Source organism: Humulus lupulus, chromosome 6, assembly GCF_963169125.1.
Source record: "Humulus lupulus chromosome 6, drHumLupu1.1, whole genome shotgun sequence".
In the NCBI taxonomy this organism is placed as follows: domain Eukaryota; kingdom Viridiplantae; phylum Streptophyta; class Magnoliopsida; order Rosales; family Cannabaceae; genus Humulus; species Humulus lupulus.
The window spans coordinates 36,949,523-37,021,611 of NC_084798.1; the positions used below are offsets into that span (position 1 = coordinate 36,949,523).

Genomic DNA, 72,089 nt, shown 5'->3' on the forward strand with positions numbered 1-72,089 from the left:
ATGCTTGAAAAGATGGTATTATGCCATGCAAGCTAATTAGTGAACCAATGGCCTAAGGGTGCCAAGGGTTACACTAGCGCACAGGGCGCGGCTTGGCCACTAGTAGCTGAGGACAGCTTAATATGCAGTGAGCTCGGTTTAAGCGGGCCGGAGTCAGTGGGGTAAACAGAGGGTACGGCCTAAGTTGTCGGCCCTAATTATTGTATGATATGAATGTTGTAAGTGATTGGCTGCACCCTTGATTCTGTATATATGTGCTGAATGGTTAATGTGAAATATTTGATGAGAGTTCATACTTAGTGAATTTGCTACCTGTTATTAGGGGTGAGCATCGGTCGGTTTGGGCGGTTTATTATAACATAAAATCCAGAATTTAGTTTTCGGTCCAGATTGGTGCAATCCAAAAACTGACCTACCAAACCAGTTAAAAGAAAAAACCGACCGTTTTGGACCGCGGTTTGGTCGATTAAACCGACCAAACCGAATTTCTTATTTTTAAATTTTGTTTTTTTTTAAAGTTTTAGTTAAAAAACTAAAATTTTTGGATTGTTGGAATCCATTTTTGTGCATTTTTAAAACATAAATATATAGAACATAATTTCATATTTTTTATTTTTATTTAATAATTTTAATAATTAATAATTATATAATATTATATTATTATATATTATATTGTTCGGTCAGTTTCGGTTCCGCCGATCGGTCCAGACAAAATTTTCAAACCGACCGAACAGTGGCGGTTTGCGCCATTTGCGGTTTTTTCGGTGTTCGGTTTAATCGGTTTCAGTTTTTTCGGTATTCGGAAGGTCGGTGTATACAATTTTTTCGATTTTTTGGATTTTATGCTCAGCCCTACCTGTTATTATTTTCTGTGTTGCACATCATGTTTTCTTACTGGGCCTTGGCTCACGGGTGCTACGTGGTGCAAGTAAAGGCAAGGGCAAGCTCGATCAGCCTTGATTTGGAGAGCTCTGCGGGCGGAATGTACATGGCCAGCTGCTCAGCCGCCACTGTTGAGGTTGAGGCAGGGATGTGAGACCCAGAAATTGTTCATTTTGCCTTAGTATGGCTGACAGTTGTCTATATTTTTGGGAGTCTGTAATCCAACTTTTAAACTTTATTTCTTTTGGGATCCCATGTATGTAACTTCTCAATTATATAAAATGAAACTTTTGAGAATAAAACCTTTTTAACCCTAGCTCATACATGTTTAGTGATACGTTTTTGAATTATTGACTTGATTAGCAAGTCTTGCACCTTTATAAGTACACAGTGTAGCGGTCTTGGCTATCCAGGGCGTTACAGCCGTACTTGACTAATAAGTCAATGCTGGGGCCCAACCCTAGGATATGGGACTAATAAATCACCTTGGGGCCCATTGCCCTTCCTCTGGATAACCAGCCTTGGAGCTAGCCCAATGTACCAATAGGTCATTCAAGCGTATGATGCGCTCCTGGTTAAGCATAACCATAACGACTAGCACTCAACGCGCTATTGTCGCCCTTGATTGATAAGTCAATGCTTTTTGACCAGCGCTCGATGCTATTGTTGTCCTTGACTAATAAGTCAAGCCTTTCTCATTTAGATAATGCAGACCATCATATATCATATATCAAATATCCAAGTACAAAGCATTCAACATGCTTATTCAACAATCACAAGCATAATCATAATCATGCACATTCTCAGGTGTTCATGCCCTATTCATGTTCCTGTTCAACAATTCGGGCCAAGCCATAATCACATGTATCACATACTGGGTGCAATTTTATTACCTTTGGTCCAAGTACATGTTACCAATGAATGACCCTCAAGCACGATCCCAGTTCCGAGCCCCTAGTAATAACCTAGTCATAACCCTAATATAGACTCTCGTCAATAACAAGTAAACACAGGCTTCCGGACCGAGTCCTAGCCTCCGGGACATCGAATCCTACTAAATTGGGCAGTAGGATCAATACCGAGCCCTTATGTTTGAGTTCCTACACTCAAAAGCTCCCCAAGGCCCAAAATCCCTTAAGCGTCACGACACCCAAACATTTGAGTTGCGACCCGCTCAAGTCAGAGGCTAGCAGGCGCCGCGGCGCCAATATCCCATTGGCACCTGCTTCTCCTTCGACTGATTTGAGCTGCGACGCTCCAAGAACAGGGTCGTGGATCGACATGAAAATTCAGATTTTCCCTCATTTTTCCCATGCCAAATCCCTCCATAAACCTATCCAAACATAGCCAAATCCCATAAACAAAATTCCCAAACAACTCAGCAGCTCAAAACCATCAAAAACCAAGTAAAAATTCAATAAAAAACTCATCAAAACACAAAACTTCAATCAAACTTAAGAAACTCAAAACATAAAACTTAAAGCTTAGATTACCTCCAATTAAGTCGTTTCCCAGCTAAATCCTTCGGCTACCAAGCTTCTAATCTTCCCTAGAATCGTTATGACTCTAACCTTGCTTGAATCCGAGTCCTAAAACTCGAGTGTCCTTCAAAAATTCTCATGAACGCCAAATGAGAGAATGGGAGAGAGAACGAGACTGAATGCTCTTTTTATTTCTGTCAGGTTACTTCAAGCTTAAGTAACCTCAAGTAAAACCCAAGGCTTGGGGTCCCAAAAACACCCCCGAGGGTAAAATACTCAAAATCCTCATAATTCCCTCCTAATCTCACTAACTCAAAATATATCATCAAATATTTATTCCCATTACCCAATAACTCGGTAATGTACTAAATACCCAATATACCCCTTGACTCACTCCGAGTCAAGTATTAATCGCGTTGTGACTTTCCCACTAGCTTGCTCCCTAGGATCATCTCGTATCGAGTAACCCAAATATATCCACATAATGATGTAGTCTTACACATATATCACATATATGCCAAATATACTGCCAAATTATGAAAATTGCCATTTTAATCAGAAATGGGCCCACATGCATATTTAATACACCTAAACATGCATATCAAGTCATATTATAATATAACTCACATAATCATATAATGATACACATATATATATCACATAATTACATAATTTTCACAACTTTCCATTTGGCCCCCCTAATCAAGGCCCTAAGCCTTATTAGGTAATTAAGGACGTTACAAGGGACCTCAGGACCCTCCGCGAATTCTTGAAGCATAGCTCCTCAGGGGAGTTCCGAGATTAGTCACTTCTATGGTGACTCCTTGGAGAGCCCGAGAAGTTCCCATAACGGCCTCATGAGATTCTTGGAGATTTGGGGGACCACACTTCCAAGGAGTGGTCCTAGGTGCCCTTTCCGTTAGGATTTTGGGACTACCTACTTTTTAGGCTAAGAAACCGCCTTGATAGGCCTATGGCCAGGCGACACGTGTAATATGCATATTATGTAATAAATGATCCCCAAAGAATGTGGAAATGAAATGTGATGTAATAAAGGCTAACATCCCCTCTAGCTCCCATCACGCCACCTATAAATAGATCATGAGGGGGTCATTTGTAAGGATACGAAACCCTAGTTTTTGGACTCCTATTTATCTTGGAGCAATATTATCCTCTGCCTAAGCTATAAACCTTAAGGATCTTGTGATTCCAGCAAGCTTTCTATAATACAAGTGACTCGTGGAATAGACATCGTTAATGGTCGAACCACGTAAAAACTCATTGTGTGATTCGTTTCCTTTTACTAGATTTTTTTCTTAATTTTATTTAGTTGAAGAAAATTTGGGTCAATCCAAACGACCAATAGAAGACATCCTTCATGACTAACCTGGGGATATTTTGCTACAAAGTCATGCCCTTCGGCTTGAAAAATGCAGGGGCAACTTACCAGCATCTAGTGAATAAGATGTTTGCTGACTAGATGGGGAAGACCATTGTAATGACCCAAATATTTCTAAGACCTTGGACCATTAAAACTACTAGACATAGCTACTACTTTTGGAGAAAACATACATAAGAAATAATTATAACTTTATTAAAACTCCAAAATAAATATTGTGCAAATTACAAAATAAGATGTAAAATATGGTATGGGTACCCATTGTTTAATAAAACATAAAACATAACTTTAAATTAATTGTTCAAAAACTAAATGCAGAATTACAAAAGACACACAATTCAAAAGACTAAAATAAACGTCATCCTCGATCGACACACAGTCCACTCAGTCCATTCATCCTTAACAAACAAGCTAAGCTGCCAAGAATCATTCCGCCCTCCATATTATTTTCCTGCATTACACTAAAAAATAAAAGAGTGAGCCTAATGCCCAGCAAGGAAAATCTATTAAAAACATACATCATAATTCATAAGCATAAGACTATATCATATACTACTATAAAATAACATATGACTATCAAAACATATATCATATAGGACTACAATAGCCATCATTCTTCTTGGGGCTTGTTAACTGAGCAAGTCATATGCCCATAAATTTGTGGGGCTTGCTATCTAAGCAAGTCATATGCCCATAAATTATTGGGGCTTGCTAGCTAAACAAGTCATATGCCCAAGGACTATAAAACATATTATTGGGGCTTGTTATCTAAACAAGTCATATGCCTAAGGACTATAAAACATATAACATAACATATATCATATCATAGCATAAAACATATCATAACATAAACATATATCTAGCCTGTTTTCCTTACCAAAAGCTGGGATATTTGGGAACAAGAAGGGGATTTAGAAACTCCTATAAACCAACAGTAGAAAAGGTGAGAATCTCTAAGAATAAAGATGAATATGGGAATTAAATCATCAAGAAGAAACTTACCAAGAAGGACCTTAAGTTTCAAGAACTTAAATACCTAATCAAGAATCAATAATAAGAGTTAGGATCTGAATAAAAGAAACTAAAGAAAACTAAAGAATTATAAAGAACTAGACTTAAGGAATAAGAATACCTTGAATGACCTTATGAATTGGTCTAAACCTCAATACCAAAATCACATTATTTCTCACTTCTCAAGTGTTTATAAAAGCTTAGAATGATAAAGCTTTAACCCAAAACCCAAGTGTATCTCTCTATAGTAACACTAGCACCTTGGAGGCTTTGATCAAATGCTTGAATAATGAAGAAAACGGCTGAGCACTTGGTCCTATTTATAGAGTTCAAGGAGTGAAACTAACCCCTTTTAATTTGAATAAATAAATGATTATAAAATGAAAAAGATTTGAATTTTCGTTCAACTGACGCCCAGAACTCGGTCAAAGTCGTTCAAAGGCAGGTCTAAGAGGTTAAGGGTATTTTTTTAAAATTGAAAAACCAAACTTTCAAAAATACATGCATGGAGCCAATATATCACCCCTATAAGCGATATATCGCCTCCCTCTGTATTCCCGAGGCTCGTTCGATCGTTCGTGCAAAGTCGACGTGATTTCCATATCTTCCGTAGGCGATATATCGGCCCCTATGCTGTGATATATCGGCACACGTTGATATATTAAACACGTAAATGTACTTTTTCAGCATAATTTGAATTGGATAAACAACTTTGATTGAGTCATAATACGTTCCTAACAGCTTCTGGAAGGTTCTAGAGCTTCTAGATCTTTATTTTATTAAAACTATTCATAAAAAATACTTAATTCCTTAATAATCATGATTATGACAAGTGTCATGCTCTTAATGGTTCTATCTAAATTTTAGGTTATAATAAATAATACATCTATACCAGCAATATTAATCAAACCTTATGTTATAATTAATATTCTTAAAGTATAGGTTAAACTTATAAAATCCATAACTGTTGCTATGAGTTTCCAACTAAGTCCCAACTTGAACCAAAATCCACAGCAACTAACATACTACTAACTAATACTAACTACTACTACTACTACCATCTAACTAGCTAAGTAAACATTCTGGGACTCTACAACCATGGAAGTCTACATTGACGACATACACGTGAAATCTCTAATTGTAGAAGAATTCATAACCCACTTGAAACAATCCTTTGGCATTCTAAATAAATACAATATGAAGTTGAATCCTTCTAAGTGTTCTTTTATTATGACAACAGGGAAGTTCTTTGGATACCTGGTGACTCGGAGTGGAATCGAGGCTAACCCTGCACAAATGGACTCAATCCAACGGATCCCTTCTCCAACATGCATAAATGAGGTACATACGCTAACTGGATGAATCGCTGCACTCAGCCGATTCATCTCAAAGTCCTCAGAACGATGTCACATTTTCTTTAATACGTTGAGGAAGTCCAAAACTTTTGAGTGGACGCAAAGTGTGAAGAAGCACTGACCAAACTAAAGCAGTACTTAACTAGTCCGCCTCTATCATCCTAACCAAAAGATCACGAGATGTTGTTCGTCTGCCTAGCCGTATCTGAAACAACAGTCAACGTTGTTTTAATCAGAGAGATAAAGGTAAATAACTTCTAATTTATTATGTAAGTAAATCTTTACTTGATGCAGAAACACGATACATTCAATTGGAGAAGCTGGCATTGTCACTCGTCCATGCAGCAAGGAAGCTACGCCCATACTTTCTGTAATGTCCCAAGTTTGTTAATTAGACTTAGAGCCTTGATTAGTGTGCCAAGAAGGCATAAATGGATATTATGTGTATTTTTGTGGTATCACATTCATGATTAGTTGAATTATATGAGTCATATTATAATATGTCTGTTTATGCATGTTTAAGTGTATTAAATATGCTTGTTGGCCTGTTTCTGATTAAAAGGGCATTTTTCGTAATTTTGACTCGCTGAGGGTATCTCTGTAATTGTATGTGCTTTATGATTGAGACTACATTATTATGTGGATATATTTGAGTTACTCGGCATGAGACGGTCCTAGTGAGCAATGTAGTAGAAAAATCACAACGGGAATAAATACCCGGCTCGGGTAAGCTGAAAAAGTAATCGGACTAAGGGAACTTTTTCACTCTTATTACCCTAAATATCATGATAGAGAGAAAGATATATAAAAGTTTTCTTGAGACCCAACAAGAATCGACTGACTGAAGGATTGTATACAAATGACCGAGAGTGGAAAATTCATGTGTTTGTGTTCGAAAAGGATACTTTCCTTAAGGAGCACAAAGTCTCAACAACTTGGTGCTTGCATATGTATTTGACCTTTATTTTGTTTTATGTATATGGTAGACTGAATCTCATGGCTTTTCTTTGATGTAGGCATCATGAACAATTTAGATCTTGTTGTTGTGCTCTTGCAAAGTGAATATTCAATGGATCTTATCTTTGCCTATTGGGGAAAGGCACTGACACAATATTATGTTCAAGGATGGATGCACATTATGGGTAAGGGGAGCCTTGTGTCATAGGCTGGCTATTTGGCTCCCTAAGTAGACAGAATACACGACAATTGCTGGCCCTCCAAACAAGCAAGTTAGCCTAAAACTCACACTTGTAGGCAAACAAACTCTATGGTTAGCCACGATCCATGTCTCTCACATGTGAAAGACAATAGCGAAGTGTGAGCAAGCACAAAGTAAGTCATCTTAGTGACACATCCTACACATCAAACAAGCATACAACAAAGGTAAATGGCATGCGATGGCCCAACGAAGGCAATATACAAGCAACATATAGACCATAATGAAGCATGCACACAAAATTATGGACAAATATTATTTTATTATTATATGACCTTGGTAGGACAATGGAGTACACAACTTAAGCCTCTATCAGCTGGTGGTCATGCTGCTTCACTAAATCACTAGGCCATCTCCCTCTAAGAAGCACTACAACGTACAAAGGGTTTACTAGGAACATATATGATTTTTTCCTGGGAGATATATGAACAAAATAATAATTACATAAATTGTCGATCCCCTTCCGGCGAGGTTGCTTGTGTAAGACTTTGTTAGGAAAATATGTATTTGCCTCAATGGATAAGGTAAGAATATTACAACTCTATATAACATAATATTACAAATAAATAATTATTGATTAAATAAAGTTACAACTCTATAACTGAAAATACAAATACACAAAGAAAAGGAAAGAAGAAGGAGAAGAAGAGAATAGTGAAGATACAACTCTAAGCAAAAGATTACAAGTAAAGTAAAAGTGTTTGAAACAAAAGAAAGAAAGATTACAACTCTAAACAAAAGTTACAAGTAAATAGAATAAGAGAATAAGAAGAAAAGCAATAGTATAAAATGTAAGAACAGAAACAAAATTAAATTGTAACGACCCAAAATCACTAAGATGGCTTAAGGGCCTTAATTAGTGTGCCGGGAGGGCATAAGTGGCTTATGTGTGTGTGTGTTTATTAATTTAATGCATGATTATATGATAAGCATGCTTGTATGGTTAAATGAATGTAAATATGATTATATGCTATAACTGTGATAACCACATATTCATGTGGGTAAATCTGCAGCATGCGACTTGAGGCGATCCTAAGGAACTAGTTAGCGGGAAAGTCACAACGGGGCTTAATACTTGACTTTGGGCAAGTCAAGGGGTATTTCAGGTCTTGGATGGTTATTTAGGTTGTCGGGTTATGGAAATAAATAATTAGAGATATATTTGAGGTTAGGAAGTCTAGGTGGGAATACTGGGGAATTTTACCATTCTGTCCTCGGGGACGTTACCGGTACCCCGAGCCTCGGGATTGACTTAATTAACTAAGGTTAGACTAAGTAAAATAGAAAACAGTAGAACAAAAACCCAAACCGACCCTTTTTGCTCATTTCTTCCTTTTCTTCTCTCTTTCAAGAAAACTACTGAAACCTAAGGAGATTAAGCTAGAACTCTGTGATTTGAGTTGAAGTTTTGAGGGATTAGCTCAGTCTTAACTAAGGGATTCAACCAGGACTAAGGTAAGAACTGAATCATACTTTTGATCATTAGAATTCTGTGTTTTGGTTGGGTTTTAAAGTGTTTATGGTTTTGAAATTTAAGGATTGAATTGAAGCTGGAAAGCTTGGGTTTTAGCTCAGGAATTGTTAAGGGAGTTGGTTCTGCAGTGGAGGTAAGCTTGAATCTAAGATTTAATGGTTGAATTCTGGTGTCTCATTGTTGGTTTTTGTGTTCTTGAGTTTCTGGGTTTCAGAAATTAAAATGGGATTTTAATGAGTTTTTAAGCTAGGTTTTTGCTGGATTGTATTGCTAGAATCATGTTAGAAGTTTTGTGATCAATGAGTTTTGGAATTAGGGTGCTTTGGGGTGGTTTTGAACAAGATTGGGATGTTAGGAATGGTGGATTTTCTAGGCACGAAGGGCTGGGCCGCAGCTCTGTTCTAAAGTGTCGCGGCCCTGCGAAGCAAAGAAGAGCAAAGGAGGCTCTGTAGTAGGGGAGCGCCGCGGCGCCACAGGGAAGGGCCGCGGCGCGTGTCTGTGGTCAGAGAGGTCTAGCCTCTATTTTAGGGGGCGGAATCGATCCTGAGCACCCTAGGTTAGGTTCCACCCCAAACTGACACCCGAGTGAAAAATTACGTATCTTGCAAGAATTGCATCGAACACCATCGAACCTCCATCGAATTTTTCATGAAAATCTTGATTTTGAAGGCCCCATATAGCTGGCATTGAGCACCATCGAACCACGTCGATTTTCTGTAGATTTCAAAGTTTTAGATTTGAAAAAAATCGCAAAAAAAAAAAAAACTAAAAAATCATGCCCAGATCAGTTCGAAATGCAATATTTTAGTGTTCTAAGAAAGAAATACTTGCTATTACATTGAGTTCTCTTATATTTTACCTTACCTGTGTATTTTTTTTAAGAGAGAGAGTTGAGAGGAATGTGTCGAGGGAGAGAGAGGGAAGGGAGAAGAGGAAGTTGATAAGAAAAATTATGAGAGTAGTATTTTGGGTATTGTCAAAAAATTTGGCATTTTTTTTGAAATAATTAGAAGGGCTAACATTTTTTTATTTATTTAGGAAACCTTATTAAGCATAAAAACTTAAATTTCCCTAAGAAAAATGTACTGTTTAAAAAAGGGTAGTAGCACACCTTCTCCTAGCTACTTCAATCGACATCTATTAGGAAAGTACGCATACATCTTTTGAATTACTTTTTGCTCACACATATCCTAAGAATGTGCACAACACATATCACACCAGCAACCAATTGTTCTTTATGTCAACATTATTGTAAATCTACAAGACATGTCTTATTTTTGTCTCAGAGAGCCAAATTATAGGACGCCCTTTTCCAAATTAATAGGTTCTCCCTTTTCCAAATTAATAGGTTCTCCCTTTTCCAAATTAATTTTAATGTCGCTACATTTTTAATTATAGGACGCCCTATGATACTCAACATTACTTGAGACAATATATTATTATTAGAAATGGTTGAATTTAATTATTTTAATATTTAAAGTTATAATAAGTGATCAATACTCTTAATTTTTTTTTTGATTTTTTTTGTCAATTAGTCTCACTTTATCTAGTTTTGGTGATAAAAACTTTTATCTAAATGAATGTAAACATTTCTTTTATATTTTTAGACATATTTTAATGCAAAAGTGAATAGAAGAAACACAAAAATAAAAGTGAATGGAAGTCACCTACTTATTTATATATCTGTTTATGAAAATTAGCCTCCAAAGAGTATTGTCATTATTTGCATGTGAAAATGAAAATAATACAACTTTGCTTAATTCGAAAATAAAAATAAAAGAGAATAAAATAAATTAAGACCGAAAATGAAAGATTGGAAGGTTTTTTTCTTCTTCACTGCAAATTTCGACATTGGAGAATGGAGAAGCTGTAGAAGTAGTACAAACTCACGCAGTAGTACCATCACCACCTCGATTCTTCAAACATGGCAGCCACTAACAATGGCGGAGGAGGAGAAGACCAGGAATTGAATAGATTGACTGAGCTCAGTAAAACCCTAAAGCAAGGAGAGAGACTTCTCGCGCCAACTCGGAGACCCGATGGTACTCTTCGCAAACCCATTCGGATTAGGGCTGGCTATGTCCCTCAAGATGAAGTTGCCATTTACCAATCCAAAGGCTCTTTGGTACGAGATTCATGCCTTCTCTTATTTCTTGTTTGGTTACTTGGGAAATCAATAAAAGAAATCTATTTTTATGTAACGATTCATCATGGATTTCTTATCTTAGTAGTTTTACTGGTTTGTGGTTCGCATAAAAGCTTAGGAAATTTGATGAAGTTAGTTTTGTCTTTCTACAATGGTGCAGTTGAAAAAGGAGATGTCATCACATGACGGGCCTCCTGGTTATGATCCGCCAGCGGCTGCAGTCACGGCCACGGCCACAGCCACAGCCACGGATACGAAGCCGAAGACTAAGTCTGTAAAGAGGAACGAGAGAAAGAAGGAGAAGCGGATACAGGTATGCTGCTCTTTTTTCCTCTTGCTTTGCCTTATCATTTTTTTGCTTGGGATAAGTCGTTGATTGGGGAATGTCATTGTCTGCTGAGCATGCTTTCAATACTGAGCATCAGTTTGTATGGTTGTGTGCGTTCATAGAAATTATCCTTTGGAAGTTTTAGATCGATTTATGTTTGAGGCTGAAATCTTAGTGCTAATCTGTCTCATCATTATAGAAAGATGATTGACCGTTAATATGAAGAATTTGTAAGGCTTTTAGAAAGAAAAATTATTAAAAACTCATAGCATGAATATCTTATAGGTCAATTTATTTAAGGGTTCAAGTTGCAACAACATGTCGTAATATATGGCATACTTGCTATTTTCTGGACGCTTTGGTTAGAAAGGAACAGAAGAATTTTTTAGGATAAGGAAGTTGCAGAGAAGGTTAAATTCTGGGTTGCAATATGGGTTTATAAAGTTAATGGCTTCAAGGGTTTATCTTTCCTTGATCTCAGCAGAGATTGAGGAAGTTTTTTGTACTAAAGTTTAAGACTTTATTTAAATTTCTGCTGTTTATTTTGTACATTGCTGCATTTGGCTATTCTGAGATTTTTTGATCTTACATATAAGTTTCTTTTTCAAAAAAATAAAATAAATAATAATAATAACATGGACATACTTCCTTAACGGTAATTTAGGTCTCCCTCTAAGGAATGGTCAATTAGCAAGAAGAGTCATTCAACCATTGAATCTTACATTAATCCTCTTGCTAATATTTCTGTTTTGTTCTTATTTTCTCTGATCACTTTATTTCTTGATGATTTCACATTATTTATATAACTGCAGTGGGAATTAGATTCAATTTTGTACTTGAACTTCCTTATGTTCTTTGCCAACAATGTCAACCATTATTTATTAGTATATGAAAGGTAGACCCTTTGGTGGTTCTTTGATGAATTGACAATTGAGTTCAATAGTAAAGGTTTTTTTGACGAATTTAGTTGTATTGTAAAATTGTCACGGAAGTTTCACATGGCAAGGGATTCTTGGGGTATGAAGTCACCTAGAGAAAGTTTGGTTTAAGGGATGATAATTAGGATATGGATTAGGCAGCAAGAACAAGATTCAGATGTCTAGAAATACATCGCTAAACTCTTCCCTATGCAGCAGCCAGCAGCTTTATTAATTATGTAGAGTTGAAGATTGGACTTGCTGATAATTCTGTCTACTGTTTTAGGTTTAACCTTTCGAGGAATGGGATATTGGATCATTTATAAATTATATCTATCGATTCCTTCTCCTAGATTAGATTATTGAGGGTAGTCCAGATTGAATATTACCTAGATGGGATTCAGGAGCTGTATTGTGGTATTATGCAGAAAAAAAGACTTGAACCTCAACATCCTCTCTCTGAAGCGTGGCACACCATAGAATTGCCCTATCAACGTACAGTTTTGTTACCTTGACAGGCCTCCCGCTTTATACTCAACTATTTTAAGATGAACACCTTATGTTCAACTCCAAAATTCTTATCTAAATGTTTTTAGGTAAAGGACGCCATAACCATGAAAGAACAATTGTAGAGAGATAGAGAGCTCATGATGAGCAGTGAGAAGCTCTCTAACCATTTTGCCTTTTTTTTTTCTTTTTGAAAGAGGCTTTTGCTGCAGTACCCTCGATGCTAACAATAACTCTGCCTGGATGATATGGGTGTAGTAAAAGCCATTCTCTTCACACTAGGTCAAATCATTATATGAGAAGATGGTTGCAATGGTGAGATGAGAAACCTGGAAACCCTAAAGCTTGTAACCAGATCTCATTTTCAGAAGTTACAGTAGATGGGCCAAAAGAAGATGGCATTGAAGCCTTTTGCTGCTTTAAATTATGATTGTAGACATAGAAGTTATGTTCACTGACATCAAGCATTATTAGCTTTCTCATTTTTCAATTTAGTTGATAAATACTTTATATATATAAATATATATATATATATATAAATAAATATAGAGATGTAAAGAAACATGGAAAGAGGAATTGTTAGATTCCTCATTTTTATGTTGGGTTTGAGATGTTTTATGATGTTTGAATGTTCCATAGTGGTTTGTTTGAGACTGCTTATTAATTCTAGTGTTATGTTTAAGATTTATAATTTTTTATTGTTATTCCTTTGCTACTTCTTTCTGATTTTTAATAGAAAGTTTGAGGTTTACGCCTTGCCTTACGAAAAAAATGTGTCTTGCTGCTAGCCTTTTTAAACATTACTTTTGTTATCTTATTGTTGATTTCCCCTTTGTAAACCTTCATTACACTTTGGTATGTGTTGATGGAGGTTTATCAATAGGTAATTAAGTTGGATTAATGAGTAAATAATAAAATCCAGGAACTAACACAAACCCTTTTAGCTTGGTTCAGTCCAAGTTTGGCCTAGTCCACAATTATCTTATTGAGAGGGAATTCTCTATAGTAATAGTTCATCAAGAAGAATCTCCCTTTACAAATAGTGCTCAAGTCCCTACTCATATGGGAGAGCAAGTTAGATATTTACCTAACTTTAGAAAGTAGAAGTGATATCTGGTCTGGTATATAGCTTAAGCCCCTATTGTGTTGGTCGTTGTATGTAGCTAAGTGGTATGCTTGTATGATTATTGTATTATACAACAACCCCTCGATTTTAACACATTGTTAACATGTTGAAACCTTTCTTTGTCAAAGATGTCGATCATGAAAATCAATGCATACAAGCATTTTATTTGCATCTTATCATTAAATTTTTTAGTATATGTGTTCTAGCATTGGAAGATTGTGATTGCTATGTATAGAGCTTATGCTTTTTGGAACACTTTGAGACTAAGTTCACGCATTGGGAACTCGTTGAGATGAAGTTCACACTTTGAGAGTTCACGCTCTCTCATGAGAACTTTGAGAATAAATTTATACTTTTTGGGAGCTCGTGCTCTCGCATGAGGGGCATGTTAAGATGAAGTTTGTGCATTGGGAACTCATTGAGTTGAATCTCACACTTTGGAGCTTGTGCTCGCCCATGAGGAGCTTGCTTGAGAAAGAGTTTGCTTTTTTGGGAACTCATGCTCAGACATGAAGAGGACATTAAGATGAAATTCGCGTAGTGGGAACAGTTTGAGCTCTAGCTCGCACTTTGGGAGCTCATTGAGATAAAACTCGCACTTTAGGAGCTCGTGCTCTCCCATGAGGAGCATGTTTGTGAAAAAAATTTCTTTTTTGGGAACTCGTGCTCTCACATGAGCACGTTAAGATGGAGTTTGTGCATTGGTAGCTCATTGAGATGAATCTGTGCTTTGGGAGCTCTTTAAGATGATGTTTGCACTTTAGGAGCTTGTGCTCACGCATGAAGAGCTCGTGCTTGCGCAAGGGGAGCTCATGCTCGTGCAAGAAGAGCTTGTGCTTGCACATGAGGAGCTCTTGCTTTCATTTAAGGCTAGACTAGTGCTTCTTTTATTATTCATTTGGAGGATTCCCTTCATTACTTGGAGTTGCTTGTTAAGACAAGGGAGTTCTCCTCACGTCACGTGATATGGGACTTGAGAGCTTTGGCTGCTCCCACAGGGTGTGCAATAGGTGATTTCTCATCTTCCAAGCCATCTTTTATGCGAGTTGCTTGTGTGGGGTAGCAGCAATAGTTGACACTAATTCTTATCTTTTTAATGTGGTTCAATGTAAGTTTGGCTATCTTACTGAGAGAGAATTTTCAAAAACAATAGTACATCAAGATAAACATCCCCTTTTTACAAATAGTGCACGAGCCCCTCTTTATAAGGGAGAGCAAGTGAGATGTTTATCTGAATTTAGAAACTAGAAGTGACGTTTGGTTAGGTTGCACTCTTGTGACATCTGATCTAGTCGCAATCTTTTGACATCTGGTTTGATCACACTCCTATGAGAGTGACATTTGATGTGGTTGCACCGGAGCTTATGGTCATGTAGGAGAGCTCGTGGTCATGTAGGAAGAGCTTGCTAGTCCTCATGCTCAGATGATTATTTTATCATACAACAGTATGGAAACCACATCCCAGGTCACAAAATGCATATTTGAACCATCATTTCTTCCACCACTTCTATTATATGTCAGTTATCACAGAATGGGCGTTGGTTCTTGCTATTATATATGACATTGTCAGCTTTCTTGAAGACTACTGTGATGGTGTTTGACTATCTCAGTGTATGAGAATTTATGGGCTGCAATATACCTTGAATATGGTCTTATTAATGGAGCTTTTTTAATTTCTCATCATATTGTGTGTATTTGTGTGGTTTTGTTCTATTATTAGTTTTATGACTTATCTAGCGAGTGATTTGGTTTGCCAAATGTAGAGTCATAGCCAACACTGCATGTGTGTACTAGATTCCAGCTTTCTTGCCACTGAATTTGTAGTTATATTTCTAATAAGCCATATTAGAAGTTTTTGCAGGGTACAACTACCTGAGTTGGTCTTATTTATGATTTGCCTGACCAGGTTGATTTTTAAAGTGTACCACCCTTGCAATATTCTTGCTTTTCATTGTTATTTCCATAAAAGGAAATGATGTAATCAAAATTTAAGGGCCCAGGAAAATTTTGAGCTTCTACGAAATCAAGGAAGTGGATCAGGGGACCACATTCTTCCATTTTTCTTTACATTTTGTCTATGATTATTTGCTTTTGGTGTCATGAAATATTGAAATGAAGAAAACTCTAGAATGCTATTAAAGGAAGTATATTTTGAATTATAACAAGAATGTAACTATCTGAATATTTCCCCACATCTAAATATCATAATGTCACTTTTCTCTTTGTTTTCTTCCTCGGAGGTTGCTGAAATTTCTCAATTTCTTGGAAATATTCTTCATTTTCATAGTCTGAAATCCTGTAGCTTAATTCAGAGTTCTTCGCTAGTGACTACAGTAAAATGGCTTGCTTGGCTGATAACAAGATTTAAGTCGACCATGAGCTAGATAAGTACTTGTCTTTATTATGCTTTACCCCTCTTGATCAATTGTTTGCAAAGGTGATGGGAAAAACTGACAATTTACTTACACTGCCATTATTTTTATCTTTGTAGCTCATACTGTCGAAATAAGGTCATCTAGTTTGGACTACTCATTTGAATTCCTTCACTTAATTGAAAGTTCTTAGGGGTGGATGAAGGACAAGTGCTAAAATTTGATAGGACTGTTTTATCTTTCCATGCATGTTAGTCATTTAACTCATAGTTTGGAATAGAACTCCATTATTTTCTTATAATAAATTTCATGATGAACCCTGTTTGAAGGAAGGTTTATGTGGCATAATTATATGATTTAAAAAAATTGGCAGAATGCTGTGTACTTCTAATCAGTTTCAATTTCATGTGCTATTTGGTTTCCTTTTGTGGCTTATGTAGACATCTTAGCCACCTTAGTACTTATTCAAGAATGAAGTGTGCTATTCTCTTTTGCACCTTAAATATATTCAGTCATTTTGGTCAATTACTTTTAGTTGGAGTGTAATGCAAATTGCAGGATGCTCCTTACAAATTATTTGGATGGTTGATCGTGAACATATATGTTTATTAAAAAAGGAAAATACGAGGCTTCATTAATTAAAAACAAAGTTCCAAAACTAACAGCCTTCTTCAGTAATTAGTTTCAACTTCAACTACTTTTAACTTGCTATCTCTAGCTTCAACAACTTGTGTATTTTTCCAAAAAGAAAAAAAGTTAACTATGTGCAAACACCATTGTGGTTATTAGTGGTACTATATTTCTTCAAGCTTTTTCTGTTTTCACCTTGTTTTGTCTGTCTGCAGGCTGCTCTTGAAAAAGAGAAGAGCTCGGAGCAAAATGAAGTTGAGGAAACTAATAAGGAAGAATCAGTACCTCTTAAAAATATTGGTCGTGGTTTGGAATCTGCCAAGTCATTGACATCTCAAATGAATGAGCTAGCTGTTTCCACAAATACCTCCGAAGTTACTCCTCACTTGGACTCAATAGACTCAAATTCAGGAGATCCCATCCAAGATATTGATAAAAGAATTCGAGCTCTCAAAAAGAAGGTATAAATAATTTATATAACCTAAGAAAGTTCATGGTATGCGATAAATATATAGCGTATACTTTATTTTCCCAAATGTTTTAATTGTAAAAAGTATCTCTAATAATTTTGGAGAAGTCTTTTGAAAGCTCTGGGACAATTGAGAGTTGAGACCTCTAAAGGATACATTATAATAAACTATCATTTTGTGAGTTACTGAGTTGTCTGAATTTATTGATTTTCTCGTAAACTTCCATTTCAAATTTGTGAGAACCTGCTTTAATGGCACCACTATAGACACCCTAATGGTTTTATGTAGTTTTGTTTCATTTTAAATGATTTAGTTGGGAGAGAACTCTAGAAATAGGTTTTACCTTTTGCTTTCTGGAAAGGTTTGCCCTTTTCAAACTATAGCTTCCTTTCGATTTAAGAATTATATCTTGGACAAGAATATATGTAAGCTCTTTTTTATTTTTTATTTACTTTAATTTCCGTTTTATTGATTTATTTTGCTTCTTGCATTCTCCATGAATTATATTGTAAAATCTTAAGTTTGTGTATCGACATTAGAATTGTCAACAGTAGTAACTTGATTTGAGTAGTAAGTTTGTTTTTGTTGTATCTAAATGCAGATTCGACTTACTGAAGCTCAAAAACAGAAAATTGCAGAGCAGGACATGAAGCCAGAACAGTTAGACAAGTTTTCAAAGCTTGAAGGTTGGTGTCAGGAACTAAAGCTTTTAGAGGATAGAAAAGCTGAACTTACTTCATCTTGAATTAGGTTGTGTTAGATAAAGCTTGAAATAACCATGTAGTTTTCTTTTCATCTCCTTTTTAGATTATGGCTTTGTTTTTGGGAAAAGGGCAAAAAAAAAAAAGTTTCGTTTTTCTTTTGTGAAAAGAAAGTTCATGTATTCATGCTTCATTTTAATTTATGCGTTATACATTTTCATGACTACGTGGGTTCAATTCAAATTTAAGACCTGTTTCCCTACTTATAGAGCTATAAGATTATATATCTGCTCACACACATATTTATAGATATACATATACAGTTTTGCATGGATTCTTTTTCTTTTTAGGAGTTATTGGCATTCTTCTGAATTTTTCTCGAATAGGCAAAATGGTCCTTGAATTATTATTCTTTGCAATTAGGTTCTTGGATTTCATTATATTTGCAAAATTTTGGGGAAATCGTATTGTTTTTTGAGGGGGTATGTTCGCTAAATTGATGGTACATTCAATGACAATACTATAATTTTGCAACAAATTCAATGGGAAAGGATTTAAAGTTGTTACAAATATAACAATGCATGGTGAATTGTTAATTTTATAAAGGATTTTTGACACTATTGCCCCCTAAGTTAATTGTAATTTGTCGATTTGGTCTTTTGAGAATTATTTTTTTGGCAATTTGCTGAGTTTGTGAAACCATAGCAATTGACCCCAGATTCTTAAATGTCGTTAGAATTTGGATGGAAATGGTCACATGACAAATTAAAGGGCAAAATTATCTTTTTTTACACATGTTCATCAATTTGAACTATTCATCTTCCTTCTCAACAAGTCTGAGGAAAAAAAATAAAGAGATCCATCTAAAAAAGTTATTTATTTTCTATCATTATTTTGACTTGTTCACGTACAATTCCATTAAAAATCATCATTTTTATGATAAAATTTGGTACAATTCATTGAACATACATAATTTTTTATTTAAGTGTCTGATTGAGGGGAATTTTTTTGAATTTGGGTATTGTTTTAATATAATATTTACACTTTTGGATGTGTAATATACACATTTGGGAAGTTAAAATATCCCAATTTTTTCGAATTTAGGTATGTTTTTAAGTTTTAAACTTTCAAAATATGTGTATACATATCTCAAATGTGTAGATCTCGAAAAAAAAAATACTCAAACTAAAAAAAATAATCTCAAAATGACATTTGAGTGAAAAGTTAATTGCATCGAGTTTATCATTAGAATCATGATTTTCATGCCCCATTAAGTTGAGCATCGAGTTTTATGCAAATTATAACGATTTAAATATGAAAAAATCGCAAAAAAACTAAAAATTATGTCCAGATTTGTTCAAAATGTATAAATTAGTGTTTTAATTGAATTTTTTGTATGTTTAAGTTTTAAATCATCACAAACTTCCATGGTATTATTATTATTATTATTTTTAGTCTATAGATAACTTAAGAGTGAGGTGAAGAGAAACTAAGGGGAAGAGAGAGAGGAGAATACTTAGAAAAAAATGGATGAAAGTAGGTGGTGATGGTGGTTGCCCATAGACATGGAGAAAATGGAGGAGAGAGACGAGAAAGATTAGCATCAAATGATAAGTGTACAACATAGGCTACTTTTTTTAATAAGGCCCCTCCACTATGCATATAAATTCAATTTTTCCTATAACAAATGCTGACAGTAAGAGTAACATAGAAATTAACTTTGAAAATTTTGCGTTGGGATTCCTAAATTTTAAGAGAGATTTTTTCATGATGTGATTTATTACGAATTTAATTCAAAAGTAATCTCCTTTTAAAATTAAAAATAATTATATAATGCCCCTCAAATTTTGGAACATGTCTTTGTCATTGATTATGATTTGTTCTTTTTCATTTATTGGTATGGAAACAGAAATGTATTGTGGTAATACTTTAGCCTCGTGTAACTAGTTAAAAAAAAAAAGCATTATAAGTTCAAACTTTTAGTTGAAATAATTGACACCTTAACTGACTTTTGCTAACCCACCCATCTTCTAAACTTGAAAGGACTTTAGAGGCAAAAGTTCTAATCCAAACCTAATAAAATATACAAAAAAAAAAAAACTATTTACAATGAATAATAAAATCCATAATTTTTTATGGATGCAAAATTGGTCATTATACTATTAGATAGACAGAGAATTGGACAGGGTAATCTTTCTAGATATTTATATATTTTGTCAAAGAAGCAAGTGTTGAAATTTATACCAGGGATGTTGAAAATGCTAAAGTTTAGATGTTCACATGTACTATGGCTAATTTAAAGTTTAGATCGATGTTCATATATACACAACCTCTATTAACTAAAGCTAATTTATTAGACAAAGCTGCTTCCAATAAACCTTATTCTCATCCCAAAATGAAAGTTATATCCATATTTATCTATTGTTCTTATATTTCTCTCATCTATTGTTTCGTTCTTGGCCAAAATGAGTCGGACAAGCTTGCTTTACTAGCCATCAAGAATCAGCTAGTCAGTGATCCTTTTGGAGTCACAAGCTCTTGGAATGAGTCTCTGCATTTTTGCATGTGGCAAGGAGTTTCATGCAAACATCAACGGGTGACACAATTGAACTTGCCTTCATCGAGTCTGGTAGGGCACATACCTTCCTCCATTGGCAACCTTAGTTTTCTTCAAGTTCTTGATATTTCAAACAACAGTTTCCATGGAGAAATACCAGAACAAATTGGCCACTTGCTTCAGTTGAGAGTAATAGCATTGGAAAACAACTCGTTAAGTGGTCAAATACCAACTAGTTTATCAAACTGTTCCAACTTGAGAACTCTAGACTTGAGTTACAACAATTTCATGAGTGGGATTCCCTTCCAATTTGGATTTCTCACTAAGTTGGAGCAACTTCGCATCAAGAACAGTAATTTAAAAGGAATCATTCACCCACATATTGGAAATATTTCAACTCTTCTTGAAGTTTCCTTGAGGTCCAATAAGTTAGAGGGAGATATTCCTGAATCACTAGGCCAATTGAAGAAGTTAACTATCCTTAGTATTGGGGATAATATGCTTTCAGGTACCATTCCAAAGTCTATCTTTAATCTTTCACATCTTAATTTGTTATCTCTTTGTAAAAATAAATCTCAAGGAAGCTTTCCTCATAACATAGTTCTCACTCTCCCAAATATCCAGTACTTTAATGTGTGGGAAAACCAATTTAGTGGATCAATTCCGGTTTCATTCTCTAACACTTCAAAACTCTTGGTATTTGATATTAGCAACAACAAATTCTTTGGAGGGGTTCCAAATATTTTTAGAAATCAGGAAAAACTTTGGTTTCTATGGATAGCTGGTAATGATCTTGGATCTAGTGGAATCAATGACCTGAACTTTCTCACCGATTTAGCCAATTGTAGTAACCTTAAAAGGCTTAACCTTTCAAATTGTAACTTTGGTGGAGTGTTGCCCAGTTCCTTAGGAAACCTCTCAGCTAAACTTGAATCTCTATCAATGGCAGGAAATCAGATATCAGGAAATCAGATATCAGGAACTATTCCACCTGATATTGGAAATTTAGTAAGCTTAAATGAGTTGCTTATGTATGACAATAAGCTCAAAGGAGCTCTTCCTGAAACCATTGGTAAGCTTCACAAGTTAGAAAGAGTGCATTTGCATGCTAATGAATTCTATGGAGAAATTCCTTTTTCCATAGGCAATCTCAGTCGGTTGAGCGAGCTTCGGTTATATGAGAACAATGTTCATGGAAGCATCCCTTCTAGTCTTGAAAACTGCAACAGCTTGCTGTGGTTGGACCTTTCCAGTAATTCCTTCAATGGTGCCATTCCCCCAAATGTTATTGGATTATCCTCTTTGTCAAAGTTCCTAAATCTGTCTAGAAACTATTTGTGTGGTTCTTTACCTTGGGAAGTTGGTAACTTGAAAAATCTTGTTGAGTTAGATGTTTCCAATAATAATTTGTCTGGTGATATTCCTAGCAGCCTTGGGGATTGCACAATCTTACAAAGACTTTATATGGATCATAACAAGTTTGAAGGAGCTCTTCCAGAAACTTTGTACTCATTGAAAGGTATTGAAGAAATAGATTTAGCATACAATAAGCTTTCTGGACATCTCTCAAAAGACTTGGCTAAGTTATCTTCCTTGTCAAAACTGAACCTTTCTTTCAATGATCTAGAGGGTGAGATTCCAACAGGAGGTGTTTTTAGTAATTTCAGTGAAATTTCAATTGTTGGTAATGACAAGCTTTGTGGGGGTGTACCTGAGTTACAATCAAGAGTATGCTTTAGAAAGCACAACTTGTCCTTTGAAGCCAAGTTGACAATTTGTATAGTTTGTGTCCTAGTAGTATGTCTACTAGTATACGCTGTAATCTACTATTTTCTTAGGAAGTCAAAAAGGAAAGCTTTAAAATCTTGTGAGAGAGATCCAGTCATAAATATTTCATATGGGGAGCTCCTTAAAGCAACTAGTGGTTTCTCTCCAAACAATATGATTGAACAAGGTGGTTTTGGTTCTGTCTACAAAGGAATCCTTGGACCACATAAAAAACTTGTTGCTGTGAAAGTATTCAACCTTGCAAACAGACAAGCTACCAAGAGTTTCATGACCGAGTGCGAAATTCTAAGAAGTGTCAGGCACCGAAATCTTGTGAAGATTATTGATGGTTGCTCGGGTGTTGATTACCAAGGTAATGATTTCAAGGCTCTCATATATGAATTCATGCCAAATGGGAGTTTGGAAGATTGGCTGCATTCTGTTCCAGCAAGAAATTTAGAAGAGCAAGAGAAGAGTTTGAACTTGTCTCAAAGCTTAAATGTAGTGATCGATGTGGCATCCGCCTTGGATTATCTTCATAACCATAACCAATCACAGATTGTACATTGTGATCTGAAACCAAGTAACATTCTTCTTGACCAAAATATGACTGCCCATGTAAGTGATTTTGGTTTGTCAAGGATTATTATTGAAGGCAGTTCTCAGAATCAGACTTCCATTGGAATAAAGGGTACTATTGGATATGCAGCTCCAGGTAAATGTTTCAATTTTTTTCTTTGCTCACTTATTCAATCACATTACGATGATACTCGATTACTTTTGAACCACAATTCTTACTATTGAAAAATCTGATTTCCAATTTGTAGAATATGGCATGGGAAGCAAGGTGACAACTCAAGGAGATGTATACAGTTTTGGTATCCTCTTGTTGGAGATCTTCACAGGGAAAAGACCCACATATGCAGGCTTTGAAGACCAATTGAATTTGAATCAATACGTCAAATCAGCTTTACCTGAAAGAGTGATGGAAGTAGTTGATCATGGTCTCGTTTGTCGCGAAGAAGAGGAAAGAGCTACTAGTAGCAGCAGCACACTGGTCCAAACAAGTAAAGGAAAAGTAGATGAATTATTAGTTTCTATACTCAAAGTTGGAGTCATTTGCTCGGAGGTATCTCCAAGGAAAAGGATACAAATCAGTGATGCTCTTAACAAACTGCATGAACTTAGAAACTTGCTCCTTAAAGATGAGCGGTAGAGGATTAATGCATTACAACAGAGGTAGTTCCATATCCTCCATAAGAATTCAAGATCAATAAAGTTTTTTCAGCCTAAAATAAACATCTAACTGGCTTACGTTATCTGATTGATGATCTAGTTTCATGATTTTGCAGCCTTAGAGGAGCAGCCACAGTGGGAGCAGAGCAGACTTGCAGACTGGAAAAACAAGACACATGGGCCATGGCTGTTGTAACATGGACATTGGTACTTGTGAACAAGATTATCTTCCACAAACATGGGATGAAATGAAGATTGAAAAGCAATGTGGGAGAATATCTTGCACAGGAGAAAAGGTGACCATGGTAAATGACAGCCATCACAAAAAACTTGACTGCTCTCTGTATGACATTTTATCGAATACGTTGTGTGCGACTTCACAATGTGAATGAAACCTCGTATCTTACAAAACAAAGACACCTGTTTACAAAAATAAATTAAAGGGAAGCACTCCTCCTTACATAGGGAATATTTCACAACTTTCTCTACTTAATATGAGATCAAACAACTTGGGAAAGATGTTCTATAACCAATGCGCCGGATGAAAAACTTCATTACGAAGACGAATTATATAAAATCAGCACAATATATTTTTATTTATTTTTTTAAGTTGAGAAAAAGAACAATATATAATAGGAAAATGCCTATCAGACAGAGTAGGATTGTTTTCTAACTTAAAAACCAACTTATGCCAACTGGGTAAACCTTTTCCTGGATAAGGGTATTGTGCTTCTTATATTTATCCAATGGGACTTTATTTCCAATGTAGGAATAACATTTTCCTGCTATATAGATTGTGAGTTTGGTTTAGTGTTGCCTGAATGTGCAAGTAAACTAATTTTTATTCATTCAAGTGTGTTCAGTGATAATTACTTGTTGTGGTTCAATGAATCATTGCTTTTGTTTGGCAGAGTTAATGAACTAATCTCAATTCTGAAAATGTTATGATTAGTAGGCAAAAATAGAATGATGCAAGACTATTTTCATTGTAAGATTGTGATTAGTGAATGGCATAAGAATATATTATGTATCTTGTAGTACTCATAAGACATAGCCTTTGGATTAGTGTTCTTAAAACTAGATTGCATAAGAATATATTTAATTAGGGAGATATGTACACAGAACAGAACACTTAATTTAGCCAAAAAAAAAGTTACATTTACACGATAACACGAAAAAAGTTTCATTTATACAGTTTGAGATTTATACAGTTTTAAAACTAAATCCTTTTTTCTAATTTTTTTTAAAAAAATATTCAATGTAATAAAGTATTAAATTTTTTTAAATTGAAACTAAGAATTTAAAAAGTTTATTTGATTAAATTTTAATTATTTAATTCAAATTTTTTTAAAGTGAATAAAATTTTATATATAAATATATATTATTCAATTAATTGCTAGAAAAATTAAAATAAATAATTTCTTATTAAAAAAAACTAAATGATAAAATAATAAAAATGTATAGTAATATCTTATGTCACTATTACATATATGTTTGGATAACAAAATAAATAATTAATAAAAGAAATAAAAGAATAAAAAAAATGTATATTTATGTCTTATATAACTATTAATATATGTTTGGATATCAAAATACATTAAGTGACAAAATAAATAATTAATAAAAGAAAGAAAAGAATAAATTTAGACAAATAAATATTTTTTTGTTATAGTTTTGAAAACATAATTGATATAGTAATTCAAATACTTTAATATGAAATTTTAAAATATGTGATGAGAAATTATTATTGCTCATTTATTTATTTTATTTTTATTTTCAATTTATTTACCTTATTTAGATGACTTTATTAATTTTTTTGGGATATTAGCGGCATAAATACCTAAGTTCATGTTTTTGTTGCACTTAAATACCTAACTTATTTTTTTGACGGCATAAATACCTAACGTTTATTTTTTGTTGCAACCGTTACATTTTCCCGTTAAGTGAAAAATACCAAACTTTTTAAAAATGGATATTGACGGCATAAATACCTAAGTTTATATAACTGTCGCACTTAAATACTTAACTTTAATTTTTGTAGCATAAATAATAAAAAAAAGTTTAGTTTTAAAAAAGAAAATATTCTATTATTTATGCTACAAATATTAAAAGTTAGGTATTTAAGTGCAACAATTACATAAACTTATGTATTTATGCCATCAATATCCCTAATTATAAAGTTTGGTATTTGCCTATTAACGGAAAAAAGTAACAGTTGTAACAAAAAAATAAATAGATATTTGCGGAGAAAGTACCTAAATTATTGTGTTTGTAGCACTTAAGTACCTAAATTATTTTTTTGGCAACGAAAGTACATTCCGTCCATGTTTTGTTGCATTTTAGTGTAGCTACTTGTTTCGACGTTAAGTTTTCCACCATGACGTGAAATTTACTTATAACTTGAGTACTTTCGCTGCAAATATCTCTTAAATTTGGTACTTTTGCCACAAATATCCCTTTAATTTGGTACTTTTGCTGCAAATATTCATTTAATTTGGTACTTTCGCCTACATGTCACAATTGAATTTAACAGTGAGAATTGAAAGTTGTACTAAATTGTACCAAAACATGAACGAAATGTACTTTCGCCGTTAAAAAAAAAACTTAGGTACTTAAGTGCTACAAACATAATAAATTGGGTACCTTCACTGCAAAGATCTCAAAAATAAACGTTAGGTGTTTATACAGTCAAAAAAATAAGTTAGACATTTAAGTGCAACAGAAGCATTAACTTAGGTATTTATGCTGTCAATATCTCTTTTTCTTAATCTATTTACTTTACTTAGAATACTTTAAAATTACGGTGTTAGAAAATAATAAAAAAAAAGTGTTAAAACTAACGAAAACTAACAATTTCCGTTACACTCACATTTATAATATATAAATTTGTGGTTTTGTGGTGCATTTGGTGAGTGATGCAATCGGTGAGTGCAACTCATGAGTTGTTTTAGGAATGGAGAGGCCTTGTTTGGAGTTGACTGTGTTATATTATTTCATATAATATAATATTAGATTAAATAATGTGACAAAATGTGATCTGTCACACAAATGTGATTTGTCACTCCTTGTAACATATTATTGAGAGTCACAAAATTGGACATATGTGTGTGCCAAAATGTGACATATTTTGGAGTTACAAAATTAGTTACAAATTTGTAACTCCTAAATATTACCCAATAATGTGTATATTATATGTTACACATTTGAGATTGGATTTCACAAAGTCATGATGATATATGATTGTTGGAGACATGTTTTTAACTCTCAATAGGTGTTTGGAGGTTACAAAATCATGTGGGAAAAGATTTGGAACGTTTTGGAAAAATCACATTTTTGGCTGAAAAAATGCTGTGGCAGCGGCCACTATCTTTCCCTGGCCGCGGCCTGGGGGACAGAGGCCAGTGGCCGCGACCACTGATGATCCTGGCCGCGGCCAGTGAGGCTGACAGCCTATGTGAATTTTCAGTTTTTTCCAAATTGAACGGTTCTAACATCCCAAATAGCTCTCAAATCTCCATTTTAATTCCATAAATATCCAATTAAACATTGGTAACAGCCATGGAGGTTGGTGGAATTTGAAATTCAAAGGGGTATCTCAAACTCTATAAATAGGAGCCTAATGCTCACTTGTAAGACACACCATTTTTTCATCCACAAAGCACTTGGCTGAAAAATACACCTTGAGGCTTGATTATTCCAGAGAGCTATTTCCTTTAGAGATCCCTTAGTGCTTAGAGAATAGGGGAAATAAGCTTTTGGACAAAGGTTTTGAACCTTGTTCAAGTTGGTGATCCCCACTACTCTACACTTTGGTTGAGTGTGAGTTTGTGTTTTCCATTGATCTTTTCATTCTGTTGTTCTTCTTGTATTATTAGTGTATTGAGTTTGTAATCCTCTTCTCTTATTTCTATTTACTTGTATTTTGAGCAATTGAGTTGTAATATTTATTTAATCAATTACCTTGTCTATTGTATTTTTTGCATAGAGTTGTATTTGGTTTTCCATATTTCCATTGAGCAATAATATATATTCTCTAACAGACTGTATCCTCACTACTACAAAATACCCTTTACGGGTCACCTTTTTAGGACACGCATCTAAATGTAAGCCTTAAAAAATGTCTCTAAAGTTTTTAGGACTCGCAATGACTATCCTAATAAAATATGCAGGTCCTAAAAAAACCTGAAGAGGAAATTTGAATTGGGATTCTAATGGTGAAATTTAGGAGCACACTTTGGGTGTGCCCTTAAAAATGTTAATAATTAAAGTTATTAAAATAGCTACACTAAAAAAAGTTATTAAAATAATTTTGAAAAAGCCTTTCTTACCTAGGGCACCTATTACTCACTTTCTCTCTCTATCTTCTCTTCACTATTCTCTTTTCTGAGTTCTCTCTTCAGGTCGGCTGCTCTTCCTCTTCCCTCTCACACCCACAAGTCACAGCTCACATCCTCTGCCTCACCACCAGCTCACCTCACAGGTCACGACAACCTGCAATCCTCTCTCTCTCAATCACTCTCTCAGAGTTAGGTGTCGGCACTCTAAGGCTCTCTCTGTGTCATCCCCTCCCAGGCAACACTCTCTCCCTATGTTGTCCAGTCTGAGTCTGAAAGCTTCACACATGCTCACTGCTCATAGAGGTATAAGTCCAAATATCTTGGTTTATCTTGTTTGTTTTTTATCTATTGATTGCTTTTGTGTTATGTTTTTTTTTGTAAATCTATCATCTGTGTATGTTTATAACTCTATTGTTTTATTTTGATTAAGTTTTCAGTTTTGCATCTTTTGGATGGATTGAGTTTTGTCAAATCTCAAATGTTGGTTACTTGGATTTATATATAGATATAGATTTGTATTCCAATTCTTTTGTTTCTGTTAGATATTTTGAATTGGTGATGTTATTTACTTATTCTTGTGGTTGAGCTTTATGACTTGTGAACATTAATTTGGATTAGATTTGGTGGGTGAGAAAATTATCATATCAATTTTCATTAATTTCAGTTGCTTGGAAGTTATCTCTGCTTAGTGCTCACGGTGGGTTTGTTTTTGTTTCAATAATTTCTTAAAAATAATTATTTCCATTGCTGCAGAGACATTTTTCTTTGATTGTTTTGATTTGTCACACTAATAGGATTCTTGTTATATATATGTCGTGGTCTTAGCCTAGGAATCTTGGAACTTTTAAATCATCATGTTTCATTCTTCATATGTGCCTTTTTCACTAGCTTAGTACTTGATTGCAGTATGTATATAAATATATTTAAAATTTAATTCCTTGTAGGCCAAGTGTTTTGGTTTGTGATCTTCTGAATATTTTTGTTGCAGTCTTACATGGATTAAGAAACTAGAGGGATAATGGCAGTATATGCCACTGGACAGCTAAGAAGAACTTCTGAGATTATATTTATTGCAATCTGATGCTTTTTGTTGTGGGGACAAGCTTCACACACACTTCTCATACACTATTTGGTTTGTCCTTTTATAAATAATGTAAAATTAAAACAATTTTAGAGTGACATTATTTGTAAGATCCATCAATAGAGTATCAGATTGAAATATTTAGATTGTTATTAGGACTTATAGTTGGTTTGAGTTTTTTTATGTATTTGTTTTTATTTTTATTTTTATTGATAAATGTTGAAAGATGTTATAAGCTAGCTTATAATACATGTTAATGAAATATTTAAATTTCTTTTAATTTTTTTTGGCGTTTTTTAGTATTTTCTTTTAATATATTTTGGACACTCAAAGGGATATATTTTTTAAATTAAAATGAAAATTATAGCTGTATTTTTTTTAATAAAAATTACTTTTAAGGGCATGCAAAGAGAGTCCTAAAAACTTAATTTAAAGATACTTAACTAGATTTTTTAGGACATGTATTGCGAGTCCTAAAAACTTACTTAAAGGCACTCAACGAGATTTTTTAGGACTTGCATTGCGAGGCCTAAAAAGCCTCCTCTCAAATAGAGGACTCGCGCGCCGCAAATCCTAAATTTTTTTTTAGGGAAAGCCTTTTTTGTAGTAGTGTCTTTGGGCGAACTGTCATACACGAGTTGCCGATTATGGCTTTAATGGAGAGAAGAATAATTGAGCTATTTATATTAGATTTGATATACAATACGAGGAAGGTTAGGAGTAAAGTCAAAATATGACATAAATGAAAAATATTTGTAAGGCACCAAAATAATTGTGGTACATATATTACCAATATAAAATGTATAATAATTACTTCTTCAAGTTTGCAAATGATATTAAGTGAATTCGTTTTGTTTAGGTGTATAAATATTTAGTAAAACATCTCTATAGTAATAATGTTGGCACCAATATATTTTATTACTATGAGAAGGTTATAACTTAATATAGTTATGTCTATAAAATATTGTAGATATACACATTTAAATCTAAATTGAATAATATTTGATAAAACATGCCAAATTCAATGTATAATCATTGATAAACAAAAATGACATAAATGTATAATTACAATGTACATATCTATATAATGTTGAAAATACACAAAGTTATTTTAGAAGTCTAAATTGATAATTAATTTTATCATATTTTTTTAGTATGTATAAGATAGCATATATATAAATATATTTAACATTAAGATAATTATTAATATATAGAGGCATATTTTCTAAAGGCGAGATCAATAAATATTATAACTTATTACAATGTGGAGTTTATTCCTATTTATAACTGGTCCTAAGTTAGGATTAATGCTTTTTAAGACTATAAGAGTGTTATTCCAATATAGAGTAACACTTTATGGAGGTTTTACTGTATATTGGGTTTGTATATAATTTTTTGTTGCTCTGATACTATTAAGGTGTTCCTGCTATAAATTAGTTAGACAAACTATCAAATTAATAAACCCAACAATTTCTCACAAGGATTTGTACGACTTACACTCCAAACTGCATGACTTATGATCATAAATGATAGATTGCCAGATTAATTAACTCGAATGTTAGTTTAGTAATTTATAACAGTAGTTGCCTTCAGATATGATCCATAATGCATACTATCTCTACTTCAGAAATCTATGAAGGAAGGATTTAGAAAAACATTTTTGTTAATAAACACCTTGATATTTTATTGCTTCGTAATTCTCCGCCTTACACAAAGAGAGATGATGGCCTTATATAGCCATGTACTCAAGTACACAAACTTAACCCACCATAGTCAAAACCAACCATAGTTGGGACCAGATAAGGGATAAAAATTCCCTGAACAAAGTGAAAGGCTAAACAACAAAAGCATAAAGTAAAGCATACAAGATAAGGGATAAGATTCCCCGACCAAAGCAAAAGGCTGAACGACATAATATTTATTTAAACAATTATTTCATGGCTGGCCTCGTAGTTATAATTATATGTTGGATCCTCGTGGAGTGGGTTCCATCCTGTCGGTTATTCTTCATCTTGATCACTGCCAGCTGGAGGGCAGGCCTCATAGTCTGTATATGGCATATCCCATTCTTTTCCTGTGTACTGGAAAAGATAAGGATCTTGCATATCTGTAGTGTCGACATGTGGGTCTTGAGAATCTTCAAAGTAATTACTTTTTTGCAAAATTACCCTTTCAGTGTCGGTCACTTTGTATAGTGACATATATTTTTGCTCTAAAGTTTCTTTGAGCTTGGTGGCCTGATTTATTTCATTTTCTGCAATGTAGAAGGCTTCAAGGGTCCTTGTTATCTTGCAAGTATAGTCAGAATGGAACGTTTTACAAGGAGCATCTTCTTCTGGCTTGGGCCATAACTCAGAAGGTATAGTCTGATTTTTCTCAAACAAACTTTTTTGGATGTCTATGTATTCTTGGCCCCCAAGACCACATAGTGGCTCTTCTTTTGACCCACAGACTTTGAATGTTTGATTGATAACTATATTCTATTATGCATCAAGTTTGGCATTAAGACTAAGAAAGATAACAATATAACAATTCATTAGGCTGGCAACATGTGGGTCTAGTGGGTAGATAAAAGTAGGCCTGTCATTTTGGACCTTTTCCATTTTCCCAATGGAGCAACCAAGACCGAATGTCCATTTGGCATTGGTAAGACGGTTTGAACCTTTCTTAGTCCAGGAATGATTTTATTGATGTGTCCAAGACCATAGTTTGTACCTTGACATCTATTGTAAAAACACTGGCCAAATACCAGAAAAAGCAAGCTACTGGTTTTGGTGTACAGATAGTGTCTCGAAGAGGTAGGATTTGAACAAATGGATACTTTGGATGGATTCCAAAGTCATTTTGTATAGAAGGTCCGAGTTTGGAAATCATAATATTATGAAGAAAGATTGCTCTGTGAGTTGCTCTTTCTTTGGCTGATTTGTGGGACTTCTTGTTGGGAATAATGCCCTTAAAGCAATTGTAGTTGACAAATGTTTTAAATGAAATAAATAATTGAATTGAATTATTATATATATATACTATGTCCGATATTATACGATAATATTAAGTGAATATCAGAAAATTTCAAAGTTTATCTATGTGGTCTTAATCTCATATTGGTATGGGAGGATCTTGTTTAAGATAATAAACTTAAATAGTCCGTAGTAAAATAAAGTTATGGAATCTTTAGATTAATTACTGCTAGTAAAATCCACTAGTATTATGAATACATGTGACCTAGATCCATGTTACTATTGTAGTAGGACACTTTAGTGGAGGTACTTTGCATGCTGAGAGTATGTAGAACTGGACCAGATGTGATTTGTTAATACTTGTTTAAACACTATTTCATAGTATTAATCAAACACACCAAACGATGATCATACACACGATAATCTCAATCCTGAGGTTGCTATGAACTCCAATATATGTCATCTGATCATTTGATTCATTCGTTAAGGTTTGTCAGAATGCTCAGGCTAAGAACAATTATTTTGGGGACTCAATTATGTATATGGCTGGGGACGTAGTTCAACAGATATGGAATTTATACCTTCTTATAGATTGAATAATGGTTCCCTATTGGGTTGGCTTTTGGAACTGAAAAGGTTATGAGCGCTCACGTCGCAAACTTGTTGTGACACAACCTTCACTAGTAAAGTCAATGGTACTCCAGGAACAAGATATAGCTAAAAGGGTAAAACAATAATTTTATTCCCTTTTAATTATGGACCATTAATAAAGAATTAACGATGTATGTAATGATTATATCAATGAACACTTTATTCTTTAATAAAGTACTCAGTAATATATGTCTATAATTATCAAGAGTTCAATCTCATATTTTTAATAGAGTAATCATGAGATTAATAAATATGATTGTTTAATCAAAGAGCTTTGATTGATAATGTAATATTTATTGGAGCTTGATATTATAGGTCCCTAGGGTGGCTTTATCAACACCATATCAATGTAAGAGTTGATATAAGGGTATAACTGTAATTTGGGAATATTATAAGAATTTTATTGTTCGGGTCAAGTTTGCAATTATATGATAATTGAGGATGAATAATTAATTTAGAATTAATTATTAATTTTCGAAAATGTATTTATTAATTTAAATATGTAAATTTCGAATTTCATATATATATATATAAATAAATAAAATTTTGAAATTAATTATTTTATTTGAGTGGGAGAAAATAAAATTGGTAAGTCAAAAATAGTTTTGATTTATTTAATTTTAAAAGATGATGATAATGATGATCATCAATTTGAAGTTTGAATTTAAAATTTAAAATTTGAAATATGGTTGTCATATTTTCCTTAAAAAGATTAGCACATTATTTTATGGGAGATTGATTTTAATTAAATAATAAAATAAAAGAAAAATGCAAAATCCCTGAAAAAGGGAATAGCTACATGCCTGACATAGTCCAAGGATTGTGCCATGCGTGTACCACATATACAGATATTGTATCTGTTAGTTTTTATTTTATTTATTTAATTATTTAATAATTTGAAAATGATTTTCCAAATTTGGTAAGTTAGATATTTACCTAAATCAAATCCTATCATCATTATGTTATTTTAATATATTACTATTATTATTAGGAATAATAAGGTGATATAAAAATCTCTCTGTGTATATATGATATAGAAGAAGAAAAGGAAAAAAAACATACAAAAAAGGATACATACACAATAGAAATAACATAGAAAGAAAAGACACAACAATACAGAGACAATTCAGAATAGTTCTCAGAGTTTTTGTCAGACAAAACTCTTTTTCTTCTTCTTTATTCTAGCCACTCTCAGACCATAATCCAAGTTCTCATGTGTTGGGAAATACTTGTGATTCCTAAAATATAAACTCATGTTCTCTATGTGCCCACACACATCTTGAGGTGTAGAAAACATTGTTTGAGTGCTCAAAGCTTTGGATAGGAAGATCGATAATAATATAAAAAGACTCAAGAACACTTGATAGGCTTCAAGAGGTAAAAGTTTATGTTCTTGAGTTTTTTTGTGTTTATATGTTGTATATAAATATATTGTATAATTATATATATATATGTATTTGTTGCATTATTAATAGTATTTTATGATAATGTTTCTGGACTGTTTGCTTGGTCATATAAATTGTTTATATGATTAATGAATTTTTTTTTTATTGTTGTTGTTCTTAATAAATCAACATAATCGACCCACCACACAAAGTTTTTGCTGCGTGCTCTGAATGTTTTCCAACACTTCTTTAAAATGATATTTTTTTGCACCCCGGGGAAAAGATTGATTGTGTTTTTTAGAAGAGGAAGAAGTTGTCATAAGTATGAGTGGGATGATATGTGATGATTTTTTGGAGACGATTGGCATAGTTTTTGGTGAGTATCTTGAGGCTAGATATATATAAAGGGGATATCTGGATAAGAAATCATCCACAATATTGTCTTTACCTTTGATGTGTTTAATGTCAAAAGAGTAGTTGTCGAACCAGACTGTCAATCTCAAAAGTTGGGCATTTGTCGTCTTGCTTTTCTTTATACCGATCATTCCTTTTGACGCAAAAAAGTCCGTTTCTACCAAGAAATGATGACCAATAAGATGGAATTAAAATTTTGTAATGCCCATCTTTATTGCCATTAATTCTTTTAGGGTAGAATGATAGTGGAGCTGAGAGTCTTTGAAGTGGCCACTCTTGTATCCACATATTTTCCTTTTCCCTGTCTTTTCTTGTTCAAGTAGGACAACTCCCTAACACCGGTCACAAATGTTTGTCTACAAGATTCTTTTTCCATCACAAAGAATATATAAAGGTGGTAGTGTCTGCATCATCTCTTTTAAGTTTTTGACTGCTACAGTTTGCTCTTATGACCATGGTGGAGTTTTCTTTTTAAGCATGTCACTGAGTGGTCTTGTCATTTTCGAAAGGTAAGGGACAAAATCCCGTAAATAATTTACAATTCCTAAGAACTGTTGGATTTGGACATTTGTGAAGTCTTTTTCGGGAAACTTTAGTAATTCTTGGGCTATGTGAGGTTGGGCCTCATATTGGCCTTTAAAAAGCTTCATTCCCAGAAACTCAATTTGGGCTTGTCCAATGAGCATCTTTTTTTCGGATAACATGACTCCATGGGCTTCTATGAGAGATGTGAACTGGGCTAGTAGCTTGTGATGGGCTCGCTCATCTTGTGAGAAGAATAGTATATCATCGATGTAGATCAGGGCTTTATCTAGAATGGGGTTGTAGATTTTGGTCATGGCCTTTTGGAACAGTGATGGGGCTGTTTTGAGACCAAAATGAAGGATAGTCGTTTTGGGCCTATCTTCTTGTTTGATACCTAGTTGCCAAAATCCTTCCTTTAGATCGAATTTTGAAAATAATTGAGTCTTTGACAGGCTTGCAAATAAGGATTTCCTGTTAGGCAGGGGGAATTTATCATCTGCCAAGAATTCGTTTAAGGGCTTGTAATTGATAACCAGTCTTTGTTTTCCCCGAGCCTGTTCCGATCTCTTATTGATGTAGAAAGCATGGCATGCCCATGATGAGATGGTTGGTTCAATCAAACCTTGTTGTTGTAGTTCTTTGCATTCTTTGGATATCATTTGCTGATGTTTTGGATTCAAGCCTGGGTGACTTTCCTGGGTAGGGTTAATGTCTTAATTGAGCTTGAATGGTAAACTAATGAAGAACTGTTGATTTTTCCATAGAGGGCGCTCACATTTTTGGAGGAAATCGACATGAGTTATGACACAGGAATTTTCTATGAGCCTTTGTTTGACTTGGGAGAATAGATCAGGAGGCATTAGGAAATAGTTTGGTATGGATTCCCAAGGAGAAAAATGTTGTTTATATCCAAGGCCACCACAAAGGATTTGTAAACCCTTTTTCTTGGTGTAGATATCAAAACCAATAATCAGATATTTCCCTGGTAATTTTGAGCCAATTACTTTGTGAATGATAGAGCATCCTGGGAAGAACTATAATTTAAATGGTTTACTGATGAGCTCTATATAGAAGATGCTTCCATTTGCAGTGTGGAAGGATTGTTTTTCTTTTCTCCAATATTCTAGAGGGAGAACACCAGGGTTCATCATGGTGTATGATGCTCTAATATCGAAGAAGGCTGCTACTTTGACTGGCCGAGCATATTTTGTAGGGAGGATCTGCATGGAGATGACTGTATTGTATTGATAGCTGCCATGTGGTAGAATGCATCTGAATTTTCTAATTGTTCAAATGCATAGAGGGACTCTGAATTCATTTTGTCATCAGTCGAGAAGATGGATTCTAGGTCATTTTCCTCGAGAGATATGTCAGTCGTCTATTGAATGTGGTAGATTAGTTTGGAAGTTTTCCCTTTGGGGCATTGTTTGGCATCGAGTGCTTCCTCCTTAGGAATTTGAATGAGTGGCGTCCCTTTTCCTTAGAGAATTTAAAGGTTTTAAACCTTTTAATGTGTTTCTTTTCTTCTGGAAGACAAGAACATGCTGATTCTGATGGACATTTGACCAGCAGGTCCTTTTGGCTGCAAACCTTTTCGAGCTTTTTGGATTGTTTCATGAATTCTTGAATAAATTTGTGCTGAGAGCACATATTTTCCAATGCCTTTAGAGCTAGTTGATAGATTTCTCCAATCGTAGCATCAGTTAGGATTCTTCCTATTCCTGAGAGAAGTCTGAAGGTTTCTTCTCCTAGTGGTTCTGGTATGGAAGAGAGGAAATCATTTTTTAAACCATTGAGTCATCTTTATATAATGCTTCTCCAAATCATCAATTTCACCTATTTGGTAGAACCGTTGAGTCATCTTTTTATAATGCTTGTCCAAATCTCTCTTATCCATTGAACAACATTTTAGTTTGAAGAATTATGCGTGTAGTCTTTCAGTGACTTGAGCGTCCTGTCCGTTGAATTCAATATATAGATAGGTCAGGGCATTGGTGACAGATGGAAGTTGTAAAAATGTCATTTGTCTATAATCTCCCAGACTTGTCCACCAGTCTTGTAGGGTACCTGTATACCGAGATACCAAGTTGAGGAGAACTGTTCCTGTCTGTGCTTCTGGTCTTTGTGATTCCAGGCTGAGCTAAGCTTGAAACTCTTGGAACCTTTCACGCCATTTTTATGGAGGGAGGTCATCTAAAGTAAAAGTTTGAAAGTTTGTACTTTTACTCTTTTGTCGTTGGGGGACATGTGGTGTTGTTGATTTATTTCCACTTTCTTCTTCACTTGTGATAATTGGTTTGTTATGTGAGTTTGATCCACAGCAGGTTGAACCATCAAGTGTGGAAATGCTCCATCGTCATCGCTGGATAAGCTTTTGGGATCACTAAGTATAGTATCATTATAAGTTGAACTCATTTCTTCAAACCAAACATCTGAAGCATTGTCTAAACTAGCCGAAGAGCCTTGATCGTCTGAGTCCGTTTCTTTTTATATGATGTGGAGAGTGTTTGTATGTTGAATCATTTGTGAGAGAGGATTTGTGGTTGGGTGAACCATAAGTTTCTTAACTTCGTTTGTCGGTTGGCTTGGTGATTCTTTCTTCTTTCCCTTTTTTTGTCTTTTGTTGTTGATTTTCATCAAGCATGTGTCCTAGTCGTACAACAGAGTCCTCTTGCACAGATCCAGCAATGGGAAAAGGTTGGCAGGATTTTGGTATTGTAGCAAACTGCCAAGGAACTGACGTCGTAGTTATCCCGAACGGGGACGAACTTCCCAAATAGCTAGTGGAAAGAGCCTTTGTCGGTTCTTGTTGGCAAAATCGGTTCTTAAGGGAGTCATATTGAGATTTTAGGCTCTTCATCTCGACTTATTTTGCTAAGAATACTAATATTGGGCCTGAGTATGCTTTAATGATGGTCAGAAGTTCTTCATGAATCTGTTGGATTTTTGTAGTGAGTTTATCGATGACAGTAGTCTGAGGTTGTTTTACTGCTGTCTCTATTCTGGTATTTTGTAACTCAACTTGCTTGAAGACCTTGTTTTGGGAAATCATATTTTCTGATTGCCAGTTGAGAACTTCTTCAGATGGAGATACTTTTTTTAGAGACCCATCCGCGTTCCTAGTTATGGGGTTTTGAACATTTGGTTGGTGAGAAACCGTACCTTAGTTGTCTTGCCTATCAAATTTTTTTAGAGGAGGAAAATCTTACTCATAATCAGTAGTAGTTGTGTATCCTAATTTTAGCACGAGTCTTTTACTCAGATCGTGTACAACTGACAAATAAATGCATGGAAGAAATAGCCTGGGAGTCCATGTATTCTCCATGCAGACAGCACGGTTTTCATGATGGTTGTCCGAGATAGGGATGCATAAATTGATAAGGGCAAGCTTATAATATTTATGAGGCACGACCTCCATAGTACGAGCTCGACAGTATATCCAGCTCGTGGTAATTTGGAGATATGGCGTGTCCGCGGATTCCCGAAGACCCGGATACTGTATACGATCGTTTATGGCCAGCATGTGATATTTAATGTCCCAAATATTAGGATACTATCTATTTCATGATCAGATCATATCCTAGTATAAATGGGAATATTTCATATTAAATGTAATAAATATATAAATCCGTGATTGACTCACGTGGTTACCCAAACCTGTCCAAGGAATTTCTCTATAAATACTGAGAATATTGGACAGGAAAAGGGGGAATGATTCTGTAATACCAAAACTCTGTAAAAATAGAGTGAGAAAAACAGTAATAATATAGACTCGTGGACTAGGTGGATTTTAACCACTGAACCACGTAAAAATATCGGTGTTCTTGAGAGTTAATTTCTTATTTCGGTTTATCATCAAGCATTAATTCAACCTTGTTATTTTTTTAATTCACTGTTGGCGAAAAACCGCGTCAACAGTTTGGTACTTCATTGAGAGTTGAGATCAGTGCTTCCATCAAAATCCCAATCAAATCTCATCATGGTGGTCACTCGCTCGATGCACAACAATGAGATGGAACAACATGGTGGGCAGGGGGCCCACCATATCGCTGTTTCAAATGAGCATGGCCCTGAAGTTCAGCAATGACCGGGAAAGCAACCAGTGGGCCATGGCGATACTGGGAGTTCGGCGTCATTGTCACCGAATCCAAACCCAGACTACTTAACTGCGGTAGAACTAGAAAACATGCAGTTAAGAAGCCATCTTGCTAAGGAAAATAGGCAAATCGAGGAGGTTTTGGCTCGGTTACCCCCTCTTGCAACCGACGTTAATGTCAGAAAAAGGCAAAGCGGGTCTCATAAGTCCCACAGGGATAACCGATCCAAACCAAGTCGGTCAGTCAGAACTGCCACCCCAAGTTCTGTGCCCATAGCACAAGATCGCCAAAATGCTTAACCTAGTGGCCCACCCAGGGGTCATCGGTAGGTTAGTTTATCGGTTAGAACCGTGACCCCAAGTTCGGTACCACCGTCGCACTGGGAATACCCATGGAAATCCATGAAGAGGGGTCGGAGCAGGTTCACTGAGACAACATATTCCAGCCAGCCCTCCTGCGTCGCGATTGGATTGCCAGACGCAAAGAGCTAGAAATGGTGGGGCAGAGCGACCGCGAGCTAATTTAGTTCGCCCTGATGGAACAAGAATTGCCTCGCCAGTCAGGCATCCCCCATCACCCATAAGACATCCGACACCACCTCGTTATGGGGACAGCTGGAAAAATCCTCCTTCGTCTGCCTCTACTTATGTCCTGCGGACACGTGTCAATAATCCAGATCCTCAGCCTCAACCGCGAGCAGTGAGCTTCGCTAATGGAAGCTATTGGACTGAAAGCCATCGAAGTGGCAGGTTCAAAGGCAATCTGAGAAATCACCTAAGTTTGGCTCAGAGTCCTTGATTCGATCCACAACCTGGTCTGCGAGATCGCCTAAACTCACAGAGAAGAAATTCAACCCGAAATGAAGGAGTTAGTTACACTCGTCAAGGGGGAGGTCCTTCCGAAGTACGTGATAACGGGAATGTCCCACAAAACGAAGCCCGAACTTGGAGGGACAACAACCCGTCGAACGCGCACAATAGGACGGGAGCTGTTGAACAGCCCCAGAATAACCAAGGAACCAGGAACCAAACCCTCAAAAGGCTATCCCAGATGGAGGAGCTAATGAAGAGGCTCCTATCGAAAAAAGAGAAAGATGAGTGTGATTCAGAGGATGAGCTTGAGCTTTTCGCCCTGAATATTGCGGCGACTGCATATCCACAGGGTTTCAAAATGCCACATTTGTCAAAGTTCGATAGAGATGGAGATCCATCTGATCACTTAGGGATGTTCAACACCATGATGATGGCCCACAACATCGGGCCCGAGCTAAGATGCCTAATATTCCCCTCGACTCTGATTGGGCCAGCTAGGCAGTGGTTCAAACAATACAAGATGCATTCAATCAGCTCGTGGAAGAGCTTTTTCGCCGATTTCAAGAGAGCATTCAGGGCTTCTTAAGCAGCTCGGATTAAGGCTGACTCTCTGGAAAATGTAAAGCAACAGCCCGATGAACCTTTGAAAGCATATCTAAGTAGGTTTTCCAATGTTGTTGCGTGAGCTAGAGACGTCGATGAGAGTTCTAAGCTCATGAAAATGAGGACGGGAATCCTTGTGGGAGGTGACCTATGGCAAGAGCTACAGAGGAAAGGAGTTAATATTGTGGATGAGTTCTTGAACCGAGCTCAAAGGTGGGTTAATCTAGAAGAGGCACGAGCTTCTGTCGCAGGAACCAACCAAGTCCCTGTCCAGCCCATTGGAGTGGTAACAGATATAGCAGCTATGGCTCAAATAGTTGCCCAGAATAACCAAGGGGTAGATAATAAGAGAAAGGGAAATGGTGAGGGCGACCAGAACGGAACAAAGAAAAATAAGTCTATGGAGAAATTTAAACTGGTCTACACAACATATATCGATCTCACGGATACTAGAGAGCACATCTTCTTGGAAAATTCTACTCGCCTTCCTTGGAAGAAGCCAGAATCATTAAAGAATCAAAGGGCGAAGAGAGATCCTTTGAAGTTCTGTCGATTCCACAATGATATCGGTCATAATACTGATGACTACAGACACATGAAGGATGAGATCGAGACTCTCATCAGGGCAGGACCTTTGGCTCAGTACCCCCGGAATCGAGCAACTCCCAGTCAACCCACTGGATAAAACACTCCGTCAGCTCTGGAAGCTATAGTGAATCAAGCCGGTGCTCAAGTGAATCAAGAAAGTCCTCCTCTGATAATAGTAGGAGATATATCCACCATTTCGGGAGGATCTCATCTGGCAAGCACGAGCAGAGGTGCCCAGAAGAGATATATCAACGAAATGAAATCCATAACGTAGTAGAGTTCGTCTCGGAACAACGGTTATCAAAGCAGCAGCGATTGAAAAAACAACCAATCATTTTTACGGAGGAAGATACCAGCCATGTCCAGTTCCCACATAACAATTCTCTGGTCATAACAGTTCAACTCGCCAACCGGAGAGTTAGGAGGACATTATTAGATAATGGAAGTTCTGTGAATCTACTCTTTAGGTCCACCCTAGAAAAAATGGGATTGTCTGTAACTAAGCTGAAGGCAACTTCCATGATTCTATATGGGTTTTCTGGTGAAGGGTCGGCAGCTATCGGAACGATCAAATTAGTGGTAACATTGGATGAAGGTCCACGAACTGTCTCCAAACTTCTTGAGTTTGTGGTCATCGATTGTCCAGCTGCATACAATGTGATTTCGGGCCGACCTGCGTTGATGACGTTTGAAGCCATAACCTCTATCCGCCACCTAGCAATCAAATTCCCCTCATCTGCAGGAATATGCACTGTCAGAGGCGATCAACTCGCTGCCAAGGAATGCTATAACATTTCCATGAAGGGAAAATCACAACCCGGGCAGCAAGCAATGGCCATAAGTGACGGAGGTGAGGAGTCCTAGGAAGTGGAAGTTACCTCTGGGATGGAAGAACCTCAAGAAACAAAGGATAGAGACATCGCCCCAAGTGATGATATCGAACCATGAATGAGCGAGGACAGGTCAGAGTTCCAAGCTATTGAGGAGCTCGAGGAGATAGATATAGATCCCAAAGACACTTTAAGAGTCATTAAGATTGGGAAAAATATTGGCGGTGATAGGAAAAAGGAGCTGGTTAAATTTTTACAAGGGAATCTAGATGTGTTCATCTGGTCCTATGAAGACATGGTGGGAATAAGCCCGAGTGTGATCATGCACACCCTAAACTTGGATAAAAGCGGGCCTACAAAATCCCAAAAACAGAGACGTTTGGGAACAATCCAAGCTAAGGCATTGGAAGAAGAAGTAGCTCGGTTATTGCGGGTTCATTCGTGAAGCAAAATATCTAATTTGGGTCACGAATCCTGTCCTAGTCCCGAAGCCAAACGGAAAGTGGCGGACCTGCATCGATTTATCTGACCTGAATAAATCTTTTCCTAAGGATTAGGGGTACACACGGGTCAGATTTTCGGGTTTCGAGTTCGGGTTTTACGGGTTTCGGGTTGAGAAAAATGGTACCAAACCGATCCAAAATTTTCGGGTTTTTTTGGGTTTCAGGTTCGGTTTCGGGTTGGGCTGGGCCATTTGTGTTTTGGGCTGAAAAGCCAAATTTTGCAAAAATACCATTTTTTTACACTTTTTTTCAAGAATACCATTTTTTTTTCAGATTTCGGGTTTGAACCCGAGTTTTAAAAAATTTCAAACCCGAACCCGACCCAACTTTTGTCGGGTTCGGGTTGGATTTAACCCGAATCCGACGGGTTTTCCCAAAAAACGGGTTTTCGAGTTGCGGGTCGGGCGGGTTTGCGGGTTTTTCGGGTCAAATGTTCACCCCTACTAAGGATTGCTTCCCATTTCCAAGAATTGATCAATTGGTAGACGCCACGTGGGGCACGAGCTCATGTCCTTTATGTATGCGTACTCTGGATATAACCAGATCACGATGAATCCTGCGGACCAGGAGCATACTAGCTTTATGACTCCAACAAATGTATATTGTTATAAAGTTATGCCCTTCGGTCGGAAGAATGGCGAGGCTACCTACCAACAATTAGTCAGCAGACTGTTCATTGGTCAGATCGAAAAATATATGGAAGTGTATGTCAATGATATGCTAGTCAAATCCAAGACTGCCGATAACCAGGTTTCCGATCTAAATGAATGTTTTGAAATCTTGAGGAAATATAATATAAGGCTAAATCCCCATAACTGAGTTAGGCTTGTTGAGATACAAGGGGTAGATATGTGTTCTGTTAGACACTGCTTTGAGGCGAGAGATTCTGGATGAATCTCATACTACACCTTACTCTTTGCATCCAGGCACCACGAAGATGTATCAAGATGTGAGATCGTTATATTGGTGGCCGGGGATGAAGAGGGATGTAGTGGAGTATGTGGCTAAGTGCTTGACATGTCAGCAGGTCAAGGCTGAGCATCAGAGGCCGGCAGGGTTATTGCAGCCTTTGGATATCCCAGAGTGGAAGTGGGAAGACATCACGATGGATTTCATGGTGGGCTTACCCAGGACTGTTGGTCATCATGATTCTATTTGGGTGATAGTGGATCTCTACACTAAGTCAGCTCACTTCTTGCCAGTGAGGACTACTTATACAGTTGACCAGTATGCATATCTCTATGTGAGAGAGATCGTGCGCCTCCATGGAGCGCCTAGGTCAATCGTGTCAGATCGTGACCCTACTCTTACTTCCAAGTTCTGGGGGAGTTTGCAGAAGGCCATGGGGACACAGTTGAAGTTCAGTACTACTTATCATCCTCAGACAAATGGGCAATTTGAGAGGACGATCCAGATATTGGAAGACATGCTGCAGGCATGTGTGCTGGACTTTGGTGGATCTTGGAGTAAGTATCTACCTTTGATAGAGTTCTCCTACAACAACAGTTATCAGTCTACCATTGGAGTTGCACCTTATGAGATGTTGTATGGTAGGAAGTGTAGGTCCCCCATTCATTGGGATAAGACAGGTGAAAGGAGATACTTGGGTCCTGAGGCAGTTCAGAGGACTAGTGAGACCATTGAGAAGATTAGAGCTCGGATGCTTACTTCTCAGAGTAGGCAGAAAATTTATGCAGATCCCAAGCGTAGGAACGTGGAGTTCCAAGTGGGAGACTATGTGTTCCTTAGAGTCTCTCCATGGAACGGGGTGAGAATGTTTGGGAAGAAGGGCAAGTTGAGCCCCAGATTTGTAGGTCCATTTGAAATCCTGGAGAGGGCTGGTCAAGTGGCTTACAGATTGGCTTTGCCTCCGGCATTGTCAGCCGTGCATAATGTGTTTCATGTTTCAGCTCTTTGGAGGTATGTATCTGATGTGAATCATATTTTGAGTTATGAAGATCTGGAGCTTGAAGCAGATCTCTCCTTTGAGGAGCTGCCGGTTCAGATACTTGACAGAAAAGATAAGGTCCTCAGGAATAAGACGATACATTTGGTTAAGGTATTGTGGAGGAACATCAAGGTCGAGGAAGCGACCTGGGAGCTGGAGTCAGATATGCAGAGTCAGTATCCCGAGCTGTTCAGGTAAATTTCGAGGACAAAATTTCTGTAAGGAGGGGATAGTTGTAATGCCCTGAAATCCCTAATGTGGTTTAATGGCTGGATTAGTAGGCCGGGAGGGCCATAACTGTTTAATTATGCCATTAAATAATAATATGCATGTTTATGTGAATTATATTATTATATGATGTTAAATGCATGCATGTGGGTCCACATTTCGTTATAGGGGTGTTTTGGTAATTTGGTCTGTTGAGGGCGTAATTGTATATTTGTATGCATGTCAGTGACATATTGTTGAGACCACATTATAATGTGAGTTTGTTCGAGCCATTCGGCATGAGACGATCTTGGAATATTAATCAGCAGTCTAGTCATAACAGGTTTAAGTTTGGGGCTCGGGATGAGTCTCAGGGTGATTTCAATGATTAGAGCATTGCCGAGAATTAAAGGGTAACGGGATATGAATTATTGGTGTTTGAGATTATCGAGAATAGCGGGAATTGGAGAGCGTTAATTATGATTAACGAGATAGGTGGGAAATACCAATTTTTCCCTTGGGAGCCTTTAGAAACCCTTTTTAGACCTAGGGGTATTTTGGTCTTTCCACCCCTAGGATAGATATAAGCCATTTATGGCTGTAGAAAGGTGGAGAAAAATAGAGTAAGTTCAAGAGCTTTCTCGTACCTATTTTCCTTCAGCTTTCTTTGTGATTTTTGAGCCATTCTTGAGGATTCAAGCTTGGGAAGTAAGCCTTGGGAGTTTGGGAGTGTGTTCCACCATTGAAGAGCATCATAATCCGAGCTTAAGGTAAGTTTCAAGCCATTAAAATTCCTAGTTTGCCCTGTTTTAGTTCTGGTTTTCAGTTGGGATTTCTAGGTTGAATGATTGGTTTTTTTGGGAGTTTTGGCTAGGGTTCTTGTGGTTGTGATGCTTGGGGGATGTGAGGATGGTTTTTGGGTTCATTTGGCACCAAAAATGAGGTTTGGAAGCATTGGAATCGGGTTAGAACTGAAGGAGTCGAAGAAGGAGGTTTCAGGGGAAAACCAGTCTGGGGATAGCGCTACAGCACCCATCATAGGGCGCTATAGCGCTACACAAGATGCATTTGGGTGGTTTGGGGGTTCTGAGTATAGCGCTGGGGCGCTAGGGAGTAGCGCTTTAGCGCTACTCTGTTCTTCCAGAATCCCGTTTTGAGTGTTTTTAAGGGTTTTTGGCTCGGGGTTTCAATCCTTAAGGCCCGGGATCGAATCTACTCACCATGTGGGCATGTTTCGAGGCCCCGAGAGTGGGGTTTAGGTTAAGACCCTTTCATTTTTTATTTTCATTAATGGGGGTTATAATTGGTTATGATTAGGTAACTGCTAAGGAACCAAAAGGTTGATCGTTATCAGGAGTCGTTCTTATTATATTTCTCGCTCGAACCGGAGGTAAGAAAACTGCACCCTGTGTATATGACATGCATGATTTTTGTTGAGGCATGTTGGTTGATAAATATGGACATTGATTGCATATTAAATGCTAGCGAATGTTGTTTACTTATGTATGGCACTGACTAGTCAGGGACGGCACTGGTCGCGTATCATTGACCTAAGAGTCAGAAACGGCATAAGCTTCCTGAACGCAGGGCCGAATGAAGATTAGATCTAATCGATATCAACATTGAATGACTCTAAGGCATTAACGCTGGACCGGCCCTAAGGTCGATGAAACTTATAAGTGCTTGAATAGTCTAAGCTAGTTACTCAAAGGTAGGGCCTAAGGTCTAGGTGACTGCTTGTCACATGGCTAGGGAACAACGTTCCATGGTTATGACTCTATGGTCATGAGGAAGGTTATATTGATGACTAGTCATCATGCACCTATCATGCACTTATCTCTAAAGCCATGGTGACCCTATCGTCACATGGCCGTTGGGAACTGAACCCACCTTAGTGACTTTTCCAATTGTCACTCCTCTATTTTGGGCTGAAAATCCTGAATGATTATTATGATCATTGTTGATATTATATTCATGCTATATTGTGTTTTCGTGCTAGGCCTTGGCTCATGGGTGCTATGTGGTGTAGGTAAAGGGAAAGAAAAGCTCACCCAGCCTTGAGTGGAGAGCTTAGGTGGTGATGTGTACATATGCGGCTGCTTGACCACCACGGTCAAGGAGTTCTCAAAGGAACTAGGGGGTTTACCCTATTTTTGCCGTTTAGGTCGGCGGGTTTGTAAATTTGAAATAGTAATGACCATTTTGAGTTGTAAATAACTTGTAAATGTTCTTGTGGGCCCATGAATATTTTATGTATTAAATAAAATATATCATTTCTTTTTTATTGGTTTTCCACCTTAGCCTGTTAATAACACTTATATGCACGTTTTTAACCAAAGGACTCAGGTAGCGAGTCGTCAAATTTCTGGTTTACTGTTCACCATAACTGTTCTGGGGTAACCAGGGCATTACAGAACCGGTGCAGGAGTTGTGGAGAATATTCGTGGACGACTCATCTAACGAGAATGGGTCCAGAGCTTGGATCATATTGATCTCTCCAGAGGGGCATCGATTCCATTCAGCTCTGAGATTCGAATTTGAAGCATCCAACAACAAAGCCGAATATGAAGCTTTGTTAGCTGGACTTAGAGTGGCAAAGGAATTGAAAGCAAGGATCTTCCAATGTTATAGCGATTCCCAGCTCGTGGTCAATCAAGTGTTGGGGGAATATCAAGCGCGTGGTACCAAGATGGCGGCTTATCTAGCTAAGGTGGAGGGAGAGCTATCAGAATTTTAATACAGTACTGTTGAACAGATCTCTCGTGAGCAGAACTCTAATGCTGACGCTTTGGCAAGGCTTGCCACCAAGGAAGCTGAGACTTTGAATGTAGTACCAGTGGAATTCTTGGAGAGTCCCAGCATGGCAGAAAAAATGGTAGAGGTCGAGATGATTGACACTAGGCCGACCTGGATGACCCCCATAGTGGAATATCTTACAACAAGAAGGTTACTTGAGGAAAGAAAGGACGCGAGAAAAAAACTCTATCAAGGTATGTGATAGTGGATGGAACATAATACCGACGTGGTCATTCACTACCTCTTTTATGGTGTGTTTTTCCTAAGGAGGCTAAAACCATTCTGCAAGAGGTGCATGAAGGCTTTTATGGAGATTATGTTGGGGGCAAAACCTAGCTTTAAAAATATTAAGGCAGGGTTATTTTTGGCCCACTTTAACAAAAGATTCCATCTCCCATGTTCATAAATGTGACAAATGCCAACGCTTCGCCACAGTCGCCCGAGTTGCTCCAGTCGAGCTAACGATGATCTGATCCCCATGGCCATTTGCAGTATGGGGAATTGCCTTAATAGGATCCTTACCTATGGGAAAGGGAGGAGTTCGTTACGTGGTGGTGGCAATTGATTATTTCTCGAAGTGGGTAGAGGCCGAGCCTTTGCCAACTATCACTTCAAAGAGAGCCCTGGACTTTGTGGTGAAAAACATTGTATGCCAATTTGGGTTTCCTAAAAAGATCGTGTCAGATAATGGCACCCAGTTTGACAGTGATCTCTTCATTGATTTCTATGAAAAACACAGAGTTATTAAAAGTTTTTCTTCGGTTTCATATCCACAGGCCAATGGACAGGTCGAGGCTGTGAATAAGACCCTAAAGGCGAGCCTTAAGAAAAGGTTAGATGAGGCCAAAGGATGGCCCGAGCAGCTCTTGCAAGTACTTTGGGCATACCGAACTTCCCACAGGACCTCCATAGGACACACTCCTTTCTCCTTGACCTTCGAAAGTGAGGTCGTCCTTCCCGTCGAAGCAAAGGTAGCCCACACAGACTAAGGACATTCAGCCATGAGCGGAATGATGAGTTACTTAACACATCTCTAGACCTAATTGATGAAAAACGAGTGGATTCACAGTTACAGCTCGCACATTACCAATAGAAAATCACTCGTTATTTTAATTCTAAGGTCAAAAGATGTAGTTTTGGACTGGGCGACCTAGTTCTCCAAAGGGTCTTTTGGCAAACAAGGATCCTAAGGATTGCGCTTTAGGCCCGAACTGGGAAGGACCTTATCAGATTGTGGAAGTTTTGCATGAGGGAACTTTCAAGTTAGCTCGGCTTAGTGAGAAACAATCCTATAGACCTGGAATTCCATGCACTTAAAGAAGTATTACCAACCATCTATGTAAGGCTTAGTTATAAAAGTCATTTAATTAAATAACGAGGGATTATCATGTAATTTTTCTTGTTAGCATGTTTTTAAATAATTTTTCTTTATAAATTAGCTTGTGTAAAAGCAACCAAGAAAGTTTTGCATTCTGGTTACTTGTGGGGCATACAACCCGAGGTGGATCAGAACAAGGTTGCTGATTGAGTTTAAATTACTAAAAATCCTGGATACAACCAGGTATAAAACTATCCTGGATACAACCTGGTCAGAAACTTAGAAGCTTGGAAAATTGATTATCTGACGGCTTTTTAAGATCTCGAGGTGTCAATAAACCTAGCATGAACTAAGTTCAAATCACTTAAAACCCTGGATACAACCAGGTCCAAAACTTAGAAGTTAGCAAAATTGAATATTCGATGGTTTTTTTAGAAGCTCGAGATGTCAATAAACCTAACACGAACTAAGTTTAAAATATTTAAAATCCTGGATATAATTGGGTCCAAGGCCTGACACTTAACAGGATTGATATAAATCAACACATTAAATTTGGATATAACCAAACTCAAAATATCTATCCCGATCTAAAAATTGATTCCTAAAAATCTCGAATGTGCAAGTCTAAGAAAGCATAAACATGAGAGATAATCAAGGAAAAGACAAATATATTAAAAGTTAGATATATGAATTGAAATTCAAGTTGTCCCGAGGAGAAAAACCTCGAACTAAGCCCAAGGGCAATTGTTTAAAAAAAAGAAAGAAAGAGCAAAACAACGAAGACTTCATTGAGCCCCTCCAGGACGTTCTGAGGACGTGACCTCCTCGATTTCCTGCTCACCCGCTATAGAAGTGTCCATTGTTTTCGACGGCTCTTGCAAGATCCGGGCCATGAATTTTTCAAGGTATGGATCCCACAGCTCCGGAGCCATGAAAGAAAAGTTGCCATCCTAGTTAAAAGCCCAGCAATGGTACAACATGTCTTCCATGGAGGACAGTGAGGTCGCCTTCTCTTCTTTAACTGCAGCCTCGGCCTCTAGTTGTTTTGCTTTGGCCTCAGCAATCTCGACTTGGAAAGTATCCATGTCTTAGACTAATATGTCTAGACTTCCCATTATACACTCCGCTGTATGCTATAGCCAATGTCGCTTGGCTATCACAATGTATCGATATAGTGGATACATTCTCTTTGATTAGGGGTATCTCTATCAACAAATCCCTTAACCATTTGGCCTCTTTGCCGGTAGCAGCTAGAGCTATAAACGCTGCTTCCATAGTGGAATGAGATATACAGGTTTATTTCTTGGAACCCCAAGAAATTGCACCTCCAACAAGTGTAAATACCCAACCAGTTGTGGACAAATTGTCCCCAAGATTGGATATCCAGCTTGCATCTGTATATCCTTCTAAGATTGAAGGACATTCGGAGTAGTGAAGGCTTAGTCCTTTGGTTTTCTTGAGATAACCTAGGACTCTTCCAATCGCCTTCCAGTGATCCATACTTGGATTACTTGTAAACCTAGTAAGTTTACTCACCGCAAATGCTATATCAGGTCTAGTACAATGAGCAACGTACATTAGACTCCCTATAGCACTAGCATACTACAATTGAGCCACCACTCTTCCTTCATTCTTTTCTAGTTTTACACTATGATCGAATGGAGTATTAGCATCTTTAACCTTGAGATGGTTAAATTTTTTCAATACTTTCTCAACATAGTGGGCTTGCCCGCAAAACCCCCACTATGTTTCTTTACTTTGATACCAAGTATGGTCTCAACTTCTCCATGATCTTTCATCTTGAAGGTTGATGATGGAAACATCTTCGTTTCTTCTATCCCTTTCATGCTATCACTTAGAATAAGCATGTCATCCGCATATAAGCAAACAATGATCACATATCCTTTACAAGTTTTGGAATACAAACTGTACGCCCTGAAAATCAGCACGTACCTTTTGAGGCAGCTCGGGTACAGCTGGCAAGCAAAAGGATATAATTATGTTCCATGTGTCCACCTTTTGTCCGGGGAAGTTTAGCACGATTCCTTAGACAAATATCGCGAGATGATGAGTTCGTGGCAACATATTCTTTGGAACCACTTGTGGAATGCATCATCCATAGGCACGAGCTGGTAGTACGCTAGCTCGTGGTACACCAGAGGTCTGACGTACCCCAGGATCTTTATAACGTTGACTACGCAACGTGAACGTGCGTGAACAGATATCACGTGTCTATTCTATCCCGAATCCCCGGATACGCAATATAAACGTGAGTTATCAGATGTCACACGCCTAAATTAGACCATGCGGTCCATGATCCGTTTTACCTAATGATTAGACCACACTGTAATATAAAATGTAAATATTAATCATTGATGTAACAGATGTGATGTGAGGGATCAAAGGATCATGGGATAACCCCAACACCTACCCAGGGATCATTCTCCTATAAATACCAAGACCCTGGGTAGTGTTGAGGGTTGGTTTTTCTCTGCAAGGCAAGATGCTGTAAAATTATAGAGAGAAATATAGCAATAACACAGACTTGTGGACTAGGGGGATTTTAACCTCTGAACCACGTAAAAGGGAGTGATCACCTTCTTTGCATTTGTCTTCCGATATCATTTTCTTAGTATGGTTTATCATTAAGCACTAATTCATCCTAGTTATTCATATAATTCACTGTTGGCGAAAAACTGCGTCAATAGTTTGGTGCTTTCATTAAGAGGGTTTAGATTAGTGCTATCACAAAAATTCATCATGGTGGTCACTCGTTCAAGGCATGGTAATGAAACGGATGAGCTTGGTGGGCAGGAGGCTCACCATACTGCTGTGTCCAATGAGCAAAACCCAGAGATTCAGCAACGATCGGGAAAAAATCCGATGGGCCATGATGATACCGGAAGTTCAGTGCCCCTATTGCCAAATTTGAACCCGGGTTACCTGATGGCAGTGGAGATGGAAAACATGCAGTTGAGGAGCCATCTAGCCAAAGCAAATAAGCAAATCGAGGAAGTCTTGGCCCGATTACCCCCTCTTGCAACCGACGTTAACGTCGAAAAGAGGCAAGGTAGGACTCACAAGTCCCGCCGGGATAGTCGGCCCAGGCCCAGTCGATCGGTTAGAACCTCAACCCCGAGTTCTACGCCCATGTCGCATCATCACCAGGAAACTATGTTTGATGATTTTCCCAGGAACCATCAACAAGTCAGCCAATCGATCAAAACTTCAACCCCAAGTTTGGCTCCACCTCCGAATGCACCTAGGAGAGCTCACAACAATTCACGGAGGAGGTCTGGGGGGAGCTCGCATGGCCAACCTGCTCCAGCTAGCCCTCCCGCGCCACAATCGGATCGCCAGACGCAAAGGGCTGGAGGCGGTGGAGAAGAGAGACCGAGAGCTAGTTTGGTCCGACCTGACGAAACTAGAATTGCATCACCAATCAGACATCCTCCTTCGCAAGTAAGATATCCATCTCCTCCTCATCCTGCTTGAGACATTCCTGTTTACAGAAATAGCAGGAAGAATCTTCCTCCCGCTGCTCCTGCTCACCCCACGCGAGAGCGCAGAAATGTCCCAGATCCTCACTCTCGGCGGCAGGCTCCAAGCTTTTCTAATGGGAATAGCCATGCATGTCACATATACACAGGGTGCAGTTTTCTTACCTCAAATTCGAGCTAGAACCAATATAAGAACGACCCTTGAGAACGATCAACCTTTAAGCCCTTAGCGGTCACCTAGTCATAACCAAATATAGGATACCATCAATAAAAATGATCAACATAGGTTCCCAAACCAATATCTAGCCTCCGGGACATCAATCCACACTTAACCGGGTAGTAGGATCGACCCCGAGGCCTAAAGCTAGCATCCCCAAGTCAAAAACCCATTTCTGGCCAAAACTGCCTCTATGGACCGCGGCCCTCCCTAGCCATGCCGCGGCTCACCTTCAGACAGAGGCAAAATCCTCCCCAGAAACACGCACAGGCCGCGGCTCACCATAGCCAGGCCACGGCCCTTTACGCAAACCAGCAAGCCACCAGCTTGCTTCCCCTGCGTTTTTCTTTGAAACCAATCCTTCAAACCAGTCCCAAACCTCAACCTAACACCCAATTCAACCACTAAACATCATCTACAACTCACCCTCATCAAAACCCAAGGTAAACACCAACCAAACTTCCATTAATTCCAACTTTCCACAAAGAATTCACAAGCTGAAAACTAAAGCCCAAAACAGAGTAAAACCAAAAATTCCATGGCTGAAACTTACCTCAAACTTGGGATTAAACCCTCTTCAATGGTTGAACTAAGTTTCTAAACTCCCACCTTTGATCTCCTAGCTCATTGCCTCGGTTTGGGTTCTCAAAATTCAAAGGAAAGTGAAGGGAAGAGTATGTACAGGAGAGAAGGAAGGAGATGAGGATGATGCTCTATTTTTGTTCTGAATTCCTACAGCCTTGAAGTCAATATAAATCCAACCCAAATGACCTAAATGCCCCTAGGTCATTAAAAGTTTCTAAAGCCTTCCCAAGGGTAAAACCGTCCTTCCCCGTCTATCTCGTTAATTATAATTAACGCTCTCCAATTCCAAATATTCTCAATAATCTCAAATACCAATAAATCATATCCCATTACCCTTTAATTCCCAGTAATGTTCTAATCATCGAAATGACCTCGAGACTCACCCCGAGCCCCGAACTTAAACCTGTTATGACTAGACCGAACACTTACATCTCATGATCGTCTCATGCCGAAGAGCTCGAACCAATCCACCTTATGATGTGGCCATATTAATTAATCACAACCATGCACCCAAAATACACAATTACGCCCACAGCGGCCAAATTACCAAAATACCCGTATAATCATAAATACACCCATATGCATGCATTTACCATCATATGATAATATAATTCACATAAACATGCATATGATCATTAAATAGCATCATAACTCAATTATGGCCCTACTGGCCTCCTAATCAAAGTCCTAACCTTTATTAGGAAATTCGGGGCATTACAACTATCCCCTCCTTACAGAAATTTCATCCTCGAAATTTACTCAAATAGCTCGGAATAAGAATTCCGCACAATTTACACAAATTCTCCAGGTCGCTTCCTCAACCTCACTATCTCTATGGAATTACCTTAACCCAAGGTACATTCTGTTCAATAAAACCTTATTACTTATGTCACAATCTGAGCTGGTTATTCCTTACCGGAATACTTAACCCTCAGATTCTCATAACTCAATTCATAAATTCCTTTAACCCAAGTCCACTGCATGGAAATACATAACTTACTGTATACAACTGCTAGTGCCAAAAGTAAAGCTGATTCAGAGTCAACCTATCCAGACCTAATCAAGATCCAACTGCCGAAATAAACTAGGATTTAACTTGCCTTAATTCCACCCTTTTCCATGGTGATACTTTAAAGAGAATATATTCTTCTACCTGGAATTCCACATTCCTGCTTTTCAATTCAATAAAACTTTTCCATTTATTCTGAGAAGTGAGAACTCAAGCTTCAATCTCGAGCAATCTCATTAATCCCCTGAACCACCTCAGGATGATACACGTTAACGCATTCATCTTATAAGATGTTCCTCCAATAATAATTGGATAACCCTCTCTCTCTGATTTACCACCAGTCCGAGAGTAATAGTCTGTACTGAATTTTATCTCTATTCTCATGGCCTTCTAACCCTTCCAAGACTTGGAAGTCCCAATAAAGTCTTCATCTAATAAGATAGACCTTAAATTCCATGAAGGCGCTTTATCCTTCGCACAAAGAGATTTGAATACCGGTCAGTTGTATCATTTACTTACCCTTGTTGACAAAAATGAACTCACTTGGACTACCAGTCCACAATGACTCAATGCCAACTCACACTGATCCATCGATCTGGGAATCCCACTGCGAAACTCATCGCAATGCTCCCTTATTCCCACTATGAATTACCCAAAGGCTGTAATGGCCTTGCTGATTCCTGACACTCTGTCTGACCTGCTATCAGGCGAAGAACTTTACCATGCATCCTATTACATCCCTCTTCATCTCAGGCCATCACCATAAGGCTTTCATATCCTATTACCTTTCCACGATGCCTGAATGAAGCGAATAAAAGAATAACATGAGATTCATCTAGAATCTCCCAATTAATCCCAATATCCCTCGGATTCCAAATCCGACCTCTTTACCATAATAAATTCATATTTGTCACTGTACAACTCTTAGCTCATCTAGCTAAAGCTTTCCGTTCAATCTTTCCTTCTTATCTTCCTTGAGATAATAATCTCAAACAATAAACTGGCCACCTGGCCCACTAGAGACTCTACTCTAGTTCTGGTCAAATCCTTTAATCAACATGTTGCATAGGCAATCACTTTTCTCTATTACTGGGATGTCATAACAATCCACTAACTGATCCTGGTCTATAAAAGACCCAGAACACTTTCCCAAGGCACCTAAAATATCTTTATCACCCATGGACACTCCTGTCCCCAAGGCACTCTTCATCCTTGGCAATTCTCCGCAGAGAAAAATACCACAGTATCATCATCCAAGATGATCACAAATCCCACTCAAATAAACCTTTGAATGCACTATTCATTTGATTCATAAACGCTTAGCATTAAACCAATTCTCAAGATATATTCAGCACTCGCAGTGCTTCAATCTGATACCAACACAATCCTCTATATAATTTCCTTTCTGATCTCTAACTGGTCCTAACCAAATCCAAGATCCACCTTAAGGAATTCCATTTTACTCCGCAACTAAACCTTTAATTCTTATAACTTCACTGAGCCACTCAAAACAGTGTTTACATCTGATTCTATCTCTGACACTAATCCGTACTTCTGCCTTATCACGGCCTCCAGAAAGCTTAGGCCGTACTTCAAATCCCATTCAATCCACGTCATGACCGATCAACCTTTAAGGCAGGTACTTCAGAAACCTGAGGCATCGGGGCGTTTATTGAAATGGGCTATTGAGCTCAGCCAATTCGAAATATTGTATGTCCCACGGACTACAATCAAAAGCCAAGCTTTGGCTGATTTCATGGCTGAATGCACTGGATTCCAAGAGGAACATTTGGGAGAACCGGTGCAAGCCATGTGGAGAGTCTTTGTGGATGGTTCATCTAACGAGAATGGATCTGGAGCTGGAATCATTATGATATCCTCAGAGGGGCATCATTTCCACTTCGCACTACGGTTCGGATTCGAGGTGTCCAACAACGAGGCCGAGTACTAAGCTCTATTGGCTGGGCTTCGAGTGGCTAAGGAGTTGAAGGCCAAGGCCATCCAATGCTACAGCAATTCCCAGCTCGTGGTAAACCAAGTATTAGGGGAATACCAAGCACGAGGAGCCAAGATGGTGGCCTACCTAGCCAAGGTGAAGAAAGAGCTATCTGAGTTTGAATATAGTCGAGTCGAGCAGATCCCTCATGAGCAAAATGCCAATGTGGATGCTCTAGCAAAACTCGCCACCTCCAAGGAGGCCGAAACCTTGAGCCTAATACCGGTGGAATTCTTGGAAAGGCCAAGCATGGAGGAGAATACAAGAGAGGTCGAGATGATCAACACCAGGCCAACCTGGATGACTCCCATAGTCGAATACCTTACAACAGGGAAGTTCCCCGAAGAGCGAAACGATGTGAGGAGGATACTCTATCAAGTTCCAAGGTATACAATCGTAGATGGGACGTTGTACCAACGTGGCTTTTCTTTGCCTCTTCTGCGATGTGTTCTGCCAGAGGAGGCCAAAACTATTTTGCAGGAGGTGCATAAAGGCTTTTGTGGGGATCACGCTAGGGGGTAAAACCTGGCCTTAAAGATTTTAAGGCAAGGATATTATTTGCCCACTCTATCGAAGGATTCAATTTCCTACGTCCGAAAGTGTGACAAGTGTCAGCGGTTTGCCTCGATCGCCCGAGCTCCACCAGTCGTGCTAAAGATGATCTCGTCCCCATGGCCATTTGCGGTATGGAGAATTGATTTAATTCGAGCCCTGCCCACGGGAAAAGGAGGAGTTCGCTATGCAGTAGTGGCCATTGATTATTTCACGAAGTGGGCGGAAGCAGAACCCCTGGCAACAATAACGTCGAAGAAAGTCCTCGACTTTGTAGTTAAGAATATCGTCTGCCGGTTCGGACTGCCAAGGAAGATCGTATCAGACAATGGAACCCAGTTCGATAGCGATCTCTTCACCGAATTTTGGGGAAGACACTGCATAATTAAGAGTTTCTCTTCAGTGGCCTACCCACAGGCTAATGGGCAGGTCGAGGGTGTAAATAAGACTCTCAAGGCAAGCCTTAAGAAGAGACTGGACGAGGCTAAGGGAGTTTGGCCCAAACATCTCCCGTAGGTGCTGTGGGCATACCAGACCTCACACCAAACTTCGACGGGGCATACTCCTTTTTCCCTGACTTTTGGAAGTGAGGTTGTCCTTCCTGTCGAAACAAAGATAGCTACGCACAGGGTCCAGGCCTTCAGCCAGGAGCAGAATGATAAATTGCTTAGCGCGTCCCTCGACCTAATTGACGAAAAACGAGAAGCTTCATAGCTACAGCTCGCACATTATCAACAAAAAATCACTCGTTATTTTAACTCAAGGGTCAAGAGACGCATCTTTAACTTAGGCGACCTGGTGCTCCGAAGACTCTTTTTAGCTGGTAAGGATCCCAAAGACAGAGCTTTGGGACCAAACTGGGAGAGACCCTATCAAATAATAGAAGTTTTGAAGGAAGGGACGTTTAAACTAGCTCGGCTTAATGGAGAAACAGTCTCACAGACATGGAACGCTGTGCACCTAAAGAAATATTATCAATAATCGAACCTTTGTAAAGCTTAATTATAAAAGCCACCCTTTTTTATTAAAAAAATGAGAAGTGTATTTCTTATATCGTTGTATGTTTCCGTGTGCATGTGGATTTGAAAGATGGCATGTCCAAAGTAACCAAGAAAGTTATCTTTCTGATTACTTGGGGCGCACATGTAACGCCCTAAACTCCAGGGACCGTTACGGTGAGCCTTGTAAACAGTGCTAAACTTGCTAATCAAGTCATTTGGCCAAAATCGTGAAACTGAGTATGATTAGCGGTGTAGGGATTAAAAATTTTGGTTAAGATGTAACGTTTCATTAGAACGTTTAATTTGTACATTGGGATCCCAAAATATAATTTAAAGGCCTATTACAAGAAAATATTTACAATAGGCCAATCTAAACGGCAAAACAGGGTTAAACCCTAGTTCCCCTGCAAACCTCGGCCGTGGTGGTCGAGCAGCTGCATATGTACACCTCATCACCTAAGCTCTCCAACTCAAGGATGGTCCATCTTTCTTTTGCCTTTACCTGCACCACATAGCACTCGTGAGTCGAAGCCCAGAAAGAAAACTTAATATGCTCATGAACAGTAATAACATGTCATCAAATCATAAGGCACACGCCTAGCAGATATAGCCCTAATCAGGCAGGCAATTGAGTTCACGTAATGTTGAGTATAATACATCAACCAATGATTATAATAATCATCTAGGATTTTAAGTCCAAAAAGGGGAGTGACAATGGTACAGTCACTAAGGTGGGTTCCGTTCCCAATAGCCACGTGACGATAGGGTCACCGGAGCTTATAGATAAGTGATCCTTTCACTAGCTTAACAAGATAGGTATAATGCCCCAAATTTCCTAATAAGGTTTAGGACCTTGATTAGGAGGCCGGGAGGGCCATAATTGCTTTATTATGCTATTTAATGATAGTATGCATGTTTAGGTGTATTAAATATGCATGTGAACCCATTTGTGATTAATTGGGTGATTTTCATATTTTGGCCATTTCGGGCATTTTTGGCATATATGTGAAATGGGCGTGGTGCTTTGTTATTATTTGGTTATGCCAGAGTTACCCAGCACAAGACGATCCTAGGAGGTAAGCTAGTGGAAAGTCACAACGGGATTTAAGCTTGACTTGGAGTAAGTCAAGGGGTATGTAGAGCATTACCGGGCTATTGGGTAATGGGAATTAATATTTGGTGATAGATTGGGAGTTAGTAAGATCAGGGGGAAATTCTGTAGATTTTGACTATAATGTCCCTGGGGTGTTTTCGGGACCCCGAGCATTAGGTTTTGTTGGAAGCTACTTAAGCTTGAAGTAACCTTTTAAGAAAATATAAAGAACGTTATGTATGTTCTCTCTCCCTAAAAGTTCCCTTTTCGTCTCCCGATCGCGTTTTCAAAGATAGCTTGAGTTCTAGGACTCGGAATCAAGCGAGGATCGAGGCATAGCAATCCTAAGGAGAATTAGAAGCTTATTAGCTGGAGGATTTAGTTGGAAACAACTCAATCGGAGGTAATTCAAGTTTAAGTTTTAAGTTTTTAAAAGTATTTAAGCTTGAATTGGACTTGGTGAATCGTTGAGTTTTTAGTTTGTTTGAGCCTTAGGTTTTGGTGGTTTTGGACCATTGGGGAGTTTGGGAACTTTGATTTGATGATTTGGGAATGTTTAGACATGTTTTTGGGAGGTTTTAAAAGGTTAAAAATGAAGGAAAATGGCTGCCCCGAAGTTGGGCCGCGGCCCTATGCTTTGGGCGCCGCGGCCCTTGCTTCAGAGTTGGCTGGAGGCTACGGCTCAAGGTTCCAGGGCCGCGGCTCAGGTAGACTTTTGAGCCCGTTTGGGTGTTTTGACCTCGGGAACATGGTTTTAGGCCTCGGGATCATTCCTACCACCCGGATTAGTGAGGATTGATGTCTTGGAGGCTAAGTTTTAGTTCAAGGATTGGTTTTAGAACTTGAACTCATTGGATCACTATTTGTGGTTGTGACTAGGTTACTTGTGATTGGACCGAAGGTAAGAAAACTGCACCCCATGTGTGACATGCATGGCTATTATTGATGCATGTTGGATGTTTAAATGTAAACATTGATAGCATAATGAATGCTTAGCAATCTTGCTCATTTGCATATGATTATTACTGAGGCATGCTGGATGATTAAGTGTGATGCATGTGATGCACGAGAAACATGTGATTAGGGCATGCCATGAATGATGGATATGAGATCGGTCATAGCTTGAGTCTCTGTGTTTGTGCGTGATCATTATTATGCTCGCAATTGTTAAGTAAGCATGTTTAATGCCTCGTCTTTGGATGTGTGACATATGATATATGTTTGGTAGCAATGCTTACTTGTGCATGGTACTGACTCATTAGTCAGAATTGGCAAAGGTGTTAGTATCAACTGTGAAGCTGTGACTCATTAGTCAGGTTCGGCAGTGGTACTGGGCACTGGTCACATAGCGCTGACTCATTAGTCAGGACGGCCTTAGCGTGTTCAACGCAAGCCAACAGAGATTAGATCTAATCGAATTTTTGCATTGGATGACTCAAAGAGCATTAATGCCGAACCGACCTCAAGTTCGATGAATATTATAAGCGCTTGTGTGGCTTACCCATCAGTCACTCATTTGTTAAAATAGAGACTCACCCATCAGTCTCTCATTTATTGAAGGCTAGTGGCTTACCCAACAGCCACTCTTCCATTTGAATTAGTGACCTGCTTGTCAGTCACTCAGTATGGTTTACCAGAACCTCAAGTGATATTCACTCATCTGATCAGAGCTATGAGCTCATTATGATCATTTTGATCATCATATGCATGGCTTTGGGTGCTGAGCCCCGTAGTGACTTGTTTGTTGGTCACTCAGTATGGTTTACTAGAACCTCAAGTGTTGAGACACTCATCTGATTAGGATTGACTTAATAGTCCTCCAATCAGAAGGGCAGGATTTCTTATCCTGGATACCCCAGCATTGTTTGAACTCATTTGCATGCTTGAATAAAGTTATGTTTGCTAGGCATGCCAGATATGATTTGATATCATGATATGACTGTTTATGAGCATATGAGTTTTCTTGCTGGGCTTCGGCTCACGGGTGCTTTGTGGTGCAGGTAAAGGCAAAAGGAAGCTGGACCATCCTTGAGTTGGAGAGCTTAGGTGATGACGTGTACATATGCAGCTGCTCGACCAATACTTGGGTGAGGTTTGAAAGAGGAACTAGGGATAAACCCTGTTTTGCCGCTTAGAACGGTCTGTTGTAAACATTTTCTTGTAATAGACTCTGAAATTATATTTTTGGGATCCCAATGTATACAGTAAACGTTCTAGTGAAACATTATATCTTAACCAAAATTTTTAATCCCTAAACCGCTAATCATACTTAGTTACACGTTTATGGCCAAACGACTCGATTAGCGAGTTTAGCACTGTTTACAATGTTCACTGTAGCGATCCCTGGAGTTGGGGCGTTACAATTTTGGTATCAGAGCATGCCAAGGTTTATGTGTTCCTGAAGACAAGCTGTGCATGTACACTCATCACTGAAGATAGCTTCACTTAAGGAATGGTAACTATTTTTGTAGTTATGTGCCTAGCTGCTTAAATAGATTGTGAATGCTTTACCTGCGCATTGCATTAGGGAGCATGAGATTCTGATAGAGCTTGGCTCTTGACTATTTGATTATATGCTCTGTGAATATATTTATGAACATGATCATTTGATTACCTGCTCCATGATTACATAATTGTGATATTGCATGCTGGAGTTGAGCCATGGTGTGAATGTAGGAAGAGCAGGGACTTTGATTGATGTATGAATGCCATGGGAATGTTTATAGCACTGCAGTGATTTGTGTATGTGGTGTGGTAAGATTGATCCCGTGGGGGAAAACTCATGATATGCTCATCGTGTCTAATGGGTCAAGTTATTGACTGCAGAGCAGGTTTATAGCCAAGGCAGATAATGAGGCCTGGTGGTGGTTATTCAGAAGCTGGGAGTTTCAGCCAGGGGTTGAGTTCTTCATCTACCCCTTAGAGTTTTCAACAGATAGTTACAGATTTGCAATCAAGATTGCATAGGCATGAGGAAGAGATCAGGTGTTTGAGGCAACAGCAGAATCGGTTGGGGAGCACCTCTTCCTATGTTGTGCCAGAAGTGGCACCAGGTTTGGCTCAGCCTAGGGTTGAGAGCAGATGGGAATTTCTCTGTGGAAGATTCCAGGAGTATTACCCTCCAGTTTTTTAGGGAGGCCTAGATCCATTTAGAGCTGACCAGTGGATAGGCATGATCGGTTCCATTCTTGACAGTATGGGGCTGGTAGGTCACGATAGGGTGATCTGTGCGACATTTTTATTGCAGGATGATGCTCAGACGTGGTGGGAAGTGGTACCCAAGACACAAGACACAGCTGTGATGGATTGGAAAGAATTTAGGCAACTGTTTAATGAAAAGTATTATTGTGATGTAGCTAAGACTGCCAAGATGAATGAGTTTCTGAATCTCGTTCAGGGAAAGGCATCAGTATCCGAGTATGTTAATAAATTTAATGGGTTGACCAAGTTTGCTTTAGACATGGTTCCACAGATGTAGCTCAGAAGGAAAGGTTTGTTCAAGGATTGAATCCTGGAATAGCTCAGGGAATCAGAGTTGCCCCAGTGCATGAAGTCTCTACCTTTGCTCAGGTGGTAGAGAAGGCTCTTGTTGTTGAGAGCATCAGAGATGAGAAGAAGAGTTCCACGGATCATGGAGCTCAGATAGTGATACCTCCATTTGTTGGAGCAAGCAAGAAGAAAGGCTGGAAGCCTTACCCAAAGTGCGCTCGGTGCAAGAGGCATCATCTGGTAGAATGCCGAGCAAGGTCATGTTTTGTTTGTGGCATGGTTGGGCATCTCAAAAAGGATTGCCCAAGGCTAAGAGAGCTTGAGCAAAAGAGGATAGACAACTCGACTTCGGGTCGAGTGTTTATTGTGAGGCAGTCAGAGTCTGAGACTGAGACTAGCTCATCGGGAGTGGCAAGTTAGTTTTCTAGTTTTGATTTCTGAGTTGTGCTAATTGGTTTTGGTGCCATGCTGTTCCTTTGTTTGTTGCATATAGAGAGGCATAAAGTTGATATGATGATCACATGGTCATGTTGTGATGGGAAGATAATACTGTATTGGTGACTTAAGAAATAAGTTGGGTTATAGAAATGACTCATCAGTGATTTTGATAAAGCTGGTTTCGAATGGTAATGCTAAATGGTAAGGAAAGAATATCATCTCTTGGGCTTGAGAGCTAGAGTTTTATGGCGGGGAAATGCATAGAACTCCTAGCTAGTGTGATAAATACCACTTAGTTTGTGCCAGTGGAATCAGGACAGGCTGGACTAGTCTGTGAGTTCCTGAATGTGTTTTCAAGGGATTAGCCAGGATTTCTGTAATATGAAGAGATAAAATGGTGGTTTGATTAGTGCCAGGGATAGAGTTGAATTGAGGGAATTGTACTGAATGGTTTAGTAGATTTGTAAGAACTCGAGGCTTAGGTATTGAATGAGATGGAATTCTCAAAAGTTGATCTTTGATCTGGTTAGTACCAGTTAGGGATCAGGGGAAAACAATATGCAAAAGGTTGTGTTTTTATTAGGTAAAAGCACTAGGAAGTGCTGGATTATATTTTGAGGATTTGTTTAATGCTAAGTGTTTATGGATCAGATGAACAGAGCGTTCAAGGGATTATTTAAATGGGGATTTGTGATCGTCTGGGACGATGGTATTGTAGTGTATTATCTGTGGAAATTTGGCACCTTTGAAGGCAAGAGTGTCCTTGGACGGGCATGGTAATATATGTGCTTTGTGGAAAGAGTTTTGAGTTCTTCTTACAGATCAGAATCAATTGACAGGTTGTTATGACACCTCGGTGATGTTAGAGAATATATATTTTGCTCAATGGAAATATGGAAAAACCAATATACAACTCTATGCAAAAATACAATAGAAAAGATAATTGATTAAATAAGTATTACAACTCAATTGCTCAAAATACAAGTAAATAAAAAGATGTAGAAGAAGAAGATTACAAACTCAATACTATAACAATACAAGTAAATAAGATCAAAAGAATGAAAACACAAACAAACTCTCACACAACCAAAGTGTAGAGTAGTGGGGATCACCAACTTGAACAAGGTTCAAGACCTTTGTCCAAATGCTTATTTCCCCCTATTCTCTAAGCACTGAGGGATCTCTCTAGGAAATAGCTCTCTGGAATTATCAAGCCTTTTGGTGTATTTTCCAGCCAAGTGCTTTGTGGATGGAAAATGGTGTATCATACAAGTGAGCATTAGGCTCCTATTTATAGAGTTTGAGATACCCTTTGGATTTCAAATTCCACCAACCCCCATGGCTGTTACCAATGTTTAATTGGATTAATATGAAATTAAAATTGAGATTTGGGAGTTATTTGGTTTTTTAGAACCGTTCAACACATTTGGAAAAACTGAAAATTTTGGCCTGAAATGCACCTATGGCCGTGGCCAGGGACATCAGTGGCCGCGGCCACTGCTATCTGTCCCCCAAGCTGCGGCCACCATCATTTAGTGGCTGCGGCCACAGCTCATTTTCAGCACTTGAAAATGTGCTATTTTTCCAAACGGTTCCAAACCCTCCCAAATGATTTTGTAACTCCCAAAACACATTATTGGGGTTAAAATCATATCTCCAACAGCCATATTTCATAATGGCTTTATGAAATCCAATCTCAAATGTGTAACATATAATATACACATTATTGGGTAATATTTGAGAGTTACAAATTTGTAACTGATTTTGTAACTCCAAAATATGTCACATTTGGGCACACACATGTGTCCGATTTTGTGACTCTCAATAATATGTTACAAGGTGTGACAAATCACATTTTGTCACATTATTTAATCTAATATTATATTATATGAAATAATATAACAGGTGACACATAGAAATGATTGATTATGCAACATGTTGGCTAAAAGGATTTGACTAGAGCTAGAGTAGGGTTCTGGTGGGCCAAGTGGCCAGTTCTGTGCTTGAGATTACTATCTCAGAGAAGATCAAAAGGAAAGATTGAGTGGAAGTCTTAGCTGGATTAGCTAAGGGTGTTTCAGTGTCAGATATGAATCTATTGTGATATAAGGATCAGACTTGGGGTCTGATGGACACTGGGATTAAATGGGAGATTCTGAATGAATCTCATGTTACTTTTTTTTTTCTCTTCATTCAGGCATCATGTCAGTTTACCAAAGTGTGAAGCTTTATGGTGATGGCCTGAGATGGAAAGGGGCATAATGGAATGCGTGATAAAGTTCTTAACCTGTTAGCAGGTCAAAACAGGGTGTCAGGAATCTGTAAGGTCATTGCAGCCTTTGAGTATTTTGTAATGGAAATAAGAAAGCATCGTGATGGGTTTCGCGGTGGGGCTGCCTAGGAAAGTGGGTCAGCATTATTGATTTGGGCTATTGTGGATCAGTGTTGTGAATAAGTTTATTTTTGTTTGTAAGAATGAGTAACACAGTGGACTAGTATTCAGATCTCTATGTGAATGAGATAGTGTGCCTTCTTGAGAATTAAAGGTCTATCTTATCAGATGAAGACTTTATTGTTACTTCCAGGTTATGAAAGGGTGAGGGAAAGGCAATGAATATACAGATGGAATTTACAACAGTTCATTGTTCTCAGGATGATCATAATCAGAGGGAGAATTGTCCAGAGTTGGAAAGGTACCTTATGGAATTAGGTATGGTATAACATGTTGTCACCCTTTCATTGGAATGAGATGGGTGAGATGTTATATCTGGATCATGAGATGGTTTAGGGGACCATTGAGATTATTAGAGGTTGGAGCTTGGATGCTCACTTCTCAGAGTAAGTAGAAAAGTGCTACTGAATTGGAAAATGGGAACATGGAGTTCCAGGTAGGAAGTTGTGTCTTCCTAATGAATCACCATGGAAAGGGGTGATGAGTAAAGGCAAGTTAGGTCAAGATTAGTATGACAGTTTGAGTCCTGAGTAGGACTGGTCAGATTACCTTTAGTTGGGCCATAGCTTTGGCTCTAACGGTTGTACATTGTGTTATGTATTTCCATGCAGTGGACATGGGTTGAAAGAACTTATAAATTGAGTTATGAGAATCTGGGAACTAAAGTTAAATTATCCTATAAGGAATAGCCAGTTCAGAATGTAACAGAAGAATGAGGTTCCGAGGAGAAAAGTATACCTTGATTTAAGGTATGTTGCAGAAACAGTGAGGTCGAGAGAATGACCTAGGAAACTGGAATCAGTTGTGTGGAATTGATATTCCGACGGCTCAGATAAATTTCGAGGACGAAATTTCTGTAAGGAGGGGATAGTTGTAATGCCCCAAATTTCCTAATAAGGTTTAGGACCTTGATTAGGAGGCCAGGAGGGCCATAATTTCTTTATTATGCTATTTAATGATAATATGCATGTTTAGGTGTATTAAATATGCATGTGAACCAATTTGTGATTAATTGAGTGATATTCATATTTTGGTCATTTCGGGCATTTTTGGCATATATGTGAAATGGGCGTGGTGCTTTGTTATTATTTGGTTATGCCAGAGTTACCCAGCACAAGACGATCCTAGGAGGTAAGCTAGTGGAAAGTCACAACGGGATTTAAGCTTGACTTGGAGTAAGTCAAGGGATATTTAGAGCATTACCGGGTTATTGGGTAATGGGAATTAATATTTGGTGATAGATTGGGAGTTAGTAAGATCAGGGGGAAATTCTGGAGATTTTGACTATAATGTCCCTGGGGTGTTTTCGGGACCTCGAGCATTAGGTTTTGTTGGAAGCTACTTAAGCTTGAAGTAACCTTTTAAGAAAATAAAAAGAACGTTTTGTCCGTTCTCTCTCCCTAAAAGTTCCCTTTTCGTCTCCCGATCGCGTTTTCAAAGATAGATTGAGTTCTAGGACTCGGAATCAAGCGAGGATCGAGACATAGCAATCCTAAGGAGAATTAGAAGCTTATTAGCTGGAGGATTTAGTTGGAAACAACTCAATCGGAGGTAATTCAAGTTTAAGTTTTAAGTTTTTAAAAGTTTTTTAAGCTTGAATTGGACTTGGTGAATCGTTGAGTTTTTAGTTTGTTTGAGCCTTAGGTTTTGGTGGTTTTGGACCATTGGGGAGTTTGGGAACTTTGATTTGATGATTTGTGAATGTTTAGACATGTTTTTGGGAGGTTTTAAAAGGTTAAAAATGAAGGAAAATGGCTGCCCCGAAGTTGGGCCGCGGCCCTATGCTTTGGGCGCCGCGGCCCTTGCTTCAGAGTTGGCTGGGGGCCGCGGCTCAGGCAGACTTTTGAGCCCGTTTGGGTGTTTTGACCTCGGGAACATGGTTTTAGGCCTCGGGATCATTCCTACTACCCGGATTAGTGAGGATTGATGTCTTGGAGGCTAATTTTTAGTTCAAGGATTGGTTTTAGAACTTGAACTCATTGGATCACTATTTGTGGTTGTGACTAGGTTATCACTAGAGGCTTGGAATCAGGATCGTGCTTGTGGCTCATTTGTTGGTAACCTGTGCTTGGGCCGAAGGTAAGAAAAATGCACCCCATGTGTGACATGCATGGCTATTATTGATGCATGTTGGATGTTTAAATGTAAACATTGATAGCATAATGAATGCTTAGCAATCTTGCTCATTTGCATATGATTATTACTGAGGCATGCTGGATGATTAAGTGTGATGCATGTGATGCACGAGAAACATGTGATTAGGGCATGCCATGAATGATGGATATGAGATCGGTCAGAGCTTGAGTCTCTGTGTTTGTGCATGATCATTATTATGCTCGCAATTGTTAAGTAAGCATGTTGAATGCCTCATCTTTGGATGTGTGACATATGATATATGTTTGGTAGCAATGCTTACTTGTGTAACGACCCGGATTTTCAAGACTCGATAATGCGGAAATATAAATGTTTTCATTTAACAAAATGTCTCAAAAACCCATAGAAAAAAAACTTTTTAAAAAGTCGTATGGCCATACTTAACATTTAGTTACAAACATGTTTTATAAAGATTAGAGTGAGCCTAGTTTAGGAAAATTACACAACATTTCCAAAAATAAAAAGGCTTCCCAAAAGGTCGGTCCACATGTACATTTGCAAGGAAGACTCCAGCGCTCACTGCTCTGCCTTGCCCTTGCACTTACCTACAACATGAAACAACTAGGTAAGCGAAAACGCTTAGTAAGATCAACTTTCAAACAAAGCAGATAGAGAAATAGGGATCCAGACCCATCCGGACCCTACACAATCAATTTCAAGAACGCCAAAGCGTCCTGGCAAACTTATGGTCATGCCTGATAACCAAGGATAAATTAATTCATATCTAGATAAAAATCTTGCATTCAGAAAAATCCCAGAACAAGCAGATATATTATATCACAGCTAATTCTTACCAACAATTATATCCCTGCACTCAGAAAATCCCAGAGCAAGCAGATATATTATATCACAACATAATTCGAGACCAACGCTCGACAATTTCCAACAATTCATGCGTAACGCGCCCTCCAACATAATTGCTAATCTGTAAAAGAGAACCGAGTCCCCACACTAAGATCTAGCCAATAAATATTCTCATCAAGGGTAACTATCGTGCTACCTAGGGCATCGCTACTTATTCAAGAGTGAAATCCAATTTACACGGTTTTACGAAGACTTCTATGTTAATCAGTGGTGCTGGTGAGCAGTTGCCCCTAGGGTGTTCAGCCTCACTCAATCTTGGCAACCCCTAGTGTCTCTAGGCACTCTCACTGAATGGCCAATATTCACGGCTGCTATCCGGGAATAACTTATCAGAGCACTTGCTCGGATTCTAACCGTCCAATGATTAAGTAAGCATGAGGGCCCCTAGGTCCCATTTATCTTGGCGCCCCTAGGTTTAACCAGCTTATCCTCATCTCATGGCCACTCGTCGCGGTAATGAACCGGACATAAATAAAATCAAGCAGTGAGACGGGGATCAACCGTCTAGGATATGACGGACTTCTACCGTTCATATTTTCTAAATCAGCACTCACTAGACTAACGTCTCTAAGCAACTTTCTATGACAGCCTATATATATGCATGTATCCCTATACTAACATACCAGACAATAATCATTTCATGTTGCAGCCATACAATATAAGTTGACTTACTTGGAGTCCTTAGCGCTCAGCAGGTTTTCACCCTCCAACGTTCAGTCCAGTTACGCTTAGCCAATACTATAGTTATCCATACAGTATACTCGGATTAATTATGGCACTAATAATTCATTATTATTATTTTGGGCAGTTTGGTCATTTTAATAAAAGTCATTTGTAAGGATTTATAATCCTTATTTGGTTTTAAACCTATTAAGGAAAGTCATACAAAATATTCGAGACTAAACCCTAAGTCTCGGGGAGACCTATCCTAAGGTCTCGATACCTAGGCTCGGGTATCACAATGGTATTTCCCACAATTCGCTAAAAATCTTATTCTTTCAAGGTATCGCTATTAACCCGCACTTTCAACTAGTCGGTTAAAATATGTAAGATTTTAGCCGGTATTATATCCAGAAAATACAAATAAATTCCTTAATTATTTTTAAAGAAAATAAACTCTTTAAATTTTCCTTTTATTTTTCTTAAGGTTTTAATATCTAAAAACCGTTTTAAGAAAATTGCCTAATTTGTCTTAATTAGGAAAACCGTTATAAATTTCTCATCTTGACTAATTAATTTTCCAAAAGCAATTAATCAATTTTACTTACTAGGAAAATAATTTATTTAATTATTTTCTCAAAATATAGGGTTTTAAACCCTCTTTTAATTTATTAACTATTAATAAATTAAATCTCTTATTTTTAGAAAGAATAAAAACTCTTTAATAAAAATAATTCATTTAAACTCAAAGGGATAATTTTAGTGAAAATATGATTTCAAGACTTACCAATTTATATCTTGAAATAAGCAAAATTTTACTTTTTACCTTATGTTCCAAAATCTCATTTTTACACTAAGTGTGAAAAATCCAATTTTCACATTTTTAACTACATACTTCGTTAGTTCATAACTTGAAATTTACTTACCCAATTGTTACCAAAATTTCCCAATTCCATTTTTGTTATGCCATTTAGGTCTTTGTAAAATCTTAGGTCAAAATGAGCATTTTTTATTGGTGAAATCATTTTCCAACAATGAGGTAAAAATGACCTTATTTTCAAGTCCTTATTTTTTTTCCAAACTTTGACAGTTAATAACTTTCAAACCGTTTAATATTTTCTTACCAAATTTTACAGTGGACTAATAGGTTATTCCAGAAATATGTCCACAAAATTTTAGAAAAAACTGGGTTCATTTGCCCTATACAGTGGCTGTCCAAACTTGGTTCCGAAAATGAGAATACGAAAAAACAGTTTTTTACCTAAACTTTGAAATAGCATAACTTACTCATTTCTAAACATTTTTTAGTGTTTCAAAAGCTAAATTTTATGTACTCAATCTCAACAACATAACAGTACAATTTAATTTTACAAAAACAATATACAGTGGCTACTTGACCCCTTGGAAGTCACAGCTTAAAACATGTTTTGTTTTAGGGTATCCTACAAAACCCTTGGGGGTTTTGGTTCCCATTTTCAAAAATCAATACACATGCATCATAAAAATTATTAAACAACTACCATAACCTTATTACATCATCAACAAGAAACTCTAAGCATTAGATATACAAAATAATGCTTAAAACTAAAAACCCTACAGCAAACTCATCAAAAGTAAACTTTTTACCTCTTTGGTGTTCTTGCTTAAGGTTTGGACCTTCCTATAAGCTTTGACTCCTTCAAAACCTTTCAAAAACCCTAACAAACTTCCCCCAACAACATAGTCAATTAGCTATTTGAAACTCTATGCTTAAAACTTTACAAAAGCCTAGATTAGTGAAAGTTTACCTTAGGGAAAATACTTCCTAGACCAAGACTTAGCCTCAAAGTTTCCTTGGTGTTCTTGGGCTTGAAAAATGGAGAGAACACTTTGAGAGGTCTTCAAAAATCAGATGAGTGAATGAGAGAGAGTGGTGTGGTCGGTTGGGGAGGGTTGGAAGAGTTTATACTATCTAATTTACCCTAAAAACACTCAAGTGTTTTACCCACTTGCTTTTATCCCTAACCTTTAATTATATGGGATTTTAAATTTTATAAAATTTGGGTTCACACCACTCTAAAACACCACATGGCCGGCCACCCTTTGCCATATATGATCATTTCATTTTTTTTTTTTTTTGAAAGGTTAATAGATGTTTCATAAGAAGAAAAGTCCAAATTGACTTTTGACACCTTTTTCACTCTTATTAAGTTTTAATCACCAAACTTAACATTAATTAATCAAATTAAATGTCTCTCACATTTAATTTAATTAATCACATAATAAAATTTAACCTAAGGTCCATTCATGGAATAAAATTCCCCATTTCGGTAAAATTAGGCATTTAACACAAAATGCCCTAAAATTTCCATTTTCTTTTAGGTTTATTATTTTTGACCAAACTTTAACTTTTATGAATGTATTTTATGCCCAAAATATAATTGCCATGATTTTTCGTTTTATTTTCCGAGATTTTTACCCGATCAGGGTTTTTGTGTCGGTCCAGGACCGAAAGTCTTATCTTGACTTTTAAAATCACAAAATTCATATTTTGGCTAGCAATAACTCATGGAATACTTACAAACAAAATATAATATTATTTAAAATAATATTCTTAACCCGGGGGAAAAATCCCGACTCGAGTCGTTTAAAGGTACCCAAAAACGTAGGACGTTACAACTTGTGCATGGTACTAACTCATTAGTCAGAATTGGCAAAGGTGTTAATATCAACTGTGAAGCTGTGACTCATTAGTCAGGTTCGGCAGTGGTACTGGGCACTGGTCACATAGCGCTGACTCATTAGTCAGGACGGCCTTAGCGTGTTCAACGCAAGCCAACAGAGATTAGATCTAATCAAATTTTTGCATTGGATGACTCAAAGAGCATTAATGCCGGACCGACCTCAAGTTCGATGAATATTATAAGCGCTTGTGTGGCTTACCCATCAGTCACTCATTTGTTAAAATAGAGACTCACCCATCAGTCTCTCATTTGTTGAAGGCTAGTGGCTTACCCAACAGCCACTCTTCCATTTGAATTAGTGACCTGCTTGTCAGTCACTCAGTATGGTTTACCAAAACCTCAAGTGATATTCACTCATCTGATCAGAGCTATGAGCTCTGTATGATCATTTTGATCATCATATGCATGGCTTTGGGTGCTGAGCCCCATAGTGGCTTGTTTGTTGGTCACTCAGTATGGTTTACCAAGACCTCAAGTGTTAAGACACTCATCTGATTTGGATTGACTTGATAGTCCTCCAATCAGAAGGGCAGGATTTCTTATCCTGGATACCCCAGCATTGTTTGAACTCATTTGCATGCTTGAATGAAGCTATGTTTGCTAGGCATGCCAGATATGATTTGATATCATGATATGACTGTTTATGAGAATATGAGTTTTCTTGCTGGGCTTCGGCTCACGGGTGCTTTGTGGTGCAGGTAAAGGCAAAATGAAGCTGGACCATCCTTG

The 72,089-nt window shown here is 37.7% G+C and overlaps 2 protein-coding genes across 2 annotated transcripts; both read left to right on the forward strand.

Annotated features, from left to right (window-relative positions):
* Positions 1 to 10,607: 10,607 nt before the first annotated feature.
* On the forward strand, positions 10,608 to 18,277 carry LOC133782070 (partner of Y14 and mago). The gene is made up of 4 exons (XM_062221232.1): positions 10,608 to 10,943; positions 11,125 to 11,277; positions 17,060 to 17,305; positions 17,916 to 18,277. Exons 1-4 carry the CDS (start codon positions 10,743 to 10,745, stop codon positions 18,057 to 18,059), a joined length of 744 nt encoding a protein of 247 aa, XP_062077216.1. The 5' UTR covers positions 10,608 to 10,742; the 3' UTR covers positions 18,060 to 18,277.
* Positions 18,278 to 19,997: 1,720 nt separating this feature from the next.
* LOC133784978 (LRR receptor-like serine/threonine-protein kinase EFR) lies at positions 19,998 to 23,317 on the forward strand. The gene is made up of 3 exons (XM_062224240.1): positions 19,998 to 23,054; positions 23,167 to 23,227; positions 23,308 to 23,317. Exons 1-3 carry the CDS (start codon positions 20,288 to 20,290, stop codon positions 23,315 to 23,317), a joined length of 2,838 nt encoding a protein of 945 aa, XP_062080224.1. The 5' UTR covers positions 19,998 to 20,287.
* The last annotated feature ends 48,772 nt before the right edge of the window (positions 23,318 to 72,089 follow it).

Bases quoted from the DNA above. Each gene is read 5' to 3' on its own strand.
- LOC133782070 (XM_062221232.1), top strand. From the start codon at position 10,743: ATGGCAGCCACTAACAATGGCGGAGGAGGAGAAGACCAGGAATTGAAT. The intron at 10,944-11,124 runs GTACGAGATTCA...ACAATGGTGCAG, and splicing joins ACCAATCCAAAGGCTCTTTG to TTGAAAAAGGAGATGTCATC. The intron at 17,306-17,915 runs GTATAAATAATT...ATCTAAATGCAG, and splicing joins TTCGAGCTCTCAAAAAGAAG to ATTCGACTTACTGAAGCTCA.
- LOC133784978 (XM_062224240.1), top strand. From the start codon at position 20,288: ATGTTCACATGTACTATGGCTAATTTAAAGTTTAGATCGATGTTCATA. The intron at 23,055-23,166 runs GTAAATGTTTCA...TCCAATTTGTAG, and splicing joins TATTGGATATGCAGCTCCAG to AATATGGCATGGGAAGCAAG.